The following is a 62,168-nucleotide window of genomic DNA, read 5'->3' on the forward strand; positions in this document are numbered from 1 at the left end:
CACTCACTGGGGTATGGTTACCGCACACTGACACTCACTGGGGTATGGTTACCGCACACTGACACTCACTGGGGTATGGTTACCACACACTGACACTCACTGGGGTATGGGTAAAACACACTGACACTCACTGGGGTATGGTTACCGCACACTGACACTCACTGGGGTATGGTTACCACACACTGACACTCACTGGGGTATGGTTACCGCACACTGACACTCACTGGAGTATGGTTACCACACACTGACACTCACTGGGGTATGGTTACCGCACACTGACACTCACTGGGGTATGGTTACCGCACACTGACACTCACTGGGGTATGGTTACCACACACTGACACTCACTGGAGTATGGTTACCACACACTGACACTCACTGGGGTATGGTTACCGCACACTGACACTCACTGGGGATATGGTTACCGCACACTGACACTCACTGGAGTATGGTTACCACACACTGACACTCACTGGGGTATGGTTACCGCACACTGACACTCACTGGAGTATGGTTACCACACACTGACACTCACTGGGGTATGGTTACCGCACACTGACACTCACTGGGGTATGGTTACCGCACACTGACACTCACTGGGGTATGGTTACCGCACACTGACACTCACTGGGGTATGGTTACCACACACTGACACTCACTGGGGTATGGGTAAAACACACTGACACTCACTGGGGTATGGTTACCGCACACTGACACTCACTGGGGTATGGTTACCGCACACTGACACTCACTGGGGTATGGTTACCACACACTGACACTCACTGGGGTATGGTTACCACACACTGACACTCACTGGGGTATGGGTAAAACACACTGACACTCACTGGGGTACGGGTAAAACACACTGACGCTCGATGGGGTATGGGTACCATACACTCACACTCACTGGGGTGTGGGTATCACACACTGACACTCACTAGGGTATGGGTACCAGACACTGACAGTCACTGGGGAATAGTTACCACAGACTGACACTGGGGTATGGGTACCACACACTGAACCTCGCTGGGGTATGGGTACTACACACTGACACTCACTGGGATATGGGTACCACAAACTGACACTCACTGGGATATGGGTACCACACACTGACACTCACTGGGGTGTGGTTACCGCACACTGACGCTCACTGGGGTATGGGTACCACACACTGACACTCACTGGGGTATGGTTACCGCACACTGACACTCACTGGGGTATGGTTACCGCACACTGACACTCACTGGGGTATGGTTACCGCACACTGACACTCACTGGGGTATGGTTACCGCACACTGACACTCACTGGGGTATGGTTACCGCACACTGACACTCGCTGGGGTATGGTTACCACACACTGACACTCGCTGGGATATGATTACCGCACACTGACACTCGCTGGGGTATGGTTACCGCACACTGACACTCACTGGGGTATGGGTAAAACACACTGACACTCACTGGGGTATGGTTACCGCACACTGACACTCACTGGGGTATGGGTAAAACACACTGACACTCACTGGGGTATGGTTACCACACACTGACACTCACTGGGGTATGGGTCCAAACACTGACACTCACTGGGGTATGGGTACCACACACTGACACTCACTGGGGTATGGGTAAAACACACTGACACTCACTGGGGTATGGTTTCCGCACACTGACACACACTGGGATATGATTACCGCACACTGACATTCACTGGGGTATGGTTACCGCACACTGACACTCACTGGGGTATGGGTAAAACACACTGACACTCACTGGGGTATGGTTACCACACACTGACACTCACTGGGGTATGGGTCCAAACACTGACACTCACTGGGGTATGGTTACCACACACTGACACTCACTGGGGTATGGGTCCAAACACTGACACTCACTGGGGTATGGTTACCACACACTGACACTCACTGGGGTATGGGTAAAACACACTGACACTCACTGGGGTATGGTTACCACACACTGACACTCACTGGGGTATGTTTACCACACACTGACACTCACTGGGGTATGGTTACCGCACACTGACACTCACTGGGGTATGGTTACCGCACACTGACACTCACTGGGGTATGTTTACCACACACTGACACTCACTGGGGTATGGTTACCACACACTGACACTCACTGGGGTATGGGTAAAACACACTGACACTCACTGGGGTATGGTTACCACACACTGGGGTATGGGTAAAACACACTGACACTCACTGGGGTACGGGTAAAACACACTGACGCTCGATGGGGTATGGGTACCACACACTGACACTCACTGGGATATGGGTACCACACACTGACACTCGCTGGGGTATGGGTCCCACACACTGACACTCACTGGGGTGTGGGTATCACACACTGACACTCACTGGTGCATGGGTAACACACACACACTGAGTCTCACTGGGGAATGTCGACCACACACTGATACTCAATGGACTACAGATGCCACACAAAATGGCACTCACTGGGGTATGAGTGCTGTACACCGACACTCACTGGGCTATGGGTACCTCACACTGACACTCACTGGGGTATGGTTACCACACACTGACACTCGCTGGGGTATGGTTACCACACACTGACACTCGCTGGGGTATGGTTACCACACACTGACACTCACTGGGGTATGGTTACCACACACTGACACTCACTGGGGTATGGTTACCACACACTGACACTCACTGGGGTATGGTTACCACACACTGACACTCACTGGGATATGGTTACCACACACTGACACTCACTGGGGTATGGTTACCACACACTGACACTCACTGGGGTATGGTTACCACACACTGACACTCACTGGGATATGGTTACCACACACTGACACTCACTGGGATATGGTTACCACACACTGACACTCACTGGGGTATGGTTACCGCACACTGACACTCACTGGGGTATGGTTACCGCACACTGACACTCACTGGGGTATGGTTACCACACACTGACACTCACTGGGATATGGTTACCACACACTGACACTCACTGGGGTATGGGTAAAACACACTGACACTCACTGGGGTATGGTTACCACACACTGACACTCACTGGGGTATGGTTACCGCACACTGACACTCACTGGGGAATGGATACCGCACACTGACACTCACTGGGGTACAGGTAGAACACACTGACACTCACTGGGGTATGGGTAAAACACACTGACACTCACTGGGGTACAGGTAGAACACACTGACGCTCGATGGGGTATGGGTACCATACACTCACACTCACTGGGGTGTGGGTATCACACACTGATACTCACTGGGGTATGGGTAACAGACACTGACAGTCACTGGGGAATAGTTACCACAGACTGACACTGGGGTATGGGTACCACACACTGAACCTCGCTGGGGTATGGGTACCACACACTGACACTCGCTGGGGTGTGGGTATCACACACTGACACTCGCTGGGGTGTGGGTATCACACACTGACACTCACTGGGGTGTGGGTATCACACACTGACACTCACTGGTGCATGGGTAACACACACACACTGAGTCTCACTGGGGAATGTCGACCACACACTGATATTCAATGGACTACAGATGCCACACAAAATGGCACTCACTGGGGTATGAGTGCTGTACACCGACACTCACTGGGCTATGGGTACCTCACACTGACACTCACTGGAGTATGGTTACCACACACTGACACTCACTGGGGTATGGTTACCACACACTGACACTCACTGGGGTATGGTTACCGCACACTGACACTCACTGGGGTATGGTTACCGCACACTGACACTCACTGGGGTATGGTTACCGCACACTGACACTCACTGGGGTATGGTTACCACACACTGACACTCACTGGGGTATGGGTAAAACACACTGACACTCACTGGGGTATGGTTACCACACACTGACACTCGCTGGGGTATGGGTAAAACACACTGACACTCACTGGGGTATGGTTACCACACACTGACACTCACTGGGGTATGGGTAAAACACACTGACACTCACTGGGGTATGGTTACCACACACTGACACTCACTGGGGTATGGTTACCACACACTGACACTCACTGGGGTATGGTTACCGCACACTGACACTCACTGGGGTATGGTTACCACACACTGACACTCACTGGGGTATGGTTACCGCACACTGACACTCACTGGGGTATGGTTACCGCACACTGACACTCACTGGGGTATGGTTACCACACACTGACACTCACTGGGGTATGGTTACCGCACACTGACACTCACTGGGGTATGGTTACCACACACTGACACTCACTGGGGTATGGTTACCACACACTGACACTCACTGGGGTACGGGTAAAACACACTGACACTCACTGGGGTACGGGTAAAACACACTGACGCTCGATGGGGTATGGGTACCATACACTCACACTCACTGGGGTGTGGGTATCACACACTGACACTCACTGGGGTGTGGGTATCACACACTGACACTCACTGGTGCATGGGTAACACACACACACTGAGTCTCACTGGGGAATGTCGACCACACACTGATATTCAATGGACTACAGATGCCACACAAAATGGCACTCACTGGGGTATGAGTGCTGTACACCGACACTCACTGGGCTATGGGTACCTCACACTGACACTCACTGGAGTATGGTTACCACACACTGACACTCACTGGGGTATGGTTACCGCACACTGACACTCACTGGGGTATGGTTACCGCACACTGACACTCACTGGGGTATGGTTACCACACACTGACACTCACTGGGGTATGGTTACCACACACTGACACTCACTGGGGTATGGTTACCGCACACTGACACTCACTGGGGTATGGTTACCACACACTGACACTCACTGGGGTATGGTTACCACACACTGACACTCACTGGGGTATGGGTAAAACACACTGACACTCACTGGGGTACGGGTAAAACACACTGACGCTCGATGGGGTATGGGTACCATACACTCACACTCACTGGGGTGTGGGTATCACACACTGACACTCACTAGGGTATGGGTACCAGACACTGACAGTCACTGGGGAATAGTTACCACAGACTGACACTGGGGTATGGGTACCACACACTGAACCTCGCTGGGGTATGGGTACTACACACTGACACTCACTGGGATATGGGTACCACAAACTGACACTCACTGGGATATGGGTACCACACACTGACACTCACTGGGGTGTGGTTACCGCACACTGACGCTCACTGGGGTATGGGTACCACACACTGACACTCACTGGGGTATGGTTACCGCACACTGACACTCACTGGGGTATGGTTACCGCACACTGACACTCACTGGGGTATGGTTACCTCACACTGACGCTCACTGGGGTATCGTTACCACACACTGACACTCACTGGGGTATGGTTACCGCACACTGACACTCACTGGGGTATGGGTACCTCACACTGACACTCACTGGGGTATGGTTACCGCACACTGACACTCACTGGGGTATGGTTACCGCACACTGACACTCACTGGGGTATGGTTACCACACACTGACACTCACTGGGGTATGGTTACCGCACACTGACACTCACTGGGGTATGGTTACCACACACTGACACTCACTGGGGTATGGTTTCCGCACACTGACACTCACTGGGATATGGTTACCGCACACTGACACTCACTGGGGTATGGTTACCGCACACTGGCACTCACTGGGGTATGGGTAAAACACACTGACACTCACTGGGGTATGGGTAAAACACGCTGACACTCACTGGGGATATGGTTACCACACACTGACACTCACTGGGGTATGGGTACCACACACTGACACTCACTGGGGTATGGGTAAAACACACTGACACTCACTGGGGTATGGTTACCACACACTGACACTCACTGGGGTATGGGTCCAAACACTGACACTCACTGGGGTATGGGTAAAACACACTGACACTCACTGGGGTATGGGTAAAACACACTGACACTCACTGGGGTATGGGTAAAACACACTGACACTCACTGGGGTATGGTTACCACACCTTGACACTCACTGGGGTATGGTTACCACACACTTAAACTCACTGGGGTATGGTTACCACACACTGACACTCACTGGGGTATGGGTACCGCACACTGACACTCACTGGGGTATGGTTACCACACACTGACACTCACTGGGGTATGGGTAAAACACACTGACACTCACTGGGGTACGGGTAAAACACACTGACGCTCGATGGGGTATGGGTAACATACACTCACACTCACTGGGGTGTGGGTATCACACACTGATACTCACTGGGGTATGGGTACCAGACACTGACAGTCACTGGGGAATGGTTACCACAGACTGACACTGGGGTATGGGTACCACACACTGAACCTCGCTGGGGTATGGGTACTACACACTGACACTCACTGGGATATGGGTACCACACACTGACACTCGCTGGGGTGTGGGTATCACACACTGACACTCACTGGGGTATGGGTATCACACACTGACACTCACTGGTGCATGGGTAACACACACACACTGAGTCTCACTGGGGAATGTCGACCACACACTGATATTCAATGGACTACAGATGCCACACAAAATGGCACTCACTGGGGTATGAGTGCTGTACACCGACACTCACTGGGCTATGGGTACCTCACACTGACACTCACTGGGGTATGGTTACCACACACTGACACTCACTGGGGTATGGTCACCGCACACTGACACTCACTGGGGTATGGTTACCGCACACTGACACTCACTGGGGAATGGATACCGTACACTGACACTCACTGGGGTATGGTTACCACAGACTGACACTCACTGGGGTATGGTCACCGCACACTGACACTCACTGGGGTATGGTTACCGCACCCTGACACTCACTGGGGTATGGGTAAAACACACTGACACTCACTGGGGATATGGTTACCACACACTGACACTCACTGGCGTATGGTTACTGCACACTGACACTCACTGGGGTATGGGTAAAACACACTGACACTCACTGGGGTATGGTTACCACACACTGGCACTCACTGGGGTATGGGTAAAACACACTGACACTCACTGGGGTATGGGTACCACACACTGACACTCACTGGGGTATGGTTACCACACACTGACACTCACTGGGGTATGGTTACCACACACTGACACTCACTGGGGTATGGTTACCACACACTGACACTCACTGGGGTATGGTTACCACACACTGACACTCACTGGGGTTTGTATACCACACACTGACACTCACTGGGGTATGGGTAAAACACACTGACGCTCGATGGGGTATGGGTACCATACACTCACACTCACTGGGGTGTGGGTATCACACACTGATACTCACTAGGGTATGGGTAACAGACACTGACAGTCACTGGGGAATGGTTACCACAGACTGACACTGGGGTATGGGTACCACACACTGAACCTCGCTGGGGTATGGGTACCACACACTGACACTCACTGCGATATGGGTACCACACACTGACACTCGCTGGGGTGTGGGTATCACACACTGACACTCACTGGTGCATGGGTAACACACACACATTGAGTCTCACTGGGGAATGTCGACCACACACTGATATTCAATGGACTACAGATGCCACACAAAATGGCACTCACTGGGGTATGAGTGCTGTACACCGACACTCACTGGGCTATGGGTACCTCACACTGACACTCGCTGGGGTATGGTTACCACACACTGACACTCACTGGAGTATGGGGACCACACACTGACTCTCACTGGGATATGTGTGCCTCACATTGACACTCACTGGGGTATGTGTACCACACACTGACAAACCTGGTGTTGTCAGACTTTTTACTGTGTTTAATATGGAAACAACACAGTGAAGCTCACTGGAGATATGGGTACCACGCACTGATACTCGCTGGGGTATGGGTACCACAAACTGACACTCACTGGGGTATGGGTACCACAAACTGACACTCACTGGGGTATGGGTACCACAAACTGACACTCACTGGGGTATGGGTACCACAAACTGACACTCACTGGGGTATGGGTACCACACACTTTGATTTGATTTATTATTGTCACATGTATTAACATAATGAGATACTCCAACTCAATGCGTGGTTGAAGGATTGGTGTAGGGCAGAGGGTTTTAGATTCGTAGACCATTGGGAAGTCTTTATGAAAGAGGGGCAAATATATAAGAGGGATGGGGTACAGTTAACTGGGAAGGGTGTGCATATCTTAGCTGGAAGGTTAGCTGGAGTGTTTCGGCAGGGTTTAAACTAATATGGAGGGGGGGTGGGGATGTGGACGGAACTGGGATTGGGGATAGGGTAAGCCCGGAGGGTAGGAAGAAGGATCGGATTGTTTCTGAGGGTCTTCGGTGCATGTGTTTCAATGCTAGGAGTGTGACTGGCAAAACAGATGAACTGAAGGCAATAATGTTCGAAAGGAAGTTGGAAGTGGTGGCGGTGACAGAGACTTGGTTAAAGGAAGGGCAGGACTGGCAGTTGAATGTTCCCGGGTATAAGTGCTTCAGGCGTGATAGGGGTGGGTCGCTGAGAGGTGGGGGAGTGGCGTTGTTAGTTAAGGATTGCATCATAGCAGTGCAGAGGGAGGGAGGTATAGAGGATATAGGAATCGAGTCGCTATGGGTGGAGTTGAGGAATAGGAAGGGAGATGTTACTATGTTGGGTGTGTACTACAGACCGCCCAACAGCCCGAGGGCTGTGGAAGAAGGGATAAGCAGGGACATTCTAGATAAGTGCAGGAAGAATAGGGTGGTGGTAGTGGGAGATTTTAATCTCCCCGGGGTAGACTGGAAGGTGCCGAGATCAGAGGGTGCTGACGGGGAGGAATTTGTACAGTGTGTAATGGAAGGATCCCTGGAGCAGTATGTGGATAGCCCGACCAGAGAGGGGGCTATACTGGACTTGGTTCTGGGGAATGAGCCTGGGCAGGTGGTTGACGTTGAAGTAGGAGAGCAGGTGGCTAACAGTGACCACAACTCTGTCTGGTTTAAGATATTAATGGATAAAGATGAAGCCTGTCCTAAGGGGAGGGTGTTAAACAGGGGGAGGGCTAGATACAACCGGATTAGACAGGATCTTAAAGATATGGACTGGGGTAAGCTGTTTGATGGCAGGTCGACGCTGGGTATGTGGGAGTCTCTCAAGGGAAAACTAAAATCTTTGCAGGAAAGGCACGTGCCGGTCAAGAGGAAGGATGGGAAGGGTAGGATTAGAGAGCCGTGGGTAACTAGGGATATTGAGGACCTGGTCAGGAGGAAGAGGGAGGCGTACATTAGATCTAGGCATTTGAGGACAGAGATAGCGTTAGAAGAATACAGAGAATGTAGGAGAGAACTTAAAAGGGGCATCAGAAAGGCAAAAAGGGGCCACGAAATGGCTTTGGCGGGTAGGATTAAAGAAAATCCTAAGGCATTTTACTCCTATGTTAGAAATAAAAGGATGGTTAGAGGGAAGATTGGTCCTCTCAGGGACAGAGGAGGGGAACTATGCTTGGAGCCTGGGGGAATGGGGGAGATCCTGAATGAATACTTTGCGTCGGTATTCACGCAGGAGAGGGGCCTGACGTCTGGTGCTGTGCTTGAGGAGTTTGAGGATCCGTTGAGGGATATAGTCATCACGAGGGAAGAGGTGTTGGGACTTTTAGACAGTATAAAGACGGATAAATCTCCGGGGCCTGATGGCATCTATCCCAGGCTGCTAAGGGAGGTGAGGGATGAAATTGCTGGGCCTCTGACGCAAATCTTTGTCTCTTCTTTGGACACAGGTGAGGTCCCAGAGGATTGGCGCATTGCAAATGTAGTACCGTTGTTTAAGAAGGGTCAGAGGGATAACCCAGGGAATTATAGGCCGGTGAGCTTGACTTCAGTTATAGGCAAGCTAATGGAGAGGATCCTCAAGGATAGGATGTATGAACATCTGGAGCGCTGCAATCTGATCAGGGATACGCAGCATGGCTTCGTTACAGGGAGGTCGTGCCTTACGAATCTAGTGGAATTTTTTGAAGAGGTGACAAAAACGGTTGACGAAGGACAAGCCGTTGATGTCGTCTATATGGATTTCAGTAAGGCGTTTGACAAGGTCCCTCATGGTAGGCTGATAGAAAAGGTGAAGGCTCATGGGATACAAGGCCAGGTATGTAGATGGGTGGAGAACTGGCTTGGGAGGAGGAGACAGCGAGTAGTAGTGGAAGGCTCCTTTACCAATTGGAGGCCTGTCACCAGTGGTGTGCCGCAGGGCTCGGTACTTGGACCTCTTCTATTTGTGGTATATATTAATGACTTGGAAGAGGGGGTAGGTGGTGTGATCAGCAAATTTGCTGATGACACTAAGATGGTTGGATTGGCGGGTACTGAGGAGCAGTGCAACAGGACATAGACAGGCTGGTAGATTGGGCAGATAGATGGCAAATGGAATTTAATCCGGAGAAATGCGAGGTGATGCACTTTGGCCGGAATAATGTGGAGGGGAGTTATACGATAAAAGGTAGAACTATCCGGAGTATAGATACGCAGAGAGACCTGGGGGTGCAAGTGCACAAGTCCCTGAAGGTGTCGGTGCAGGTGCAGAATGTGATGAGGAAAGCGTATGGTATGTTAGCCTTCATAGGAAGAGGTATAGAATATAAGAGTAGGAGTCTGATGTTGCAGTTGTATAGAACGTTGGTTAGGCCTCACTTGGAGTACTGCGTCCAGTTCTGGTCGCCGTACTACCGGAAGGATGTAGAGATCCTGGAGAGAGTGCAGAGGAGATTTACCAGGATGTTGCCTGGTATGGAAGGGCTGTCTTACGAGGAAAGATTGAATGAACTTGGGCTGTTTTCCCTTGAGAGACGTCGGCTGAGGGGGGATCTAATAGAGGTTTATAAGATTATGAAGGGGATAGATAGAGTAAATGGTGGTAAGCTTTTTCCGCTATTAGAAATGGATAGAACGAGGGGTCACAGGCTTAGGGTGAGGGGGGCTAGGTATAAGACAAATATTAGAGGGCAGTTTTTCACGCAAAGGGTAGTGGGGGTGTGGAATGCACTGCCGAGTAAGGTGGTGGAAGCAGGCACGCTAGGGTTGTTTAAGAGTCACTTAGACAGCCATATGAGCGGGCTACATATAGGGGGATATAGTAGGCCTTACTAAACATTGTAGGCTTGGGAATACGTTTTGCCTCAGGGATGTTAGTCTTTGCCTGTTTAATAATGAATTTTTTTGTCTCCACAGGCATTTAAGTCCAGCAAGGGGCATGCATGCGGCAGGTTGTAGTGGGCTGCTCTTGGACGTTGCTTCGGGAGTTGCCTATTGCTTCATGTCGTTAGTGTGCTTAAACTGGACCATCTCGAGGGCAACATGACAGCTCAGAGACTATCTCTGTTGCTGTGCGGACACATGGATTTGGGCCTGTGTCTGTGGGAGTTTGCACGTTCTCCCCGTGGTTGCGTGGGTTTCCTCCGGGTGCTCCGGTTTCCTCCCACATCCCCCAAAGATGTGCTTTTAGGCTGATTGATTGGGTACTAAATTGTCCCTAAATTGGACCTCCCTGATCCTCGCACGTTAGGTGTAGACTAAAATCATGAATAGGTCACTGACAGTGGGACGGCGGCGCGGGCTCGTTGGGCCGAAGGGCCTGTTTCCCGTGCTGTGTTGTTCTTTGTTCTTTGTTTTGTATAAAATGAAAAGTATTGTTTCTTGTGTGCTATACAGATAAAACATACCATTCATAGATAAGGAAATGAGAGAGTGCAGAATGTAGTGTTACAGTTATAGCTAGGGTATAGAGAATGACTAACTTAAATCAAGGTAAGTCATTCAAAAATCTGACAGCAGCAAGGAAGAAGCTGTTCTTTAGTATGTTTTCATGTGAACTCAAACTTTTGTATCTTTTTCCTGAAGGAAGAAGCTGGAAGAGAGAATGTCCGGGGTGTGTGGGGTCCTTAATTATGCTGGCTGCTTTGTCAAGATAGCGGAAAATGTAGACAAAGTCAATGGATGGGAGGTTGGTTTGCGTGATGGATTGGGCTACATTCACCACCGTTTGTAGTTCCTTGCAACCTTGGACAGAGCAAGAGCTATACCAAGCTATGGTACAACCAGAAAGAATGCTTTCTATGGTGCATCTGTAAAAGTTGGTGAGAGTCGTAGCTGACATGCTATATTTCCTTAGTCTTCTGGGAAAGAGGCTTTCTCAACTATAGTGTTGGTATGGGGGGACCGGAACAGGTTGTTGGTGATCCGGACACCGAAAAACTTGAAGCTCTCAACCCTTTCTACTTCATCCCCATTGATGTAGACAGGGACATGTTCTCCTTTACACTTCCTGAAGTTGATGACAATCTCTGTCATTTTGTTAGCATTGAGAGAGAGAGATTATTGTTGCTGCACCAGTTCACCAGATTCTCTATCTCATTCCTGTACTCTGTCCTGTCATTGTTTGAGATCTGACCCACTACGTGGTGTCGTCGGCAAATTTGAAAATCAAACTGGAGGGGAATTTGGCCACACAGTCATAGGTTTACAAGGAGTATCATTGAGAGCACAGCCCTGTGGAGGTATTGATGTTGAGGTGATTGTGGAGAAGATGCTGTTGCCTATCCTTACTGATTGTGGTCTGTGAGTTAGGAAGTTCAGGATCCAGTCGCAGAGGGAAATGCCGAGACCCAGGCCACAGTGTTTGGAGATGCATTTCATGGGAATAATAGTGTTGAAGGCTGAGTTGTGATTAATAAATAGGAGTCTGACATTGGTGTCCTTGTTGTCTAGTTGTTCCAGGGTTAAGTAAAGGGTCAGGGAAATGGTGTCTGCTGTGGACCTGTTGTGGCAGTTGGCAAACTATAGTGAATCCAGATAGTCCGGGAGGCTGGAATTGATTTGTGCCATGACTAACCTTTCAAAGCACTTCGTAATGATGGATGTCAGAGTCACCGGCCGATAATCATTAAGGCACGCTGTTTGGTTTTTCTTAGGTACCGAGATGATAGTCATCTTCTTCAAGCAGATAGGGACCTCACATTGTTGTAAAGAGAGGTTGAAGATGCCTGTGAATACCTCCGCCAGCTGATCCATGCAGGACATGAGTGCCCATCGCTCACTGGGGTAAAGATACCACACACTGACACTCACTGGGATATAGGTACCACACACTGACACTCACTGGGATATAGGTACCACACACTGACACTCACTGGGATATAGGTACCACACACTGACACTCACTGGGATATAGGTACCACACACTGATACTCACTGGGATATAGGTACCACACACTGACACTCACTGGGATATAGGTACCACACACTGACACTCACTGGGATATAGGTACCACACACTGACACTCACTGGGATATAGGTACCACACACTGACACTCACTGGGATATAGGTACCACACACTGACACTCACTGGGATATAGGTACCACACACTGATACTCACTGGGATATAGGTACCACACACTGACACTCACTGGGATATAGGTACCACACACTGACACTCACTGGGATATAGGTACCACACACTGACACTCACTGGGATATAGGTACCACACACTGATACTCACTGGGATATAGGTACCACACACTGACACTCACTGGGATATAGGTACCACACACTGACACTCACTGGGATATAGGTACCACACACTGACACTCACTGGGATATAGGTACCACACACTGACACTCACTGGGATATAGGTACCACACACTGACACTCACTGGGATATAGGTACCACACACTGACACTCACTGGGATATAGGTACCACACACTGACACTCACTGGGATATAGGTACCACACACTGATACTCACTGGGATATAGGTACCACACACTGACACTCACTGGGATATAGGTACCACACACTGACACTCACTGGGATATAGGTACCACACACTGACACTCACTGGGATATAGGTACCACACACTGATACTCACTGGGATATAGGTACCACACACTGACACTCACTGGGATATGGGTACCACACACTGACACTCACTGGGATATGGGTGCCACACACTGACACTCACTGGGGTATGGGTACCACACACTGACACTCACTGGGATATGGGTGCCACACACTGACACTCACTGGGGTATGGGTACCACACACTGACACTCACTGGGATATAGGTACCACACACTGATACTCACTGGGATATAGGTACCACACACTGACACTCACTGGGATATAGGTACCACACACTGATACTCACTGGGATATAGGTACCACACACTGACACTCACTGGGATATAGGTACCACACACTGACACTCACTGGGATATAGGTACCACACACTGACACTCACTGGGATATAGGTACCACACACTGACACTCACTGGGATATGGGTACCACACACTGACACTCACTGGGATATAGGTACCACACACTGACACTCACTGGGATATAGGTACCACACACTGACACTCACTGGGATATAGGTACCACACACTGATACTCACTGGGATATAGGTACCACACACTGATACTCACTGGGATATAGGTACCACACACTGATACTCACTGGGGTATGGGTACCACACACTGACACTCACTGGGGTATGGGTACCACACACTGACACTCACTGGGATATAGGTACCACACACTGACACTCACTGGGATATAGGTACCACACACTGATACTCACTGGGATATAGGTACCACACACTGATACTCACTGGGATATAGGTACCACACAGTGACACTCACTGGGATATGGGTACCACACACTGACACTCACTGGGATATAGGTACCACACACTGACACTCACTGGGATATAGGTACCACACACTGACACTCACTGGGATATAGGTACCACACACTGATACTCACTGGGATATAGGTACCACACACTGACACTCACTGGGATATAGGTACCACACACTGACACTCACTGGGATATAGGTACCACACACTGATACTCACTGGGATATAGGTACCACACACTGACACTCACTGGGATATAGGTACCACACACTGATACTCACTGGGGTATGGTTACCACACACTGACACTCACTGGGGTATGGTTACCACACACTGACACTCACTCGGGTATGGGTACCACACACTGACATTCATTGGGATATGGATACCACACACTGACACTCACTGGGGTATGGGTACCACACACTGACACTCACTGGGGTACACGTGCCAGACACTGACACTGGGCTACAACTCCACTATCCACAATTCTTCAAATGGATACAAGTTTCATACATATGTCTCTGACTGGGGTACAGGAACCACATGGACAATCACTCACTTGGGCATAGGTCTCACATACTCTGCTAGGCATTCCATACACACGTGCCAGAATTCCAGCACCCTGCCTGCCACGGAATCGGAGCTTGTGAGTGGTGGAAAATGAAAATGTCTGCTGACCTTGGGTGGGAATTTCCTGTCTTGCTCAAGCAAGGCCATAAAATCCTGCCTCTAGACTCTCATTGAAGTCCACACACGTTGATTCTCAACAGGGTAGCTGTTCCCCATGCACTGACTCTGACTGGGGTACAGGTACCACATACACTTAGTCTTCCTGGCTACCAATGCTTCACATGCTATCATAAGTGTATGGTTTCCACATATACTAACTCTTACTGCTGTCATGTTTTATGCCTCGGGAATGCAAATAACTGCACTCATGTCAGTGAAAAAATGAACTGTGTAGAATGCTTGAATTAAGGCCAAAATTTTGCAGCACTTTGCACGTGGCATCCTGTGACCTTCAGCAACTACGCAGAACTCTGGAAACCTCCAACCACCTGTACAAAAATCAGAAAACACAATAAGCATCTAACCATGAGTAACTAATGGGCAGAAGTTTAGGGATGAGAGTCAGCCCATGTTCCATTCCCGCCGAGTCTCAGAAATTAACTGCTATTTCACGCTCAGTTGAATTGTGATTGGCAGTAGGTGAGACTTCTGTCTGCCCCTGGTAGGAAGCTGTGCCTCGGAGAGCTGCTAGACAATATAATGATGCCAGATTTGTTGAAAGTTAGCTAACCAATCTTCAATCCAATATGTTGTCCCCTACGCCATGAGCTTTCATTTTCTGAATAACTTTTGTTGCGGTACCTTATCAAATGCTTCTTAGAAATCTAAGTTTAGTAAAATCATAGAGTCATACAGCACAGAAAAGGTCCTTTGGCCTATCGAGTCCGCACCAACAAGAACCATCACTAAGGGTGCACTAATCCCATTTTTTGCACCTGTCCCATATCCTTGAATGTTATGGTATTTCAAATGCTCAACCAAATATATTTTTAAAGGTTGTAAGGTTTTCGGCTTGTACTACCTTCCCAGGCAGTGCATTTTAGATTCCTATCACTCTCTGAGCGATTTTTTTCTCTCAGCTACTCACCTTGTTCATATCTCTCATAATCCTATACACTTCAATCCTGCTCTCCCTTAGTCTTCTCTGCTTTAAAGAAAGGCCACAGCCTATGGGCGGCATGGTGGCACAGTGGTTAGCACTGCTGTCTCACAGCACCAGGGACCTAGGTTCAATTCTGGCCTTGGATCACTGTCTATGTGGAGTTTGCATATTCTCCCTGTGTTGGCATGGACTTCTTCTGGATACTCTAATTTCTTTCCACAGTCCAAAGATGTGTGGGTTAGGTTGATTGGCCATGGTAAATTGACCCTAGTGTTAGAGGGATTAGCAGGATAAATATGTGAGGTTACAGGAATAGGACCTGGGTGGGATTGTGGTCTGCACAGATTTGATGGGCCAAATGGCCTCCTTCTGCACTATAGGGATTCTATGTGCAGGACAGAAACTCTATCTTTAGATTCTATTGAGTCTCTCCTTATAACTCAAATTTTCCATCTCAGGCAACATCCTGGTGAATCTCCTTCCTAAAGTGAGATGACCAGAACTACACACACTACTCCAAGTATGGCCTAATCAATGTTTTGTACCACACCAACATTACCTTATTGTGCTTATACTCTATGCCACAACTGATAAAAGCAAATGTCCCATATGACTTCTTACCGACCCTACTCACCTGCTCTGCCTCTTTCGGGGATCTATGAATAAGTACCCCAAGATCGATCTATTCCTCTGAGCTTCCTAAGATAAAAGCAAAATATTGTAGATGCTTGAATCTGAAGCAAAAATAGAAAATGCTGAAAACTTTCAGCAGGTCTGACAGCACCTGTGGAAAGAGAATAGAGCCAACGTTTCGAGTCTAGATAACCGTACGAAGGATCATCCAGACTTGAAAGGTTGGCTCTATTCTCTCTCAACAGATGCTGTGAAACATGCTGAAAGTTTCAGCATTTTCTGTTTTTGTTTCAGATTCCAGCATCACAGTATTTTGCTGAGATTTTTCAGTATTTCCTGTTTTTGACTCTGAGTTTCCTAGTATCCTGCCATTCACTAAATATCCCCTTGTCTTGTTACTTCTTCCAAAGTGCATCAACTCGCACTTACCAGGGTTAAATACCATCTGCAACTGCTCTGCCCATCTGACCTCAGACAACCAGAGTGATACTGTTGGATTGCCGGAAATGATTGGGTGTCCTTTAAATATGGAAGGGGTGGCGGGGGAGGGGGGGTGGTGGTATGTCATCTTCTGCCCATTCTGCTGCCTGGCTCACCACATTGCTTGCCCATATACTGCCAATTGGCCAACTGCTGTGTGATCCTGTATGGCTAGCTATTCAACCTCAGAGGTGAACTGCTGCACAGTTCTTGCCTCGCTGGCAAAGCCCTCACGTTACCAAACGATTCCAACTTGGAGCAATGGTGGAAGTTAATTTTGTTACAAAAAAGTTATGCCATCATCCATCAAGTGCCATATAATCATGGGTTCTATGTGTGTGCTGGTGAAGCACCATAATGTACCATACTGCATTTTAGCACTTCTATTCAATTTAAAAAGCAAACATTAAACTTCAAAAATAAGAATAAAGCATCACGCCAATATTTTTCAAAACTGATAGATATCCCCGACCCCTACATTCTTATGAAGATTAAGTGCTTTGCAATCTTGTTGTGATTGCTAAACGAGTTATCAAAAATGGAGGCATGGTGTAATGTAAAAATGCAATTAGGGCACGTGAAGGTCTTGCTACATAAAATCTTTCGCAATGTTCGGATCTGACTAAGCTCTTAGGATTTGTACTTTGTTCTAATATCTCTACACATTTTTATATTTGTTGTTCAACACGTAACTAACGTAGGATGCTTGCTGTAGCCTGAGGCATTCAGCATTGTTCCCATTCCGCATTTCCAGATTTTGATCCAGTCAGAAGAAGAATCTTATCTTGATATTGTTGGATTGGGAGACAGATCATAAAAATAACACAAGATGCTATCACACCCAATTCCTCACCTACCCAAATATGTCTTAATTATCTGGATACAGATTTAATTGTTTAAGGGAGGCAACGGTCAAGTGTGGATAACGAAGGAGGTGAAGGAAAGTGTTAAATTAAAAGCGGAGGCGTTTAGAGTAGCTAAGAGTAGTGGGCGAGAAGAGGATTGGGAGAGGTTTAAATGTCAACAAAGATTGACAAAGAAGTTGATAAAGAAGGGTAGGAGAAACTATGAAGCTGGGCTAGTGCTTAATATAAAAAAGGATAGCAAGAGTTTTTATAAATATATAAAAAGGAAGAGGCTGGCTAGGGTGAACGTTGGTCCCTTAGAGGATGAGAAGGGGGACTTAGTGGTAGGGGATGGGGATATGGCAGAGGTCTTGAATAACTTTTTTGTTTCGGTCTTCACGGAGGAGGATGTGAATAATTTGCCGGATGTTAGAGATGGAAAGGTGGTAGGACTGGAGGGTCTCGATGACATTACAGTTACTAGAGAGGTGGTGCTCGGCAGACTGGAGGGGCTGATTGTGGACAAGTCCCCAGGACCGGATGGAATGCATCCGAGGGTCCTGAAAGAAATGGCGGAGGTGATAGTGGATGCCTTGGTGGTTATTTTCCAGATGTCGCTGGATTCCGGGGAAGTGCCGGAAGATTGGAAAACGGCTAATGTTACGCCGTTGTTTCAGAAGGGTGCCAGGCAAAAGGCAGGGAATTATAGGCCTGTTAGTTTAACGTCTGTTGTAGGTAAAATGTTAGAATCCGTCATCAAGGAGGAAATAGCGAGGCATCTTGAGGGGAACTGCTTGATAGAGCAGACGCAGCACGGTTTCGTTAAAGGGAAGTCGTGTCTGACAAATTTACTGGAGTTCTATGAGGATGTGTCTAGGGCGGTGGATAGAGGAGAGCCGGTGGATGTGGTCTTTCTGGATTTTCAGAAGGCGTTTGACAAGGTACCTCACAAGAGGTTATTACAGAAGGTCAGGGGGCATGGAGTTGGGGGTAGGGTGTTAGCGTGGATAGAGGACTGGTTGTCAAATAGGAGGCAGAGAGTGGGGGTCAATGGGTGCTATTCGGATTGGCGGATGGTGACTAGTGGAGTGCCCCAGGGGTCGGTGCTGGGGCCTCAGCTATTTACCATTTATATAGATGATCTGGAGGAGGGAACCGAGTGTAGGGTGTCGAAATTTGCTGATGACACCAAAATTGGTGGAAAGGCAAATTGTGCAGAGGGAGATAGGCTGGGCGAATGGGCCAGGAAATGGCAAATGGAATTTAATGTTGGCAAGTGTGAGGTGGTCCACTTTGGTAGGAATAATAGTAGGAAGGATTATTACTTACGTGGAGAAAAACTGCAGCAGGCGACGGTGCAGAGGGACCTCGGGGTCCTTGTGCATGAGTCGCAAAAACCCAGCTTGCAGGTGCAGCAGGTGGTCAGGAAGGCGAATGGGATGCTGGCCTTCATCGCGAGGGGGATTGAATATAAAAGTAGGGAGGTCTTGCTGCGGCTGTATAGGGCATTGGTGAGGCCGCAGCTGGAGTACTGTGTGCAGTTTTGGGCGCAGTACTTACACAAGGATATTTTAGCCTTGGAGGGAGTGCAGAGGAGGTTTACTAGGCTGATGCCAGAGTTGAGGGGGTTGAGCTATGAGGAGAGGCTGAATAGATTAGGCTTGTACTCGTTAGAGTTTAGAAGAATGAGGGGAGATCTCATTGAGACGTATAAGATGATGAATGGGATGGATAGGATAGAGGTGGAGAGACTCTTCCCGCCCAGAAAGGATAGTAGGACTAGGGGGCACAGCCTCAAGATAAGGGGGGGCGGTTTAGAACGGAGTTGAGGAGGAACTTCTTCACTCAAAGGGTGGTGAATCTCTGGAATTCTCTGCCCGTTGAAGTGGTGGAGGCTGCCTCGCTAAATATTTTTAAGACGCGGGTTGATGGGTTTTTGATGAGAGAGGGGATTAAGGGTTATGGGGAGAGGGCGGGAATGTGGAACTGAGCCACGACAGATCAGCCATGATCTTATTGAATGGCAGGGCAGGCTCGAAGGGCTAGTTGGCCTACTCCTGCTCCTATTTCTTATGTTCTTATGTTCTTATGATATTATCGCTGGACTATTAATCCAAAAACTCAGTGAAAGTTCTGGGGATCTGGGTTTGAATCTCACCATAGTAGATGTGGAATTTCAATTCAATAAAAAATATTTGGAATTAAGAATCTATTGATGACCATGAAACCATTTTCAATTGTTAGGAAAACCCATCTGGTTCACAAATGTCCTTCAGGGAAGGAAATCTGCCGCCCTTACTTGGCCTGGTCTACATGTGACTCCAGAGCCACAGCAATGTGGTTGACTCTCCTCTGCCTTCCAAAGACAAATAGGGCAATAAAACCTGGCCCAACCAGCAACACCCATGTCCCATGAATGAATTAAAAGAAGTCTAATTGGGCCATCAGACATTGCAGCAGTGGTAGCCCCTGACTGTTTTCTACATGTACTCTTCATTCTCACATTAACAAGGTTCATGCCATCCCTCATCCCTACCCTACATAAGAGGAACCCCCACCAACCAGGGGAACCCCTCCACCTCACATAGCTCACATGCACATGGGCTGATTTGCCTCTTTCTGTGCTACATCATTCTATGATTTTCTGCCAACTTAAAATCTTTTCTAAGGTCCCACAATGCTCTTAACAATTCTATCTTTACTCATAAAACATTGAACTGTTCCTTTCAGTGTTCTTTTTTTGATGGGTTACCTCAAGAAACCTTTTATTTTTTCTTGTCTCACTTTGAACTTCTTATTGATTTGATTTGTGTGTGCCATCCTAAAGCACATCAGCCAGCTCATACCACACCTTCCCAAAATACCGTGTTATTTCTCCTTTGTCAGGTGAAGATTGGCACAACAAAATAGTGTTCTGGGAGGCTTTCATTATCCATTAATTGGGATTAAGAGGAGGGAAATACAGAGCTCCCCCATTAAACAAGATGTTAGTCAACCTGCAAGGGCAGAGACTATGTTAGATCTGATCATGAGAAAATAAATTAGATGGGTATGCGTGAGCACATTGGGAATAGTGGCCACAATATGATGAAGTCGCTGATCCAATTTAATCAGCAATCATTCTGCAGAATGATTAAAGTACCAGGTTCCATTAAAGCATATTTTGGGAAGGTGAGGCCTAAGCTGGCTGAGGTGAGGTGGAGGAACAACAAGACTTTTGCATGCCTTAATTATACTTTTACATTACACCATGCCTCCGTTTTTGCTAACACATTTAGCAATCGCAACACGATTGCAAAGCATTTAATCTTCACAAGAATGTTGAGGTGGGGGGATATCTATCAATTCTGAAAAATATTGGCATGGTGCTTTATTCTTATTTTTGAAGTTAGATGTTCACTCTATAAATTGAATAGGAATGCTATAATGCAGTATGGTACAAGGATTAACAATTTGGAAATGTTATTCGCAGTTTGTTTCTGGTCATCATTTGACTCCATTTGCAGTCAATCTCTTGCAGTGGAAATGACTAACAGTGTGCAGTCTCTCATATCTCTTCACCATTCCCTGTCTGAGTTCTGGAAATCAGGATTCTGTGTCTTCCAGAATTATTCTTTGGGTTAGAAGGACAAATTATAAAGACAGTGTTATAAACGTAACTTGTATTGCTTTGAATTTTTAAAATTTAGGGGTGATCTCATTGAGGTGTTTGTATGGTAAAAGGATTCAATAATTTGATTCAGAGAAAGTGTTTCCCTGGTGGAGAATCCAAAATAACCATCTCTGACTGATCTTAAACTCCATTCTCAACACTTCTACCTTCATCAAAAATGTTCCAATTCAACACTAATATCTGTCAGAATGGGGCCAACATTCAAATATAAGCACTGAAGGGATAGCTATCTCCTTTAAGGGGCTAGCCCCTATAAGGAACATTCTCTGCAGATCCCCCCCTCCTCACCCTCCCGTTATTGTAACCATTCAGCCTCTATGTTATGCTCACCGGAATGGATCCAATGGGCATATGACTTGCCAAAAAAGCCTGCAGCTGAACTCCCTTAACATGGGAAAGCTCTACATAAGTTTTAACAATGGACACATGGGGGGTCACGCTAAGATGGCACCAAAAAGAAGTGCCCCATGGTTCAGTGATGCAGAGCTGGTCTGTCTGCTGGACGCAGTGAAGGATAGGTGGGCAATAATCTACCCCACAGACATGTGACAGTTCAGTGGTCGGGCTGGCAATACGGCCTAAAAGGTGGTGGTGTGGCCATCGGTGCCTGTGTACCAGCATGGAGGACTGGTAGCCAGTGCCAGAAGAAGATGAATGACCTCCTTTGGGCAGGAAGCGTGAGTGTCCATCTTGTCCTGTCATCCATCCTGTCTGTCGTGCCTGCAATGTCGAACCACCCCCTACACTCCTTGTCCTTCCAGCATCCAACACCTCCCCCCTCATCATCTTCCTCCAACTCCTCTGGCAACTCCCATCACAAACCCAATATGCTGAAGAACAGCCCCAATAAACGCCACCCGATCGAGCCCACCCCCACACGCCCTACCACACCTCCCCTTCCAGACATCTGGCTTTCAATCCTCCCTTATGTCCCTACAGGAGAAGAGGGTCCACAACTGCCAGGAATGGGAGAAAACTGGAGGTGGGTTCCCTGAACTGCATCTCCTCACTGGAATGTGCACTGGAGCTGGTGGGGAAGGGCGAAGGCAAGGAAAGAAATGTCAATGACAGCCAGATTGGCATCGCCATGGAAGTGAGCATCCACAAGTTCTTCTCTGAGATGGCTGATTCCAAATAAAGGACATGCTGCTGAAACACTACCTCCCTCCTTTGCACTGAATCTCGTGTCCTTTGTGCAGGAAACGACCCTGATGCACCCGGCCCTTCATGTTCCCAATCCTCACTCATACATGTGCCCTGGAACCAGTATGCAATTTCAGAACAGGTAGGAGTCAGACTTGTGTGGCACCGGGGCAGCATCACAGCGTGCCACCTAGCAGGTCATCATCCGCCTGCCTGGACCAATAGCTCGCTAGCACGGCCACCCCAGGGCCATCACTATGGCGTGATGTCAATTGGACCTATAGGGGGTTGATGTGGGCAGGAGGGTGGGGGGAGGGGGTGGAGGAGGGGGTTGGGTGGGCACGTGATAATGGCTCCTAGGTGTGGAGGGCGGGTGGGAGTAACAGCTGCCAGATTGCTAGACTGCTAGAATGTGAACCTTGCCGTGATGAGGGACTTCCATGCTGTCCTGTCTCGCCATCCCTTGCCAGCATCACCCGTCCACCATTCTTTTTCTGATGGGCGTGGAAGCACAATAGCACAATGGTTAGCACTGCTGCCTCAAAGCGCTAGGGACCTGGGTTTGATTCCCAGCTTGGATCACTGTCTGTGTGGAGTCTGCCTGTTCTTCCTGTGTCTGGATGGGCTTCCTCCGGGACGAAAGACGTGTCGGTTAGCTGCGCTGGCCGTGCTACGTTCTCCCTCAATGTACCCAAACAGGCACCCGAGTGTGGCGACTAGGAGATTTTCACAGTAACTTCATTGTGGTCTTAATGTGAACCTACTTGTAATAAATAAACTTAAATCCTCTGGCTCCTCCTCAGCTTCTTCCTCCACATCCTCCTCCTCCTCCTCCATAAGGAAATCTCCCCGCTGCTGCTCCAAGTTCTGGAGCACACAGCGGCCCATGCTGATGCGGGAGACCCTCAGGGGGCTGTACTGGAGGGTACTACCATAGTGATCCAGGCAGCGAAATCGCATCTTCAGCACCCCATGCACCGCTCGATGAGGGACTGGGTGGCAGTGTGGGCTTCAGTATAACGGGTGTTCGCCTTGATCTCTGGCCTCTTCACTCGCGTCAAGTCCTTGGCGGGGATATCAGGTCCCATGCCAGCCATTCTGGCAGCCTGGGCTGATCCCCAAACAGCCTGAGGTTGTCTGAACTTCGGGGGAAATAGCTGTCGTGCACACACGTATGTGATATTCATCCTGTGAGCACAGTCAATCTGCATTTTCAGAGAATGGGACCCCTTTCTATTGGTGTTCCTTACTGTGTGGGAACGGCAGGGTGATGCGCGCACCCTCTACTGCCTCCTGCACCAGCAATGGTGGCAAAGCCTCTGGCCCAGGCTTCCTGTTGGGCCTGGCCTACGAAAAACTGGATATAAGTGCCAGCCTGGGTGAAGAGGTTATATGTGACCTAGCGGACAAGCTTATGCATTGAGGGTGAAAGATGCCATAGGTGTCGACACTGGATACCTGAAAGGACCCGGTGGCATAGGAGTTGAGGGCTCCCACAGCTTTCATCACCACCGGGAGCGGGTGTCCCCCCCGTCCCTCGAGGTGCCAGGTCTGCAGGACTCTGACACAGGAGCTGCATCGACTCCTTGCTTTGCTGGAGCTTGAGGTGGCATGCGGCTTCTGTCACCCCCTCGGAGCACCGGTGGGTGCTGTAGACCATGAACCCTCCTCCTCCTTCATCTGGCACCCTCTTTGTGGGAGGATGCTGAAGTAGGGAAAATCATAAAGATGGGTACCTGACACACAAAATGGTGGCCTGGCACATAAAATGGTTACCTGAGAAAGAGACATTAAGCAGGCACTGACCTTAGCGCAGACAGCTACTTGAAATTAAAACATGCGGCACAGACAGTTATTTAAAGTTAAACATTCAGGAAACAAATACTGCAGGAAGCCAGTAAGAGCTTGAGGCACTTTAAAGACAAGGACAGACTCAGGACAATAAGGTCTGATAAAGAGATTAGCCATAGGTCTGAATGTATAGACCAAAACTAAGTCATTGATAGTCACTGATAGAGGAAAGTATCCATTCTATGAAACAATGCAATGTTAACTGCCAATACCTGTATATGTCTGACTGTAATGATGCTTTAGCTATCGATCCTACTCAACTATAACAATGTGTTAAATGGCTAATGTCCGGACCCTCCATTGTCCGAAAAGTATAAAAGTGAACCACTCCTATCGTGTTATTGAGAACGTAGCTGCCAAGTACTGTGGAGAACCAGTGCTTTCTCCCCAAAGCTTCGTGTCCAAAATAAAGCTGTGTTATTGGACTGCCAGTCTGAATCCCGTGGTAATTTGCCCACAACAATTGGCGTAGTCGGCAAGGATCCTATTACTGGTAAGTTCCGATCGATTGGCCACGATCGGAAAGCCAGGGTAGAGATCACTGAACTTGTGAGAGTCAGACAGGGTCAAGAATACAGTTTGAAAGGGGTTAAACTTAAGGGGTATTTGTAGTAATAAGTATTGTTTTATGTGGTATAGTGATAAGTACTAACTGCTGATAGTGATAAGTGACTGTTACTTGTGCTGACCAACAAGAGGACAAGGAAGTGCCTGTCTCAAACAACCCAGCCTTAGACTGGTTGTGAAGAGGGGAAATCCCCCACGTAAAGGTCAGGAATTGAAATGGGCATAGAGACACCAAGGGCACTTAGGATTGGAAAGCACAAGTGGCAGAGGTCGGTTAACATCAAACTCTCTAGTGGCGAACAAACGCAGAGTTGCCATCTGATTACATGAAAGTTTGTAAAGTTGGGTACTGGACCGTCAATGTTGTAAAAGTGGAGTGGAAAAGGAGCTGGATCAACTCTGACCTAGAGCCGGACTCCAGTGGAGAAGTACATTGCCGAGGTGGTAATAGTGGGAACCGTGAGTATAAATTGAAACCCTGAGATGGTAGTGAAACACAGTGCTAGAGTAATAATAGTGGCTGCGGGTAGTGAAGTCCCTACGGTAGAGAGCACACTTTACTAGGGAGTAATCATGGCCGTATGGTGCCTAAAACATGTTGCCAAGGTGGCAATAGTGACCGGGGGTAGTGAAGTCTGTGAAATGGCAGATAATGAAGTTAAGAGAGGACCTGCAGGATCTCTTATTGAAATGTACATAGCAGACAAGCGAGCGTTAATAAAGAGGATGCAAAAGGATGGCTGGGATACTTCTCAGACCTTAGAGCAGGAGAGAAAGTGGATAGATGGAAAAACAACAAGACAAAGAAGATAGGAGTAATGTTAATACATCAGTTAACTGGTCTAACTGAGCAAATAGTCGCCTCTACTAAGAAGTGGAGTGAAGATAACGAAAAGATTAAAGAATTAGAATCCCGAGTGAGGGAACTGGAGAAACAAAACCAGATATTAGAAGAGAAACAACGGAGAGGGGAAACTATTCCTCTACCTCCTTATGAGTCCACACAACAGAAACCAACCGCTCCTCCAGAGGAGTGGGAAGCGTGAGAACACAACTTAGTGCCAGTGACCTGAGGGGGAACAGATGCACAGCCAAAGGCGAATTATAAACCCTTCACCCCAGGTGAGAGACAGCAGATAATGGATTCCCTGGGTAAATTACAACCAAGAAGCGCAAGCACTAAATTCTGGGAAGAATTAGACACAATCTGGGCAGGGCACCAAGTACACCTGAGAGACATACACCAGCTGGTCAGGGCAGCCTGTCCAGCGGATAACTGGAGGCAGGTAGCAGGTGGACCCACGGCTCCTCCAGCACAGGATTATAGCAGGGGAAGGTGGACACATGTAGTCCCCCTAACATCGGAGATAGATGCCCAACAGGCACCCTTCACCCAGTTTAAAGCAGAAATTCAGAGAACGTTAGGGAATGCTCCCACTAACTGGAACAGAATTACCACAACAAAACAATTAAAGGGGGAAGCAGCTTCTGAATATGGGGAACAATTATTCCAGATATATCAAGAGTGCTCAGGACAAGGGAACCCAGGTCGAGGAGATCGAGTATTCATCCAGGCTTTTAAGGATGGACTCTCTAGTGCTCACCAAGTCATCCTAAAAATGGGAGTGGTTATGTCCTAAGATTATGATGAGTTGGTAGAGTGGGCTAGTGGCGTACCGGGAGAAGAGAAACCCCAGGCAAGAACAAGGCTAGAAAGAGTGGCAGCCTACAGTAATGGGAATGGAATGCAGTCTAAACTGACTTGCCACCATTGTGGCTGGCAAAGGCATTTTGCGACGGATTGTGGGGCCCCACAGAAAGGGAACAGATTTGGGAACAGTGGAAAACATTGCAGCCACTGTAAGAAACATGGACAAACAGGAGCAGTGTGTTGGAATAAGCATGGGAGACCCCCGACCCGATCCATGACCACAGCAGAACCAGAGGAACCACAGAACCTCCGGGGTCAGCAAGATTGACGGTCTGCAGCCCCTATTCACAAGGGTAAGAAGGAGGGAAGGATTTATGTGTCAGCCCTTGTAAGGGGCAGGCAATGTGAAATGCTAGTGGACACAGGAGCATCCATATCTGTCACCGACATACCCTTACCCACTACAAATAAAATGATTTACCTAACAGGGATAGCAGGGAACAAAACGGCCGCCCACCTGAGCAAGACCACATTAGTAGAGATAAATAATCTGTATATACCAATGAGGTTTCACGTGTGCAAAAATAACGAGGGTATAATAATGGGAAATGATCCGATGAAAGAGATTCTGATAGACTGTGGAAAGGGAGAATTGATCTGGCCCAGACAGGATGGTTGGAAAACTAGGATAGGGAAACTCACAAGTCACCTCAAAACCATTGAAGTGGCCACAGTCACCACCAGAAATTGGGAATTAGAGACAGGAGGTTCGGAGCCACCTGTGCTTCCATCCCCGGAGTATGGGCTAAAACAAAGTTAGATACCGGTTTGACTAAAACGGACCCAATAAAGGTACCTGGACTGGAGCATAAGCCACACCGACAATACCCAATAAACCAGAGGCAGAGAAAGCTGTAGTGGAGATAGTGAAAGGGGGATTCTGAGAGAAACCACGAGAACCACTAACTCCCCAACATGGCCAGTGAGCAAGCCTGACGGAAGCTATAGGCTCACAATAGATTACATTGGACTCAATAAAATCACATCCAAGTTACACCCCATTGTAGCAAGCCCTTCAACAATCCTGAATGGACTGTCACAGGAGCACAAAATTCTCACAGTATTGGACATAGCCTTACCACTGGATCCTGAATCCCCAGACAAATTTGCCTTTACAGTGGGAGACAAACAGTACACTTGGACTCATTTACCACAGGGATTCCTCAACAGCCCCCCTATCTCCCATTGTGTAATAAGTGACATGCTGAACAGGGTAGAACTGCCAGAGGGTAGTACGGTCCTACAATATGTAGATGATATCCTTATAGCTTTGGAGTCCAAGACAGGACATCAAGAAGCCTAATATTTAGTACTGAATGAATTAAAAACTGCAGGTTTAAATGTGAGCCCCAAAAAGGCACAAATCGGGAAAACACAAGTCCTATACCTAGGACACCTTATATCCCAAGGACTTAAAGAAATGCCAACGGACCGAAAGAAGGCAGTACAACAATGCCACAAGCCATCACTGTAAGAGGGGCCAGAAAGGTGCTTGGATTATTCAACTATAGCTGGAATTTCATCCAGGGTTCTCAAAATTAGCAGAACCCATACAAAGACTAGTCAAAGGGGGAAACCAGCTTTAGATCCCATAGAATGGGGACCCGAGCAGGAAGAGGCTTACAGTAAACTAAAAACTGAACTGATATCAGCCCCAGACTAGGATTACCAGATTCTAATAAGGACTTCCATATCCATTGTAGCAATGAGGGAGGGTTCTATTCCGCAGTGGTAACACAGGACCATGGCGACAGAAAGAGGTGATGTGGAGATGCTGGCATTGGACTGGGATAAACACAGCAAGAAGTCTCACAAAACAAGGTTAAAATCCAACAGGATTATTTGGTTATAAGATAGTGGTGTTTACTACCAAATAAACCCATTGGTCTTTAACCTGGTGTTGTGAGACTTCTTACAACAGAAAGAGACCCACAGGGTATTATTCAATTGCTGACGGGCTGGTAGTTGCTGGACTGCCAAAGTGCATTGCCGCCTTGGATTGTACTGTAAAGGTTAGCGAGCCAGTAATCATGGTAGGGAATATAATCCTTCAAACCAAACACAACTTGGTGGAAATGTTGAACACGGAAAGACTAAGGTCAGCCTCAAACATGAGAAGGGCTAAGTGGTAAGCTGTCCTCCTATCACTCCAAGCAAGTCCGTGTAATAATAAGGGATACCGGGAATAACCCAGCAGAAGGGATTTTAGACAAAGGAGAGCCACACAATTGTGGGGATATAGATAGGGATGAAGGAGAGGGTAGGATCAAGGATATACCCTTAATAACAGCTGAGGAGACTCTTTTTGTAGATGGGTCATGCAAATATGTGGAAGGATCACCCCGGACAGGGTGGGCACTAGTGAATGACAAATTAGAGACAGTAAGGTCAGGAAGGATTAACGGGAATCTATCTGCACAAGTGGCAGAACGAGTGGCACTCACACAGACTCTAGAGTTATCTGAAGTAAAACGGTGAACATCTATACAGATAGTCGCTATGCGTTTGGAGTCATACATGACAGCATGGGGAAGAAGAGAGTTCATAACCACGGGAGGAACTCCTATCAAGCACCATCAAAGAACTGAGGCATTGTTGAGAGCCAGCGAGAAACTTAGAGAAGCTGCAGTAATCAAAATTAAAGCGCACCAGAAAGAACCAGAAAGAGATAAACCGGACTGGTTAAATTTCAAAGGTAGACCCATAAAAATTAAAATGGGACACCAGCTGAGACCAAAGGGACCCTGGGAACATCTGCAAATAGATTTCACAGGGCCACTATCATAATCCCATGGCAAAACCTATTGTTTCGTTATCATAGACCAATTCACCAGGTGGGTAGAAGCGTTCCCTACTACAAATTGTACTGCTACCACAGTGGCTAGGATATTGGCAGAACAGGTAATCCTTAGATGGGGAAGTACCCCTACAAATCGATTCGGACCAAGAACTTCACTGGAAAGGTGGTAAAAACAGTATGCCAATTAATGGGGATAAAACAAAAATTTCACATCCCTTAGCACCCACAGAGTTCTGGAATGGTGGAACATATGAATAGAACACTGAGGAATGCATTAGCTAAAGCCAGACAAACATCAGGTAAAATGTGGACAGAGGTATTGTCCACTATACTAATGAGAATAAAAGCTACCACAAACCGGACAACCGGATTAATTCCTTATGAACTAATGACAGGACAGGCGATACAATTACCAGAAAGCATCATAAAAGGTGGGAGCGATGTAGATCCACTAAAAGATAAAATCAGGACATACGTTTTGGAACTAAGCACCCAACTCAAAGGGATGCTCAAATTGGTAAAAGGCAATCAGGAACAGAAATGCAGACAGAGAGCTTGAAATGCTTCCTGACATCCCAGCAGCAAGAAGTCGCGTCCTAGTAAAAACGTTACCTGACAAACCAGGGTTTGCACCAAAATGGAATGGGCTGTATGAAGTTATAATTAGTAGAGACACCTGTGCCTGGATCTAAAGCTGGTTTTCCCCCTTTGACTAGTCTTCGTATGGGTTTAGGTTAAGTACATTGCTCTTAGAGTGAAGAGCAAGGCTGGCAGAAGCTGGGAACCCTGGATGACTCAGGATATTGAGGCCCTGGTCAAGGAGAAGACAGAGGTACATGACGTGCATAGGCAGCTGGGATCAAGTGAGTCCTTTGAAGGGTATAGGGAGTGTAGGAGTAGAGTTAAGAGAGAAATCAGGTGGGTAAAAAGGGGACACGAGATTGTTCTGGCAGATAAGGCAAAGGAGAATCCAAAGAGCTTCTACAAATACATAAAGTGCAAAAGAGGAACAAGGGAGAGAGTAGGGCCTCTTAAGGATCAATAAGGTCATCTATGTGTGGATCCACAAGGGATGGGTGAGATCCTAAATGAATATTAGCAGTATCACGACACCTGAAGGTAGAAACATCAATGCTGGAGGATTCTTAGCTGGAACTATCTCTGATGTTGTTCCTCCATGTGTAGTCCTGCTCCCGGAGCAGCTGGCACGCAATTGTCTCTGCTGCTGGCCAATCCCAATCAGTAGAAACGTCAACCCAATGTGCTCCGTGATTCTCCTGAACCTGGCACTGAAAGAATAAAGATGCCATAGTGAGTGCTGAGGAGTCCTCCAGACTGTGCAACTCCATCAAGCTCTGGATGTTAAACTGGCTTGCTGGGCTCCTCAAAGAATCATCAGTTAGTCACTCTGGCAATAACATTCTTCTTGACGGGGCATCGCTGAATCTTGCAATTAGCCTTTCAAGCATTGGACTAGCACTTGTGATGAAGGAGCAGTGCTCCGAAAGCTTGAGCTACCAAATAAACATATTGGACTTTAACCTGGTGTTGTGAGACTACTTACTGTGCTTTTCAAGCAATTATCTAGAAGACAGCTTCATTAATCCGAGTCTTCAGTGGTGCTCAGTTAAAGAGCCTTTCACAAGAGCAGTCAATGCATTCTCACTGCTGTCTCTGACAGAGTGTGCAGAGAAGTGGATTTGAGCTTCCTGTCCAGTAACCCCCTCTGGCCTCACACCATTGACCGAGTGAGGGTTGTGCATTTCACTGCATTCGTCTTTACCCCAAGTGAGAGGGTCTTTATGCCTCATGAGGTAGAGTAGCCCCATCACTGAGACCCCCACGCTGCCCTTGCAGCCAGATCTCTTCCAAATCAGGACCCCTGGACCTCATAGTCACACCCAGTACTGACCCTCTGTGGTGGCCGCCTCCCACTCAGTTTGCAGCTCCCAACAAGGAAGGGTACCCACTCAGCTACTGTTTGAACAGTAATTCAGCAAGGAGGAATCAGGAAGCAATGCCTGCTTGGCAGCCAGCACATCCCCTTGGAAGAAGGGCAACCTGATATGAAGGGAAAATAAGGCCTTTGAATTATCTCCTCACCACCAGGCTCCCCTTCCCGACGAACCGGAACTGGAACTGAGCCACTTCAGATCAGCCATGATCTTATTGAATGGCGGGGCAGGCTTGAAGGGCTAGATGGCCTACTCCTGCTCCTATTTCTTATGTTCTTATGATAATAGTGACCTTACCACAGGCCCCAAGCTACACTTGTGTGTGTGCCCAGCATTCTCCCTAGTGCTTTTTGCGTGTTGGACTGCCCAAGAAATAAAAGCCCCCTTAGTGCTGTTATCTCCCTCGGAAGAGATAGCACCAGATTCATGATTATGTAGAGCTGTTGTAAATGGGACTGACGTGACATCATGCTTGTGCCAGCTGAATATTTATTGCGGGCTCAATATTCAGTGTGAGTGCTCGCCAATGAGATGCTGATGCATTCAAATGAAGTCTGCCGCTTTCCCATACATGCTCCAAATCACTCTCCCTGCCAGCAAGGTTACATCAAAATCGGAAAATGTGATCTCACTGGTGAGAATCATATTTTTCTGAATTCTCCATATTTTGAGATGGCATTACCATTTCCATGGATACAGAGAGTGTGCCAAGATTTTGCCCATTGAATCATAGAATAGCTACATCACAGAAGCTCAGCAGTGATCCTGTTGTGCCCAAGCAAGCTTTCTGTGAGAGCAACTCAGCTCATCCCAGACACTACCTCTTCCCACTCAACCTGCAATTTATTGGTCTTCACATCATGGACATCATTGCTGGTGGGCAATGCCAGGGTGCCATGCTGGCATTGCCCAAGGTGCATGCCCATGCATCCCAGAATTCCAGAGGAGCTCAATGGCCTCTGTCCCCATCAGTGGGGTGGGTGATCATGCCTGGTTCCCCTCTCCTGGCTGGGAGGGGTTGGGGGTGGGGGAGATACGAGCAGGCCCAGAGAGTACCACCCTGGGCTCATTAATCATATTGAAATTCAGATTCAAGATATGGGAATCAGCCTCACGGTGATTTCCGGGACCAGGCTGATTACATTGAAAAACATTACCTGGGAGAGTTGCGATTGGCCGGACGTTGGTCGCAAGTCCTGCTGCAACCCACCAACTGATGTGTCCGGACCCGCTTTGCTGCTTACAGAGCTGGGAGAATCGCCCACCCCCTCCTTTTGCTGGTAACTATATATATTTTCTAAATATTTTATTTAAGCTTGCTGTAATAATTAAGTACCAATTGAATTATGATACATGCTGATTGCAATTAAACTTCTGTGCAATGTTCAATTAATTGCTCCTTTCAGAAACTATGTAACATTGTGCAATAGTATTAAGCAGCATTGGTCCGTATCTGCTCTGGTTTGTGAAGGCATTAAACCATTTAAAATAATTAGATTGACGACTGAACATTGGATGAAATGTATTATTGCATTAAGTAACATCCTAAACTGTGACTTCATCCCATATTTTTAATAGAAGTAAATAGAAGCAAAAAGTATTCAGAATTTCTTAAAAGTTTTTTTATAAACTATCTTCACAGCAATAGATCCTCTTTAAAATCAGGGGCAGGATTTTATGGTCTCACTCAACCCGAGACCGGAAAATCCCGCCTGAGGTCAACGGGCCCATTGTCCACCCCTCGCTCACTTCAATTCCTGTGACTGGTGGGAAGCAGAATTCCGGCACAGGACTTTGGCACTGCACAATGTTGCTAAAACAGAAAAATTGCAATCACCTTTGGTAAAGGCAAACTTGTGTCAAGAACATTCATTAACATTCGTTACACTTTTCCTAAATGGGTACAAAATTGGATTTATGCTTTCTCATTTTTGTTCACAATGATAATTTTTAAATGCTGCACAGTGATATTAAGGTCAAAAGTGAGGGAATTAATTTTGAAAAGGAATATTTCCCCATTTTGTCGGTGCAATTTTCAGAAAATGTTTAACAGCTCTGCTCTTTTGCTTTTAGTTCACATTCCATCTCCATCAAGTTTGGTCAATTCTGAAGCTGTTACCTCCAAGCAATGTGAGTTTATCTTCGTCAGATATATCATTTTTCAAGGAATTCTGTTTCTTTTCCTGTGGGTAGAATATTACAGGGTCATTCCCCCCAAACCCCCCACCAAATCCAGAAGCAAAGTCAGCCAGGAGCCAATTTGTTGGATGTCCCCCCCACAACCCCCCTGTCCCTGGTGCACCTCCCCCACCCCGTACTGGTGGACAAAGCATAACTCAGAGCACAAATTCATAGATGTTAGGGCAGGAGAGTATACAGCTCTGCAGCTGTAATTGACAGGGTTGGATCATTGTTACGCCCTCATCACATGGTTGTTGAGGGTGGAAAGGGTGTATTGGTCATGTTTGTTTGCTTTCCAATGCTTTCCAGAAATTCCAACTGTTGGTGTGTGAACATCTCAGCTGGTCATCTCACAATGGAACAGAAACAGGAAATGCTGGAAACATTCAGCAGCTCAGGCAGTGTCTGCAAAGGGAACTGAAGAATTGATTTGGTTAGAATACAGGATTTATTTCTGGCAAAGTATCTAAGTCACTGACATTTTATTGCTGGTAGAATCTTCAGTCCCGCTGAAGACTGACTGTCCTTGCAGGTTCCCCAGTGGTGGGACAGGTGAGCTGTGCATATTGGCATTAACTTCAGTGGGTCCAGAAGATCCCTCTGACGACCAGTGGTGAGCCAAGCCCAACATGGAAAAATCCATCTCTGTGGGACTGGAAATTAAGCCCATCTTTTGAGGTTTGTACCAGAGACTCTGTCCCTCGCAAGGCCACTTTCTCAGTGTGATCTACCTGACCCTGAGCTGAACTTTGGACATCAGACCCTCTGCATCACCATGACTGTCCATTTCCATCATGGGTTACATGGCTCATCCTTGTCCAGGCCTCAACTCATCTGCTGCACAAACCCTCATCTATATTTGTATCACTTTCAGATTTAAAAATGTCAATGCTTTCTTGACCAGCCGCACACCTTGTGCCTTCCATAAATGTCCCGTTGATCTTATTCGAGCTCATAAGAGTCATATTCACCCATCAGCCTGAGCTCGCTGACCTACACTGACTCCCAATCCAACAAGATCTCAATATCCTTATTGGTGCATTCTCCTCCAGTCCTACAACCACCAAGATCACAATACTCTTCCAACTCTTCTTGCACATTCCTAATTTCCATCGGCCCACTAGTAGCAACTATACCCTCAGCTACATGGGCTCGGATTTCTAGAAATTCTTCACTCACCACCTCTGACTCTCTCCCTCCCTCCTCCTCTTTAAAATGCTCCTTACGAGCTCCTTCAGCGAGCACTCTTCGGTCATCTGTCCTAATATTTTCTTTATTAGTTAGGTATCTGTGTTTTTTCTTGATAACAATTCTCTGAAAACCTTTGTTTGCTTTACCGTGATAAACATGCTACATAAAAGCAAGTCCTGAGGATTTATTGGTGGGTATATACTTACATCCCTGACAGTCTGTCGTTGGGTATGTATTTCTTTGATGTCAGAGAGATAACTCTGGCAAACCTCATACATTTATTTGAATTCCGGTGTTTTCTGTTGCACCAGAGCTGAACAATATGTCACCTGGGTTTGTAGAACATTACAACTATTCTACTTCATCCTACTGCTTCTCTAATGCTTTATAATGTAAAATATCACTTAGCTTCCAGGATTTGTCTGCTTTTTCTGTTTCCTTGTTTCATAATTTAAATTGAAAAGGATTCATTGAATTAACAAACTGCACAATCACTTCGTAAGAAAATACTTGTCTAATGCTTCACCAATAATTACCTTGAGACATAAATACCTGCTTTGAATCATTGGGTTGCTTAACATTCCAGCTCTATATAAAGAGAAGCAGTGGACTACCTTTTATCGTAAGTCTGTTTACCACGCCGTAAACAGCCACAATGAAGGCAATGTACTTTCATCTTACAGTTGTGCTTGAACTAGGTTTTCTTGCCTTTTCTTCAACTGCACTTCCATTGTCTTCAGTGAAGGGTGCAAATAAACCTGAGGTATGTAAAATATTTAAGCTTTGCATACGAAATATTATTGTTTCTTTCAGACATGTATGTTTAGTTTGAGGTCATATTTTGAGGATAAAGAACTGAGATGAGGAGAAAATTCTTCACCCAGGGAGTGGTGAACGTGTGGAATTCAGTACCACAGAAAGTACTCAAGGCCAAAACGTTATGTGATTTAAAGAAACTAGATACTGTTCTTGGGCCTAAAAGAGCCAAGAGCGATATAAGGGGAAGAGAGGGGTCAGGATATTGAAATTGATGATCAGCCATGATCATAATGAATGACGGAACAGGTTCAGAGGGCAAAATGTCCTATTTCTGCTTCTAGTTTCTATGTTTCAATGTAAGAGTGTCAAGTAGATATGATTAACCTGACTACATTCTTGTTTTGTTCTACTTCAGGTTCTTTATGTTTTTGATTAACCATTTTTGGTAATATGATTAAAGAATATGAAATACTGAGCCTGATACAGTTCAAGTTCAGTCAGTATTTACCTAAGCTGTAGTTTCTCTACTTTATGGGAATACTAAATCTATCCATTGCAGCATAAAGTACCAAAAGCCCTGAAGATTGACTGGCTTTTCAGCTTTGATTCCTGATTTTATCTCTGGTCCACTGTCTGTGCAAAGCCCATTTAACATGATATAGGACACCGACACAGTTAAGCGCTTGTATGCTTAAACCCTTATTTTTTTAAATATCTCATACATGTATTGCCTCAATGAAACCCCTCAATGTTGCCAGCTGTCTCACACCAGTCGATCTGCCATTTGTTCTTAAAGTTGCTACATCTTGTTGCAATCTCTCACAAATTTCTCCCTCTTTTTAGTTCTGATGAAGTGCAAAACAGACTCAAAACATTAACTATGCTTTGTCTCCTTACAGATGCTGGAAGACCTGCTGAATTTTTTCCAGCATCTATTGCTCTTGTTTCTGTTTACAGCATCCACAGCACTTCGCTTATTTTCCTGCTTGGTCCTCATTTGTCATCCTGACATCTAACTGGGTGGTCAGGCTAAGTGACGCTAATATAGTGCCAATTCAGTGTGTTCATGGAGGACCCATGGCCATGTGTGCCCACATCAGTGCAGAATGTTGGCAGGATTGCTGTGATAACAACCAAGAGTGTAACCTGCTCGGGGAGTTCCACATCCACCTTCTGTGTATTTGAATTTTATATCAGGAGACTTTTATTGAGAGACCACATTTCGCTGTATAAAGGCATTTAAAAATGAATTGCTACAGTGAAAATACTATGATATTTAACATTTTAGAAATCACTTAAAACTACCAAGTATATTTATTTGGATAATACAAAGATTGTGAAGAAGTTTCTCTTTGAATGAAAGCTGGAGAAATGGCTTTTTTCCTTGAATAGCAAGCTGCAAACTAAATTGCAGTCTCAACAATCCCAATTTGTAAAGTTGTATGTTTTTGTGAATTAAATCACAAGATTGTTAATTATGGGTAAAAATAGGCATTGTTTGTTTTTTCATTTAAAAATAAATTTCAGCTCTTAATAACAATAGAATAATTAGGAAATGAAATATTATCCCTTAAAAATAAACTCTTTTCCTGCGTCTAGGGAGCACAGAAAGCTTATCATCTTAAATTAGCTGCAAATCTGGTCAATGGAACGAATGTTCCTCGTTGTGGAGTGATTGATACGGAAGAGTTCACTACTCTCGGCAGTGTATTTGAGAAGAAGGACCTCACTTACAGGTATAGATCTTGGCACTTTGACATTCCTGTTTATTCAATAAAATTGGTCAATTTTATTAGCATCAGCTACAATTTCAAATGTACCAGGCAGAAATGACACATCTGATCCATCATTTACCCAGTAGGCTTATTCCCTATTGGTTCCACTTTGATAGAATATCTGACAATGACTGCTGCCGTGCTTGGCTTGGCCAGGATTGTTAAGGTGCAGAAAGTGTGTTAAATAACCAATCTTCACTGAAAACAGAGCCTCTGACCTACGTTCTGTGCTAAAGGTTTATATGTCCAGTTAGCCATTTGAATCTTCTGGAAGTCAATCCGCGAGATAGGTGTTGGAAATAAAGCTTTCACAAAGTCAAACAGCGAATTGTTTGTTTCTGGGCTATTAGGGGAGAATTAGTTTGTTTGAGCTGCATCTGATCTCCAATCGGAGACTGATATGTCCAGGGCTACAGAGGTATTTAATATAATCACCAGGTAAACAAGTCATTCTGCTGGATCTGGGGGTGGAATAGGATGATTAAAAAGAACGTTCACACAGAGATCAGTTGCAGCTTTGGTGCTGAAGATGTCAGCATAAATAGTCCAAGGTGAGTAAGTCTAGACATATCCAAAGGGATCTGCTTGGGAGACCCATTATCTTTGAGTGAAGCTGTGACAGAAATGTGCAGATTCGTGAAGCCACATCTTCCAGCATCTTCATAGAATAAATTCAGTCACTGGCTGTCAGGGTGATCAATGTCTTGAGCTGTTTTACTCTTGTTCTTTCTGAACAACAACTGGAGATATCTGTGGACATTTCAGTTCATAGCTGACTCCAGTATCTGACAGTGGTATTATCCAGTCAGGCAGAGATTTCAATATTTTCCCTCTCAAAACCATGTTTAAAACAATAATACACTAGTTTGCAGGTTTCCTCAAGGTGTGGAGCTTTATAAATGGAATATATTTCACCATGTGTGTGTTTCCCTCCAATGGAGGTGAGAGGCACCCTGAACTAATGTCAGGCCAGCAAATCATTTTCTATTCTTAGTCTTATTCCTCATCCAAAATAAAGTCTAATGATGTAGAATAATCAAGTTGACCACACGTAGTGTGAGATTACACTCACATCAGCTGCGGCCAGTGAGGGTGGAGACTATCAGGGAACCAGTAGGAATTTTATAGCAACCCAGCAGCTTCCATTATTATTTTCTGATGCTAATCCACAAATGATCAGATTTGTTGAATCCAAAGTCACAATGCGTGACTGAGGATTTATGAAGACCGCAACCTCCAGGTTGTAAGTAGCAGCAGAACGACTGGGTTACCAGACTCATCAAGGAGACTTTGTCTGTTGTAGAAGGCCCTGGTCTGCATGGTGTTGGGCAGCTCAATCAGATGGTTACACAGCACTGCACAAATGCAGAATCATTTCACACAGAAATGCCCCAAACATTTCATGCTGCTGGGACATTCTCAAATGAATTGATAAAGTTCTGCTGAATTCAATTTGCAGGCAGGTCCTTTGCTGTCTAAATCCATGGGTTCAGCAGTTGAATAAAATCAGGAACTGGTTCTCTGTCAGAATCCCTTTCACTCCTTCTCAGTGATTCACATAATCTCTCCCCGGAAACTGGCCATCTGAACTCTGCTGTTTGGATGCTAATGTTTGTCACTGTGGGAGTGACTGGAGTAGGTGGCATGAGCTGTTTTCTGAAGGGCAAACATTGACCTTGGAAACACCTGCACACAATCAGCATAATTAATCCGACAGTTTATACAGATAGTGATGGAATTGACTTTGTCTCCACACAGGATACAGGAATATACACCTGACTTACTGCAGAATGTTGTGGATACCACGATAAAAGAGGCTTTCCAATATTGGGCTGATGTCACTCCATTGACATTTACACAGACAACATCTCCTGCAGACATTGAAATTATATTTATTGCTGGAGGTAGGTTCAAACAATAAAATTCACTCCTGCAAATGTTACGTTACCTCTGCATTGCCCCACCTTGACCTGTAACTATGTTCCCCCCCCGGCTCCTTCAGTCATTCTGCTGGGGTCACTGACATGGGCTTGGTGACACTTCTGGACTCAGCTCACAGTGTGGGCTCAGTCACTGAATACCTTCTCAGAGATTGTGCAATCCCAACAGTTGTCACCTCATTGTCCAAGGACCAGAGCTGTTGGCCTTTTGATTAACCAGCAAGTCCTGGAGATCAGACATCAGCTTGGAACGGAGTCAAAGTTCCACCTCTGCCCAACCAACAGCTGAACGGCCGTTAAATGACTGTGGGGCTCGTTCACCAATCTGAGGCAGGATCACTTCTGATTTTCCCAGCAGGAACAGAGACCTTGCCATCCCCTGTGTAAAATCTAACCCATGAGTTCAAATCCCAGTTTGATGAATTTAAATTCAAGTAATTAATTAATTGTGGAATAATAGGAGGCATCAGCAGATCAGTGAACAGTTATTGCCAGCAATCAATTGCTTTATTTCATTGTCCAAACAATTGCATGTAATCCTTTCATCCTCAGCCAGGGGAGGCCATGGCCTAGTGGTGTTATCGCTAGACAATTAATCCAAAAACTCAGCTGATGTTCTGGGGGCCCGGATTCAAATCCCACCACGGCAGATGGTGGAATTTGAATTTGAATTCACAAAAATATGTCTGGATTTAAGAATCTACTAATGAAACTATTGTCGATTGTCGGGAATACACATCTGGTTCACTAATGTCCATAGAGAAGGAAATGTGCTGTCCTTACTTGGTCTGGCTGACATGTGACTCTAGATCCACAGCAATGCTGTTGACTCTCAACTGTCCCCTGAACAAGGGCACTTAGGGAAGTGCAATAAATGCCGGCCAGCCAGCGATGCCCATGTCCCACGGATGAATAAAACTAAAAGCTGGAAACTAATCTTTACTGAGCTGTTTGTTCAATTCTACTTGTTAGATCATGGTGATGGAGCTCCATTTGATGGACCTTCTAACGTTCTGGCTCATGCCTTTCGTCCTGGCCCTGGAATTGGAGGTGATGCTCATTTCGATGAGGATGAAGAGTGGTCAACTACAGATGAAGGTAAATATACTTCACCATGAACTAAAACTCAATGAGCCAAATGGCCTGAGAGCTGGCTGGTGGGAGATAGCTACTGCTGCTGTTAGTGCAGAGTGGAATTGAAAAGCCTGGGCATTGTCATGCCTGATGTTTATTGTATGTTGTTTGCACGGTGCAGGTTGTCAAAGTAACTAATCAGAGTGTTAATGAAAGAGAGAATTATGGGTGAACTAATTTTGAGAATTTTCAGACTCAAATGTTTGCTATGCTGATAGAATGCACTGCAGAATAGAAATGTATCGAAAGCTAAGTGTCCTCCAGCATCTGAGCCTCCTGAGGCAGCTCATCAGTTTCCTTTAGGGCAGTTTATGCCAGCTGTGAAGTTAGCATTTTTCTTGATGTATGGACAGGGTGGGGACACAGGAAGGAAAGAGGGAGGGGAAGGGGATGGAGCAGGGAGGGGGAGGGGGCAGAGTGGGGAATGGGGGAGGAGGTTGCTGTGAGTTGGACAAGTGGGTGACCAAGAGAAACAAAGAACGTTGAAGCTTACTGAACTCCTACTGGATGGGCACGGAGAGAATTTTTGGATTGAAGTTTCAACAAAAGAAAACTCATTCCTGATGTTTTCCTGCAGAACTGGAAAATACCATTGTGGACCCCACTGATGTCTGTTTTTCAGATAATCTTGTTTTATTCAGAGATGTTCCACGGTAGGCAGAACTACTGAAGGTTGTCATCAGGCCTATGCTCCCTCAATATTGCAATGTTCACAACAAAGCTGTCAACCCTACCAACAGCAATCATTAACGAATGGAGAGCTGACATCAAAATGTTAGACTCCAAATTTTCCTTCATACGTGACCCCACAGCCATTTCTTGGCAGAGATTCCCATTAGAGTGTACACATTGGGATGATTCTCTGAGGTCAGGAATCCTGATTTCCCATTGAATTGGGTGAGAGGGCCAAATTGTGACTCTTACTGGGCATCCAACCCATTGCAAGTCTCCTGTCCCACAGCACCTGCTCCGACCAAGCTCTGGCCCAGAGCCGATGAGAATCTGATTATTGCTGATTTTAATACAATGAAATGTAATTACTGGGTTTAGACCCATACGCTTCCTGCCCAGCAGGAAGTCCAGCAAGCATCAATCTCACCTGGCAAAGGGGTACCAGGTGCTGTGGGCTTTGAGGGGGTCAAGCACTTAAGTATTGTTTCTGACTATGCCCATTGACGCCTCTACTGCAGATAGAACCTGATCGGGGCAGACGCAGTAGGAAGATCCCTCAAAGGGCCTGGGGATGGGGGGGGTACTCTCGGGCGGGGGGGAAGGAATTGATCTTGGGCTCTCCTCAGGATAAGGGTCTCATGGCTTCTTTCTTCTCCTTTCTTCCTGGGAAATGTGAAAATCACTCTTAGGATGGTGATTTCAAGCAATTTCTGGTTAAAATCGTTATTATTGTCAGTGTTCAATAAAACCTTTGAAGTGGCCTGGTCACATTAAAATCACAAACACTTGGAATTCTTCAAAATTGCAGCAACATCCATTCTATAATAAAGATTTCCCTTAAGTTGATATTGGAGGCCCCAGCTATTACCAGACCTCTTTGAAGTACTTTGATTGACCAGGAGCTGTCAGTTTCACCAAAGAAATCCCTGTGGTTTTTCTCATAAGCTCCAGGTGCTCTGAAACTTTTATGAAACACTCTGAGTGACAGGGGCATTGACGTTTACCAGAAGGATTCCTCTTTGTAGCTTGAATGAACTCCAGCTGCTCTGAAGGATCTTCAAACTATTTTGATTGACAACTTCAAAACAGCTCAAAGATGGAATTAGGTGAGGTTGCTTACATAAAGAACTAACAACCCAATAGCTGCTAAAATATTTTCTGGCTGACAGCTTTAAGGTGTATGAAACATTGTTGATATAATCAGTTCACGCTCCATTAAGCCAGAAGTGCTTCCTCTTTTGCAATTTTGAACTGTAGGCTTTTTAAGCAGACTTTCTGTTTGATCTGAAGTGCCCACTGTATGAGCAGCTGATGGTTCTAGCTGCAGGTTTTTTTTAAATGGTCTTTCTCTTTGATCTAAAGACCTTCCGCAAAGACCAAGCATACAGTCTGAGTGCTCTTTTTTCATAGTGGGCCTTTTTCAACCTCTTATGTCCAAACTGGATGTTGTTTTAAGCCAAAGAAGAAGCTGGCACCACTTAGAAATTATCAACCAAGCAGTCCTCAATGAGGAACCTCTTGCGACCACCACTCTTTTCTCTGTTTAGACATTATGACCATGCCGGGAGCTTGGAGGCTTCCAGTTGATCAGGTGCGTGGCTGGACAGTGCTGGATTTAACCCCTGCCATCCTGGCAGTGATACCATGGCAGTGACATTGCCACTGCCAGGGTTGCAGGGGGCCTGAAGGGGGTGAGGCCTTTGCTACCCCAATCTTAGAGTGTTTTTCTTGTGGTGGGGGATGATGCCTCTGACTGGCGTGGCAGCAGCGGTGGTGGTGGTGGTGGTGGGGATGGCGGGGGGTGGAGGCTGGTGGGGGAGGGAGGGTGGTGGGACGGGTAGGTTGGGTCACCCTCACACCTGTGTGATGTACGGGGATGTTGACCCAAACATTTAGTTGTGGAGGGGAGGTTGCCCCTCTGTGGTGAAGGCTTAGGTGTGCTCTCTTTGTCTGCATAGGTTTGTAATGTCCATGGGGATTGTGAAGGGTCTGGGGTTGTGGGGATATGGGGGAGCGTGGGGAGGGGTAACTGGCATTATACGCTGACATTGAAGCTGGGCTTGCTGGCATGTTTTACATGGGCAATTTTTTTGCAACCAAAGAGTAGTTGAATCCCACCTGGTGAACACTGGCAATGCCAGCAGGAAACACACTGTTTTTCCCACTGGCGGAAAAACTTTGGAAAAATAGCAGTCACAATCTCGATAGCTTGAAGGAGAATGATTGGAAAGTAACTAATACATCAACTGTTAAAACCTGCAGCAACAGCTAACAGCTAAATGTGATGTAAGCCTCCCAGTTTGAATACTTTTAATGGTCTAACACTTTGTTATTTATGTCTGTAAGCAGATCAGATGATTTAGATTCCTATCTTGCCCTCTGATGCATCTTGTAAGATTGAGATCTGAAATATATAACAAGGTTCGTGAGATATTTCTATAGACTTTACTTCCCCTTTGCCATTACCCCCAAAAAGAGTGCGAGGGAAGGAAGAACTTGGATTAAAAGAATGGATGTCCTAAGAACCTTACAGACAAGGAATTACTTTCTTTGAAGTGCTGTTGCAATTTTGGATACTTGGCAACCACAAGCTATGAAGTATTAAACAACCAAATCATCTTCTCCATTAATCTTAGTCAAGCCTTAAATGATCTTCAGAATTCCTCTGCCGGAACCTCGTTAAATCACTTGATTGCTAAGGGCAAATGAAGCCTTTATTGAATGCCGCTTAAAAAATCTGTAGCTCCAACACTGCAGCACTCCCACTGAGATGTTGTTTTGGAAAATACACATTACAGCGCAATACAGGCCCTTCGGTCCTCAATGAATCTTGATACTATGATACTACTCATGGGCCACAATCAACAGCGAGTCAACAACACAATCTTCCTCAGCAAATCTTAATGTGATGCTCAGATATGGATGGTCAGTCCAAACGTGTGCAGGTTAGGTTGACTAGCCATGCAAAGTTGACTTTAGTGTCATGGGGATTAGCAGTGTAATATGTGGGGTTACAGGAATAGGGCCTGGGTGGGATTGTGATTGGGGCAGATTTGATGGGCCAAATGGCCTCCTTTTGCACTCCTGGGATGCTATGCTATAAAGAGGCACCTTGATCAGCAATTTTTCCAGTGGGAGACAGTGAGAAATGGCATTGGTACATCACTTGATGAACTTGACGGAGGCTATGTTTTCTGTATACTGCTTATAAGTGGCATAACTTCCAATGAATCACTTATATTCATTTCAGATCAAAGTGAGCGCTCTTGGATTGGCAACTGCCACTGAGTCTAACTGGAAATTTAAGATGAATCAACTCTGTATCGGATGTTTTAGATCTGAAAATTTACCTCATTGTGTATCACTGAATTGCCAGTGTCTTCTACTGTTGGAGAGTAATACGGTGCCTGCTTGTTTTTATTCTTGTGACCATCTCCTGGTCCACTTGAACCTGGATTTCTCTGAAACAATATAAAATTGAAACATTTGGATGAAAGATCAGAATCAATTTCAATAGCCACTTACAAGACTGACAGAATTAAAACATAATGCTTGTGAATAAATATGCTTTTACACTTCAGTTTAAACAGGTTTGAACAAAATATTTGAACATTGTTTTTCCAGGAATCAACTTGCTGATTGTTGCAATTCATGAATTTGGCCACTCTCTTGGACTTGGTCACACTGATGTTCCCGGCTCTGTGATGCTTCCCCGTTACCAATATGTGCCAAAAGAAAGCTTTAAACTTTCACAGGATGATATTGATGGAATCCAGGCTTTATACGGTACAATAATATTGATTTTTATTGATTTGGAGTTTTTCACAAGCACTTCACCAGGAGTTGTCAAGTAAAATTCAACACTTTGGGCATGATCTTACCGGATCGCCCTGCCAGTTATATCCTCCCAGCCTTGCTTTGCTGGTGATGGTTGTGAAACTTATTACTATAAAGCTAATGTAAGTTAAAAGTACTTACCTGCTCCCATCCCGCTTCTTCTGGTTTCCCAGAATCTCCCCCTTCAGCGGTGAGATGTCATGCCAGTAAGGATCACTACTGTTCCATAGTGGTGAGGACCAGGTGCCATGGCCACACCAGCTGAATCGGAGACCATTGAAGCCCTCAGATTGTCAGGGGAACAGCCCAGCCACGTCCCTTGGGCAATGCCAACTTGGCACTGCCCACCTGACTTTGACAGTGCCAGCTGGGCACCACAATTGTGTCAAAGGCAGTGCCAAGGGGGTGTGACCTGAGTGTGGATGTGGCCTGAGCTGGAGTGGGTTTTGAGTGGGGTGGGGGTGGTGGGGCTATGACGGAGTGGGGGGTTATGCATGGTGACTCTCGGGGAGGGAGCTTTTGCAAGGGATGCTCTGCAAGGTGAGTAGGAGATAGGCAAGGGGGGGTTGGCTTATGATGAGGAACAGGGGGCCCATCAGGGGACTAATTGGCATGGTCTTGATGCCCTGATGCCAGCAACCCTGGGGGAGCAATGCCACCCATGATGTGGTGGAGGGTGTGTTGCTCCAATATCCATGGTGGTGGTGGGAGGAGATTTTCTTTTTCAATAGGAGTTCAGGGTACCCTGTGTAATGGTGCCTGACTGGCTTCCTTGGCATACTTAAGCCCTGTTTCTGCACCCCTCCACCTACATCCCCCCCCCCAACCCCCCCAACCGCACCCACTACTATTTTGGAGGATCATAAGGCAGGGAATATTACTAAGGGAGAGGCAAGACCATCAAGGAATTTGAAATTTAAAATGGCAGTTTTTTTCAAATTGAGTCTTGTTTTACTGGGAGCCAAACTAGATCAGCAAGTACACCCAGAACAAGTACACACCAGGCACCTTTATAACACCCATATTTGGTGCAGTGTTTAACTGCCTGACTCTATCCTCTGGACATTCTCCTTAACAAAGAACAACACAGCATGGGAAACAGGCCCTTCGGCCCAACGAGCCCACGCCGCCATTTTAACATTGTGAGTCCCCCCTCCACCCATGACCCTTGTCTATGCTTATGGCATTCCACATTGAGGGAAGACTAATTTAGGGACAATTTTTTACACCAATCAGCCTAACAGCACATCTTTGGGGTGTGGGAGGAAACCAGAGCACCCGGAGAAAACCCACGCAAGCACGGGGAGAATGTGTAAACTCCCGCAAACACTGGCCCAAATCCATGTGTCTGCACAGCATACAGTGATAGTCACTGAGCTGTCAAGTTGCCAGCATCTGGTCCTGTTTAAGCATACGCTAATGATGTGAAGCACTAGGCTACTCTCGAAACAACCAAGAGCAGCCCTCGTACGACCCATCGCGTGTATGCCCCTTGTTGGACAACATCCAAAGACCTACATCCTTTCCATTTTTCCCTAAAAGCAGCTCAAAGCTAATCTCAATCAAGCTATTGTTAATTCTACCATTCCTTTCACATGATTTGCAGGTAGTTTTCTCTCTTTTACAAACTGTTGGCTGTAATTTCCACAGGGTCTATCAATCTCTTACCATTACCTCAGCAGATAATCAGCGAAGTATAACATAAACATTCCACAATGTCATTTTTCTGGGACTTTTGATGAGTTCACAGTTAAGTAATGCTAGACACATACACATACTAACACACACGCACACGCACCTTGCCCAATTCATTTTGGGACCCACAATTGAATTTGCCTCCATCACAACCTCAGGCATTACGTTCCAACTCCTAACCTGCGGAAAAATAATCCTTACATTTGTTTTTTTGGCAACAACCTTAAATCAGTGGCTTCCAGTTTTCAACACTTCTGCCAGTGGGAACAATTTATCTTCACTTACTGCCTCAAGATTCCTCATGATTTTGAATATCTCCATCAAACCTTCCCTAACAAGAACAAACCAAGTTTCTCTAATCTCGCCTCATCAATGAAGTCCTCTGTCCATAGAATCCCTACATCCCTACAGTACGCAAGGAGACCATTTGGCCCATGAAGACTGCACCAACAACTAGCCCACCCACGCCGTATGCTCATAACCCCATGTATTTACCATGCTAATCCCCCTGACCCGAAGGTGCAATTTAACATGGCCAAACCACTTAACCTGCATGTCTTTGGAGAATGGGAGGATGCCTGTAAATTTCTTTTCCATTCCCTCTAAAATCTTCATATCCTTTTGTGGCACCCAGAACTGTACAAAATATTTCAGTTGAAGCCAAGCCAATGTTCTGTAAAATTAATTGATTTTGCACTCTTTTCAGTTCTGAATTATGCTATTGTTTTGATTTGATTTATTATTGTTACATGTATTAGTATACAGTAAAAAGTTTTGTTTCTTGCGTGCTTTACAGACAAAGCATACCGTTCATAGGGAAGGAAAGGAGAAAGTGCAGAATGTAGTGTTACATCCATAGCTAAGGTTTTCACATGCATTTAAGTTGTTGGAACTCATTCATGCCTAGGATGTTGAATGGCAAATTAATTATGAATTATTTATTCAATTTTGATTCTTTTTATTATAAGGGAAACATATTTTAAAACAAACAATTTTACAGTAAGTGTTCAAGTAAAGTTTGAACAAAGGTAATGGGGACAATTTCCCAGACCCATTGAGCCTGGTGAGATCCCACAATGTTGGGAAAATTCCGGGAGAAGCCTGAAGCAGGATTCACGCAGGGCACCAAACAGTTTGTGATGTTCTCAGGAGCTCCCAGCAGACGTAGTCACGTTCACACCCAGCGAGGACATAAACTTGATTAACACTAATTTAAACACATTTTGATATTCAAAATCGTCTTGTGGCCAAATCTTCTGGGAACGTCATGTGTTCCGACCTACTGACCTGATGTAAAGCCAGAGACCAGACATGACGGCCATATCAGGGAGGTTTGGGTGGGCAGGGACATGGTTGGCATCCTGGCTGTGCCCACCTGACACTATCAACCTGGTACTGCCGAGGTCTGGAACAAACAGACCCAAAGTGAGGAACAATGAGTAGGTTTTTGGTGAGTAAGCATTCCTTGACAGCAATATCCTCAGGCCCTACCCATTAATTTTCTGAAGGTTGAGAACTGACCAATGGGGCAATAATTGGCCAGAAAGGACTCATCTTCCTTTTGCTGGACAGGACAAAGCCGGACAATTTTCCACTTTGTCAAGTAGATGCAAGTACTGTTGCTGGACTGGGGCACTAGTCTTCAGAACTACCCATAGCCTTAGCAGTATCCAGTCCCTTCAAACATTTATGGATACCTCATGGAGTAAATCAAGTTGGATGAAGACCAGCATCTATGATGATTGGCTTCTCAGCAGGAGGCCAAAGCAGATCATCCCATCAACACTTCTGGTTGAACATGGTTGCTATGTTTCAGACTTGTCTTTCACACTAATATGCTGGGCTTTATTGACAATGGGAGTGATTTGTAGTTCATCTCCTCAGTTAAATTGATTAATTATCCGCCACGGCTCATGACTGGATATGGCAGGACATGATTTGATCTATTGTTTGTAAGATCACTACATCTATAGCATTCTGCTTCCCATATTTAACACTGATATAGTCCTGTTTTGTAGCTTCACCAAATTGGCACCTCAGTTTTAGTTATGCTTGGTGCTGCTCCTTGTCTGGGTCTCCAAATCTGACATAAAAGCCTACCCATAGAAAATGGCTCTGTCTTCTGAGTTCAGGTGTTAAATGTGGAGGCTGACTTTCAATAAGGCTTAACCTGGGCCTCCTGCCCACATGTTAACCAAGCCAGAGAGACGTTTCATTAGAACTCATCACAGATCACATATCCCTCTTCATTACCCCTTTAAACTTTGTAGTAAATAAATGTTTTAAAACGTAACCATCTTATGAAATCTTAAACTCATAACAAAGTACCTGCTGCACTGCCCTATCTGGCAACTATGTCCTTCAAGATTCAGCTAGTTATGATACTACTGCGCCACTTTCCATGATGGATATTGAAGTCCCCAACCCAGAGCACATTCAGTGCCTTTTATGTCCTCAGTGTTCCTTCCAAATGGAATTCATCACAGATGATCACTGATCATTATCTCAGTCAGAAGTAATCATCAGGTTTCCTTATCCACGTTTGACCTGATGCCATGATTCTTCATGGGGTCAGAAGTCAAAGTTGAGGACTCCTGGAGCTACTGCCTTCTGACTCTATACACTCAATTGTGTTGTCACCTCTGGCGTTTCTGCCCTGCAGATGGGACAGAATGAACTCAGCAATGGTGACTGGGGGAGACTGGAGCATTAGCCGAAAAGCAGAACTGGCTGAGACTCATTACGGACCAAAACAAATTTGAAGTGCTATTAGGCCTTTCCTTCAAATTAATTTATTTGCAGTCTCACAATTTCCTTTCATTTCACATTATTTTAAATCTTGTCCCTTTCAATTTAGGAGTTGCAGTTCCCACAACACAAACTCCAAGCCAGACTTCAACACAAGCTCCGAGCCAGACTTCAACACAAGCTCCGAGCCAGACTTCAACACAAGCTCCGAGCCAGACTTCAACACAAGCTCCGAGCCAGACTTCAACACAAGCTCCGAGCCAGACTTCAACACAAGCTCCGAGCCAGACTTCAACACAAGCAACAATGCAGACTTCAACTCAGGAACCAGCAGCATGTGACCCAGACTTGTTCGCAGATGCTGCTCTTAGATTACGGAGAATTATTTTGTTTAAGAATGGGTAAATAATGCATTTATTGAATCTCATGTTTACAATATCTATACTATAAAAACTAAACAGAAAAAAATCAGATGGGCTGATTTTAAGCATGAACAGAGAAAAAAAAAGTTATGTATCCTTTCTAGTTGCCTGGATATCTGAGCTCTTTAGCAGCCCAGGCCACATTTTCTTTCTGCCAGCACCAAGCAGATCCCCCATTACTCCAGTTTGTTATTGCGAGGTGGGAGGTCGTCTGGCTCCCATGCTGCACTGGCCTGTAGCAGCCGTATGTCATTATGGGAGATAACACTCTAGCTTCATCTGGCCTCAACAAAAAAAGGAGTTAGACATTTCCTCTTCTGATAAAAAAGGTGACAGGCTGTTTCTTTCAGCACAGATGCTGCTGGAGCTGCTGAGTATTCCCAGCACTTTCAGTTCTTATTCCAGATGTTTCCTGGGATGTTTTCTGAGTGCCTGGCAATGGTTCTTTCATAGATCGATAGTTAGATCATTCACAGCTCCAAACAAATGGACAAGGTGTGACTTACAGTTCATGTAGATAAGGCCCTGGCTGAGGGTCCTAATTACCCTCGTGAAGGACCAGGCAGTGGGTGGGATTGGAGCAAGAAGGAATTATGAATTGCAGCAGTCTGATCATGGGATGCTACCTTCCCTTTTCCACTTGTCAAATTTAACATTGACCATAGAATTCTAATAGCATGACAAATTCTCATTTTAAATGGTACATAAATAAAATGACTACAAATAACTGGTAGCAAGCTGATATAAAACAATGCAATATCTTTGCCAGAGTAACTCAAAATTTGACAAAGGGTAGGCAATTGATCAAAGGTTTAAACCCACAATGTTAACCTTTTTATTTTTTTCAAATGCTGATGGAATTGTCGTGTTTGTTACTTTGTAGTTTGTTCAGATTGGAAACGGTTGATTTTATTTTCAATCACAAATTGATTTGAACTAGCTAAGTTTTAAAACTATATGGAGCAAGTTGCTGATTACTCAGCTGGCAGTTTTTTTGCAGATTTAAGGAATTTTAGACATGAGATTCTTTGATGTCCTCCATATAGGCACAGTATATTAATTCTTTCTGAGTAGTTAATGTAGTAATTCTATTTGGGTAGTTAGCGTACTAAGCCTATCTAGGCAGTTAGTGTAGTAATTCTATCTGGGTAGTTAGCATAGGATTTCTATCTGAGCAGTTAATGTAGTAATTCTATCTGGGTACTTAGCATAGTAATTCTATCTGGGGCAGTTAATGTAGTACTTCTTTCTGGGTAGTTAGCATAGAAATCCTATCTGGGTAATTAGTGTCGTAATTCCATCTGGGCAGTTAGTGTAGTAATTCTATTTCGCTAGTTAATGCAGTAATTCTATCCGGACAGTTAACGTAGTAATTCTATCTGGTTATCTGACCAAGTGTATGGTGGGTTCAAACCTATGCAAAACCTTATGGAAATTTGATTTATACTGGACAAAATTTGTGTTCTAACTTTCAAGCTGGCCTGGGTAATTTCAGGAAAACACAACGCAGCGGAAACTCCTGAGTGGGACGTTTACAATTTAGCAATTGATCAATGAGAATTCTAATCATCAGTGCATCTGTATCAAATTACCTCATCAAAGCTGGATAACACTGATACAATATTGTTCATTGTTGTGTAGATTCTACAAAACTAGCCGATCAGGAAGAGCAATCCCAGTTAACAGCACTTGGCCAAGTATGGTGTCAAATATTGATGCTGCTCTTTCACATCGCTGGAGAATTATTTTTTTCTCAGGTTGCACATTTTCTATTTTCTTTTGTAATATATCTATTGAGATGTTAGTAATATACTGAGTGACTCATAAGAACATAAGAAATAGGAGCAGGAGTAGGCCATCTAGCCCTTCGAGCCTGCCCCGCCATTCAATAAGATCATGGCTGATCTGAAGTGGATCAGTTCCACTTTTCCGCTTTCTCCCCATAACCCTTAATTCCCTTGTCTGTCAAAAACCTATCTACCCACGTCTTAAATATATTTAGTGAGGTAGCCTCCACCACTTCAACGGGCAGAAAATTCCAGAGATTTGAGTGAAGAAGTTCCTCCTCAACTCCGTTCTAAACTGTCCCCCCCCTTATCTTGAGGCTGTGCCCTCTAGTCCTGCTATCCTTTCTGAGCAGGAAGAATCTCTCTATCTCTACTCTATCCATCCCTTTCATTATCTTATATGTCTCTATAAGATCCCCCCTCATCCTTCTAAACTCCAAACTCCAACGAGTACTCATCACTGTCAGATTGCCACTCCATTCCTACTTTTCTCCATTATGCCAGAGCTCCGTATTCCTGGTTGGGACATCTGAGCCCAGCTTCATCCGAAATGATGCCTGTGCTTGAAAATGAATTGCTTCTTCGTAGTGTGGATTGTCAGGGGAAGATAACTACTACCACCACCCACCCCACCCCACCCCCCCTCTTCCCCCCACCCAACACCCCAACTTTTGTATGGTGCTAACTGCTATATTCCTGTAAGAGTTTAATTGTCTCAAATTGTCTTTGAAAAACGATGAAGAGAAGATATGTGGGGTAAGGTGATAGTTGGGGAGGGTTGGATTGCAATTTTTTAGGATCACTGGAAAAGTTATAGATTTAACCTGGGGCACATAAAACTGAATGATAAGTTTGGTCAATCACTTTGTGATTTTTTAAAAAATACAATCTGTTCACCTTGCAGGATCTCAATACTGGGTTTACTCTGGGAATGTTCTGAGACGCGGATATCCAAGGCCTATCACTGATCTTGGTTTGCCGAGCAGTGTTACTAAAATAGATGCCGCAATGCGAATTTCAAGGAGAAGAATAGTCTTCTTCGTGGGCAATCAATACTGGGTGTATGTACTTTCATTTTTTTTTTCCTTACCTCAATTTCTGAGGCCTTTGTTGTGTGTTTTCTCTGGTGATTGTAAAATACTGCATCATTTGCTTTCCTATTTAGCTTTTCTATATCCAGGAGAAGCTTGAGGGGCCCATATTTAATAAGTAACATCTTTAACAACATTTCCAAAGTGGATGCAGCTTTTCGTCGAAGGGGTAAGTGTGGCTTGTGTCCTGGAGCCATAATCTAGGCATTATGTTAAATATTTATATTTTAGGTTAACTCCTGGAAAAACCATCAAAATGGTGACTGCATGTGGTTTGATGCTTTAATATTGTGTGTTCCTCCAGCTAAAACAAAAAGCGAAAATAAATTGTCTTCAGTTGCATTTAATTATCTGCATGTATGCATGTTCCACATGTACTTAATGATAGAATCCCTACAGTGCAGAAGGAGGCTGCTCAGCCCATTGAGTCTGTGCTGACTCTCCAACAGAGCATCTTACCCAGGCCCTATCCCCGTAACACGTGTTTAACCCATTAATATCCCTAACCCACACAACTTGGGCCACTTTTAGGGGCAATTTAGCATGGCAAATCAACCTAACCCGCACATCCTTGGTCTGTACAAGGCAACAAGAGCACCTGGAGGAAATGCATGGAGACACAGGGAGAACATGTAAACTCCACACAGACAGTGATCCAAGGCTAGAATTGATCCTGGGCCTCTGGAGCTATGAGGCAGCAATGCATAAATGTAAAGTCCAAAACTGTGAGCTTCCTATCCTATAATGCCCAATTTGCATTGTTGCTAATTTTCTGACTAATTTGAGAACAAGGGGATTTGTTGAACATCAGTAAAAATGCAATTGAGAGAGTGTAGAACTCCCTCAGTAATACCTAAAAGCTCAAAAGTCAGGTCTGATCCCAATTATTTCACTTCGAAGTAGGGGGCTATCTCTAAAATAAGGCTGGTCACTTGCTCACAGATATTTGTTTGGGATTTTTGTGTTCCTAGAGTCAGCAGGAACCTGGCATTTGTCTAATTCCGAGATGTCTCGGTGACCTGCCAAAGTTACAGCATGAATCTGATGGAACACATGAGGAAATATGATTCTCATGTCATGAGCAAATAATAAATAAACTTTTCTTTCGATTGACAGGGTATATCTACCTCATAAGTGGACCTCTTGTGTACAAATACAGGGGTCTTCGATTCATAAGGTCTTTCAGACCAGATGGGTGGCTGAATTGTAATTAAATAAGTGTGATTTGTCACCATACCACCAACTCACGGAAAATATTGTTCATCGAGGATGGGCGTGTTATATCAATACAAGACAAAATTAACTATTAGTCAAACTTAATCATTAACTTGTTCATAATATAGTTGCTGCTTTTTAATTTGTAATTGATCAACTTGTTGATTTAATTGCATAAATTGCATAATTTGTAACATGGTAATGGTAATACAAAGTTTACGTTTTTAAAGCATTTCTCACTGTGTATCAACCCATGAATATACTTGCTTGTGCAGTTAATGTGTCATTTCTTACACATTTACATTGAAAGTAGATTAGGATATTCATGGTACTTCAAAAATATCCTTTCCATTAATTCATAGATTCTATTCATTCATGTCAAAAATTGTGATTCAATGTATCCTACTGAAAATAAAGAAGCTAAGACATACTGATTGTCATTGCTCTGTGTATCAACAATAAACTTAATATGAGAAGTCACTGATTTTTACCACAAAAAATCATAAGGGAGAAGTTAGGATTCACCTTGTCACGCAGAATGGAGTTAAAGTTTGGATCTTTCCCCCAAACTAACAGTTTGTTAGTAATTTTAAACAGATAGATTCATGCTAGCTGAGGTGTTAGAAAATATGGAGGCAAGATAGGTGGATAAAACTAAACTCTTTCATTGAACACTGTCTATTGAGAAGTTGAATGGCCTACTACTGTTCCTAAGTCCATATATTTAACTTTTAAATCATATATTAATAAGAAGTAGCTGAGATAATTGAGTTTAATCTGGACTAAATAACAAACAGTTCTGGATTGTTGAAAAGAATAATTGGATGAGATTTTATGAGCTCACTCATCCCGAAACTGTAAAATCCCACCCAAAATCAACAGGCCTTTCCACTGTCTGCCCCCTTGCACGGTCCGATTCCCATGGCAGGCAGACAGTAAAATTCTGGTCAATATGTCCAAAAAGCCAAGCACATAGATACTTTTGAGTTAATGGGCAGAATTTTGAGCCAGTGTTAGCTGTCAGTGTAAATGGCAGCGTGGGCCCAAAATCCCCCAAGTGTTTAGAAACAAGATTATTGCCAGTAAGATCTTGTTTCCCGATTTTCCCCTTGGTAACGTAACTATGTTTCTGCCCAAGATCCCTGCATCATTTCAATACAATTTAACACATTTAAGTATCATTAAAGGGCTTACCAGCCATATGATTTGCTTCTTGAATATACATACTTTGCCAATGTGACACTGCAGGGTGCCAGTACCACGGGTGGGTCCTCTCGAGAACCTCAGAAGTTTCCCCAAAAGGTGTGGTGCTGGCGGGAATGATGGTTATGTTGGGTGGGGTCACTCCAATGCTGATGTTGCAGAGGGCTGCCCCAATGCTACTAGGGGGAGTGGGGGTCACCCCGATGCCTGTGCAGTTGGGGAGGTTGCCCTAATATATAGGGGGGCAGGGAGAGTCTGCCCGATCCTGTGTGGGGGTGGGGAGGGATGTGGGGTCACCCTGATGCTTGTGGGGGTGCCCAGTGCCTTTGTGGTGCGGGGGAATCACTCCAATATTTAAGCAGTGGTCCTCCATGCTCATGGGGAATGGGGGTGGAGTTCTATCACAGATCAGTGTGCCATTTAAAGATGGTGTCCCAATAACTGTGAAATCCACACTCTAGTTTTTTTTTGTACAGAGTGCACTAAAATCTGAAGAGAAAGCATGGCTACGCAAGCGGTGAGCTACGCACCGGTGTTCTCACCTCAGCCAGCACTGAGGAGGTAATGGGAGGAAGATGCTAGCCAATACCACTGAGTGGCCAAAATTGATTGCAAAAATTTCACATCTGCCATTTTCTACTGAGGCATCCAGGGCTCCAATCTCCATAACTTTGTTTGAGCAAAATACCATCCTTATAGTTCCATACCATAGCCCATCTCTCTACAAAGCCCTCATCCTTATCAACTCCTGCAGTTGAGATCCTTGATGCGAAGATAAATATTGAACATACTGCAACTATAAGAAATATAATTAAACTATAATAAATATATATAAAATATTGTTTTGATAAATCTACTTTTTAAGTGGTTGGAGTTTAGACGCGATGACAACATAGAAGCAAAACTGCCAATCACTGACATCAATGAGGAGAAAACAATTTATTAAAGTGGACTATAATTTTGCAAATAAATTCCAACGCCACTACTTTCTCAAGGACTAAGGAAATTTTTCATGTCTGCTACAACTTTCACCAATTTTTAAAGGTGCATCATAAAAAAGTATCCTTTCTGGTTGTACCACAGCTTGGTATGGCACCTGTTCTGTCCAATACTGCAAAAAACTACAAAAGGTTATGAATGAAGCCAAGTCCATGATGCAAACCAGCCTCCTATCCATTGACTCCGACTACACTTCCCACTGCCATGGGAAAGCAGCCAGCATAATCAAGGACCCCACACACCCCGAACATACTTTCTTCCACCTTCATCCATCGGAAAAAAGATACAAAACTCTGAGATCACTTACTAACCAACTCAAGAACAGCTTCTCCCCTGCTGTCAGCAGACTTTTGAATAGATCTACCTCGTACTAAGTTGCTTTTTCTCTACAGCTTAGCTTCGACTGTAAAACTACATTCTGCATCCTCTCCTTGCCTTCTCCCCTATGTACTCTATGAACAGCATGCTTTGTCTGTATAGCGCGCGAGAAACAAGACTTTTCACGGAATACATGTGACAATGATAAATCAAAATTCCAAGTGTCACAAGTATTATTCCTGAGAACTGGCTTTATGTGGTGACTATAATGGGATGGTGCTGCAAACTGGGCAAAAGCTTTAAGCTATAGTTCTGAAATCTCTCAAGAGGCTCTTTTGGAATTATTTGCATAGGTGGCACGGTGGCAAAGTGGTTAGCATTGCTGCCTCATGGTGCGAGGGACCTGAATCCAACCCCTGGCTTGGGTCACTGTCTGTGTGGAGTCTGCATGGGTTTCCTCCATGCGCTGTATCACAGTCTGTTCTCACTTTCAATGAAAGCTGCATAAAATCCTTTTTGAGTAAGCCAATTTTTCAGAATCCCTTAAACTGCAAATTTCAAGCTCTTCAATTTAATCCTTTTTAGCTCGGAAATGTCCATTGAAACAACTGCCAATGGAGAATGTATCAGTAATTCAAGCATTTTAATTTCAACATAACAGCGCTAGGGACCCGGGTTCGATTCCTGGCTTGGATCACTGTCTGTGTGGAGTTTGTACATTCTCTCCAATGTCTGTGTGTGTTTCCTCCAGGTACTCCAGCTTCCTCCCAGAGTGCAAAGATGTGCAGGTTGGGTGGATTGGCCATGCTAAATTGCCCCTTAGTGTCAGGGGATCTAGCCAGGGTAAATGCAAGGGGTTATGGGCCTGGGTGAGATTGTGGTTGGTGCAGGCTCGATGGGCCAAATGGTCTCCTTCTGTACTCTAGGATTGTATGATTCTATTATTCTATGAAATACACACGATGGGTCGTACTGGGGCTGCTCTTGGTTGTTCGAGATTGGCCTAGTGCTTCATGTCGTTAGTGTGTGCCTAAACTGGACAAGATACTGGGCAAGACGACAGCTCAGTGACTATCGCTGATTGCTGTGCAGGCACATGGATTTGGGCCGGTGTCTGTGGGAGTTTGCGCATTCTCCCCGTGCTTGCGTGGGTTTTCTCCGGGTGCTCCGATTTCCTCCCACACCCCAAAGATGTGCTGTTAGGCTGATTGGCAGGAATAAATTGTCCCTAAATCAGTTTCCCTCAATCTGGATGGCCATAAAACATTAGACAAGGGTCGTGGGTAGAGAGGTGGACTGGTGGTGTTGAGATGGCGGCGCGGGCTCGTTGGGCCGAAGGGCCTGTTTCCCGGGCTGATTTTTGTTCTTTGTTCTTCTTTAAGGAATAGTGTGCATGTTTTACTTGATCCATTGCACAAAAACTTCCCTCGCCCTGTCATTCACATTTCTTGCGTTCATACTATAAATATCAGCTGCACATCCTTCCTCTGCCTGAATAAATCTGCTCACATTTTGAATCCCAAATTGGATGCACATCACTTTCTACACATTGACTTGACTTTGTACTAAGCAGACTATGTCAACCAACTCCTTCTTTCATCAAAAACTGATACCCCCTCCATCCCCCACCCTGCAAAGAATCCTCCAATTAACAGCAAACAAGATGTTGGGAGCAAAACTCACTTCCTAAAAGCAGGTGTGGGAACTGCAATGCATGATAAACCCGTATTGTTCACTCCAAGGATCTTTCAATGAATAGGGAAGATCTCAGTACTAACTTAATCAAGTCTTTGTACAGAACTTGGAACCCAGCCTCATTAGCATGAAAGTAGTGGCCAGCTAAACAAAAATTAAAAGTTAGGATCTTTCAAGCCAGGTTCCAACCCGGGATCTGACTGGACCAGTAATAACATGGGCTGGAATTGTAACAGCTTAAAATGTGACCCAGCGATCCTGCAAAATATCCTTCAATACGTAGCAAGGATTGTTGAGGCACCTGGCCGTGCAAATGGCAGTGGGTTTGTGGAACAGGGACATGCTGACTCCTCTCAGGTCTTTCATGTTCTGGTCATTGTCCCTCCACTCTAACTGTCACCAATTACTTCACAAAGCTGCTGCTTGGGCTGAGATGGTCCTGGCCCATGTCAGGTCTTCAAAAGTAAAAAGTCTGACAACACCAGGTTTTAGTCCAACCTATTTATTTGTATATATATATATATATATATATATATAATTAGGTTGGACTAAAACCTGGTGTTGTCAGACTTTTTACTGTGTTTACGCCAGTCCAACACCGGCATACCCACATCAGGTCTTCAAAATCCAGAGCTGCTTGAAGTTGCTCTGCAAGATCCTCTTATCTTTTGTATTCTTTCACAGAATCTGGGCCTTGTTGACTAGATCAGGATTTGTTGCCTATACCTGACTGTCCCGTGAAAGTGGTGGTGAGCTGCCTTCTTGAAATGCTACAGTTCCTATGATCTTGTGTGTTTACGTGGCCCCTTTAAAGCGGCAATCCTTTGCGGGCCATGTGATTAGGCCAGACCCCATGAAGAGGCTGCGTGAGAAGTGAGCAAATCCAGAGCAAGGGCATACATCCTGGGATGGGAAGAATCTCAGTTGGAGCCCAGGAGAAGAAGAGAGTTGACTTGCATATTAGTTTTGTTAGATTCTTATCTTCTTTGTAATATATTCATTAATAAACTGAACCTACTACACTGGCGATGAGGAAAAGTACATCAGTAATTGGGATATCACAGAGCACAATTAGAGGGGAGGTTAATGATCAGCGAAGCTCAGAAGAGGCAGGATACAACTGCCATAAAATACCTTTAATTGAGGAGATTGAGACGTTAGACCCAGAAGTGGAAAACTAAGGGCAATACATTGATAGGCTGTGTTACATATTTGTAGCTAATGACTACACATCAAAGGAAAAATGAAAAGTGACACTACCCACTGTCTGTGGTCCACAAACTGACAGCCTAGTGAGGTGCCTAACACCACTTGACATTCCAGAAACCGGGAGTGTGATCTTACTGGCTCACCACACCAGTTGAGCCGTGTAACAAGCTGGAATGAAGCTCAGCAGCTGGCTTCACAGGCGGGGTCCTACCCCCCCACCCACCGGACTGGCAAGATTTGCATTCCAGCTCCTGTTTTGCACAAACTGCTCTAAATTCCCATTACTTACCTCGCTGAGAAAAACAGCAAGAAAACCTCTTGTTTTCTCACCTGCTCAACACATTGAGATTTTTTGAGTAAATTCCACCCAGATATGACCAAAGATCATTTTAATCCCCAGCCTTCATGTTGAGGAATAAGTTTCATCTTGTTGTGAGGGAGCCGGGGAGATGATTTCTGGGTTCATAGTCAGAGTGAGAGGGTGAGCTGAGCACTGCAAGTTCGACCTAGCTTCGGGGGAGATGTTAAGAGACCGTCTGGTCTGGAGGATCAACAGTCTCACAATACAGAAAAAGCTGCTGGCCAGGGAAACACACAGGAATAGAAGCAAGGGTGAGTCACCAGGCCCTTCAAGTCTGCCCCGCTACTTAATTTGACCATGGCTGATCTATGCCAACCTCAACTCTTTTTGTGTGCCATTTTCCCAGAGCCCTCTATTCCTCGAACTGTCAAATGTTTATCCATCTTCACTTTAAAGACTTTTAATGATCCAGTCTCCACCACCCTTTGGGCAAATAATACCAAAGATTCACCCCTTCTGCAAGAAGAAATCTCTACACACCTCAGTTTTAAATGACCAGCCCTTTATCTTGTCCCCTTGTTCAAGACCCTCCCACGACTGAAACATCTCGCCATCCACTCTGTCAGGATTTTAGATGTCTGAGGCTAAATCCCTTTTGGAAAAAGTCACAAAGATGACCCAGGTGACTGAATGTGCTGAGCAGGACGTTAGTAAGTTACAAGGCGTGCCCAATGAGGTGAATCGTTTGTTGCAGAAAGCGGCTCCTACGAGGGACAGCCCGAGTGAGGGTGCAGCAGAGCCTGAGAGGGGCAGCACAGCACCAGAGGTGGAAGCCTGCCACGTTTCCCCAAGAATTGTGCACACACCTCCAGCATGCTATTGAGGTGGTCGCACACAACCTGCACATTCAGGGAGTGCAACCCCTTGTGATTGATTAAGGTCACTCCCTGATTCCATGGGGCTCGCAGGATGATGTATGGGTGCCGATAGCCCCTTGAATCTCTGACATGATGGGGGCAAAGCCTTTTTGGGCCTGGCTCTGGTCAAAGGGAATATAGTGGGATATCTGGGTGTACAGGGCATCTGTGACCTCCTGGATGTACCTGTGGGCCAATGCCTGCGATATGCCCCACAGGTTAGGTGGAGTGGCCATGCTAAATTGCTTGTGTCAGGGGATTAGCAGGGTAAATATGTGGAGTTACGGAGATAGGGCTTGGATAGGATTGTTGTCAGTGCAGGCTCGATGGGCTGAATGGCCTCTTTCTGCACAGTAGGGATTCTCTGAGATCTCTGCTGGACCCCTGGAATGACCCAGTGGTGTCACTGGGCTACCATCACCCTCACTCCTACTGGAAGCAAGTATCCTCCTCCCCACGAGGTACCAGGTCTGCAAGGACGTGGCACAGATCTCGCACTGTCTCTACACTCAGGTGGTGCCTTTGGGTGGTACATGGCATCCAACAGCTCACTGCAGGACTTGTGTGCATCCTGTAAAGTTGGGATCTCCATCTTTTGCCCTCATCCTCCAGCTGATGCGGGACCAGGTCCTGACTTGGACCAGTGGCTCCCTGTTGTCCTGCTGCAGCCTCTGGCCTTGCTGAAAGCAGCAAAGTATGTTGACTGCTACAGCAGCAGCGATGAGTGCTGCCAGCTCTGCTGGCTCTATACCAAACTTCATGCTTGCTCTGGGGGTGAAGGGGTGGGGGGAGGAGAAAGCCAGGAAAGGTCTGTAAGATTATCCATGCTGCACCCTTCAATCCCTCCCAGCATGCCATGTACCCATGTGTCTGAACCCTGGCAACTCCCAGTGTCATGCGCCACTTTGAGTGGATGCCAACCATCGTAGCATTGCCTCACCGCCCCCCCCCCAAACTGGAAATGGATCCCTGATAACACAAGCTAGTGGGTGGCAGCATGAGGCTGACTGGACTCAGTGCTCTGGAATTCACATTAGCGGTGACTGTGAAAAAGTCCTCTTTGTGGAAC

At 45.6% G+C, this 62,168-nt stretch overlaps 1 protein-coding gene across 1 annotated transcript; it reads left to right on the forward strand.

Moving 5' to 3' along the window:
• Positions 1 to 35,984: 35,984 nt before the first annotated feature.
• LOC145348888 (stromelysin-1-like) lies at positions 35,985 to 54,887 on the forward strand. The gene is made up of 10 exons (XM_080196932.1): positions 35,985 to 36,145; positions 37,741 to 37,877; positions 39,675 to 39,820; positions 40,829 to 40,954; positions 45,287 to 45,448; positions 50,052 to 50,343; positions 52,006 to 52,121; positions 53,056 to 53,212; positions 53,317 to 53,411; positions 54,359 to 54,887. Exons 1-10 carry the CDS (start codon positions 36,038 to 36,040, stop codon positions 54,454 to 54,456), a joined length of 1,437 nt encoding a protein of 478 aa, XP_080053058.1. The 5' UTR covers positions 35,985 to 36,037; the 3' UTR covers positions 54,457 to 54,887.
• Positions 54,888 to 62,168: the final 7,281 nt, after the last annotated feature.

Source organism: Carcharhinus amblyrhynchos, chromosome 10, assembly GCF_965287045.1.
Source record: "Carcharhinus amblyrhynchos chromosome 10, sCarAmb.v2.hapA, whole genome shotgun sequence".
Lineage (NCBI taxonomy): Eukaryota > Metazoa > Chordata > Chondrichthyes > Carcharhiniformes > Carcharhinidae > Carcharhinus > Carcharhinus amblyrhynchos.

Coding starts and splice junctions, on each gene's coding strand:
- LOC145348888 (XM_080196932.1), top strand. CDS start 36,038: ATGAAGGCAATGTACTTTCATCTTACAGTTGTGCTTGAACTAGGTTTT. Junction 40,955..45,286: donor GTGGTCAACTACAGATGAAG/GTAAATATACTT, acceptor TTGTTTTTCCAG/GAATCAACTTGCTGATTGTT. Junction 53,412..54,358: donor TGCAGCTTTTCGTCGAAGGG/GTAAGTGTGGCT, acceptor TTCGATTGACAG/GGTATATCTACCTCATAAGT.